Source organism: Leucopleurus acutus, assembly GCF_964270905.1.
Source record: "Leucopleurus acutus genome assembly, chromosome: 2".
Lineage (NCBI taxonomy): Eukaryota > Metazoa > Chordata > Mammalia > Artiodactyla > Delphinidae > Leucopleurus > Leucopleurus acutus.
The window spans coordinates 80263454-80331886 of NC_139143.1; the positions used below are offsets into that span (position 1 = coordinate 80263454).

Here is a 68433-nt window from a genome sequence, read left to right on the forward strand (position 1 = left end):
GCATCTTCTGCCAGGCAAAGAAGCAAGAGCCCCGCAGTGTGCCAACCCCCAACCCCGTCTGTGATCCTCCACGCTGGCTCCCACCCTCCCATTGGTGTGCAAATTTACTCTCTCCAAGAATCAATTTAGGGAACTGGGCTTGCAGCTCAGCCCTCACGGCCTCACTGTGCCTGGTCTATGAGGTCATCTCCTCTGTTCCCCTGCCTCCAAGCAGGACTTTACCTCACAAACTAGTTCAGATTTTTGGTTTCCAAGGCACTCCAGAAAAGGACACCTTACCACTGTAGCTCACCCACCCATTCTTATAAAACTTTTGGGAAGTTCTTAAAAGTCTGACCTCAAGCCCTCAAGCTGCAGTGCCATCCCTTCTCCTACTGGGAAAGACCCAGGAATAAAAAGGGTAACAAAAGAAATGTTGAAGCTATGGGGTAAGGGGAGAAAAGATTGCATTACACTCCAACTTCCACAAACTCCCCTAAAAGTGCCCAACTGTCCAATTCATGCCTTAAAAACTGATTTTTACTTTCACCAAATTTCCAGAGTCAAAGGAGCTGAATTAATGGGTTTTCAGTGGGGGAGAGGTGGGATGATGGTGAAGGCTAAAGAACAGATCACCCGCAAGTTACATATATGGCCCAGGCCTGAAGAAGTCTGGGTTTCCATTCCATCCAGTCTCTCTTTCCTCCTTCTGTCGCACCCAAAGCTCCTGGCTCTCACCCGAAACTGTTAAGTCACATCATGCCTTTAAGACTTCCCTTGCCTCCTCACTCTCTGTCCCCCCACTTCTCTCCTCTCCCTCCACCCCTTCATCCTCCTCACTTCATCTCTCCACAGCCCTCCCAGCTCCCCTCTACTGATCAGAAGGATGTTAACTAACTCACCTCCCAGTCGGTGCCTCTCAGATCTCCGAGACTGGGGGAGCGGGAGAGGACGAGGGGGGATGGCTTGCCGTTTGGAGATGAGGGGACCCCGTCTTTTACCAAGGGGTCCCACCCTCCAACCCGGCACCCCATCCCGGCCCCCCCAGCGCGCCCAGCCGTGTTCTCCCCGCATCGCGGCTGCGGGCTTTGTCTGCTCTGCGGAGAACCTCTCCCCGCGGCCCAGAGCCGGGATCGACTCTGGGAGAGCGGGAGGGGGAGCTGAGAGCGGAGAGGGAGCGCGGCAGGGAGGGGGAAGAGGGGAGAGAGAGCGAGAGCGAGAGAGAGCGAGCGACAGAAAGCCGCAGTGACCCAGCCGGGACCGCTCCCCGCCCTCTCGCCCCCCCCCTCATTACCATAAGAAAGAGGGACCAAAGACCTGCCCGGATCGGGAAGGAGCCCGTCTTGGGAGGGGGGCACATTCCATTAGCCTTTTTTCAACACGTTCCGTTTCTGTACACTGACTCCTCTCCCGGTGCCCGCCTCTTGGAAAAATGAGGGACCTTGACTTCCATCCCACCCCCAGCTTCGCCTCCCAGCCGCGAGTAAAGACCGAAGGCACATCCATATCTTCCTCGGGTCAAGGAATTCGTCCCCGCGCCCCCGAGGGCGGGAAACTACAACTCCCGGCATGCCCCGGGCGCCCCCGGCGCGCCCCCCTCCCGTCAGTTCCATGCTGCTCCATCCAGTTCATTTAAAACAAAAGAGTTTGAGCGCTGGAAGGGGCTGGGCTCTATTGGGGGCCACTGAGCGCCGCTCCTGGACTGGGGCTCGGTGCGGGAGCCTAAGGGGGGCGTCTGGACGGTGGGGTCTAGAGACTCCCGGGACCGAGGCGGGAGGGGTGGGGGCAGAAATCCCGCAGCCCCCCGCCCCCCGTCACCCCCGGAGAGGAGAGGAGATCTGCTTTCTTGGCTTTGCTTCTTTTTCCCCCCACCCCCACCCTGGGGGCTGGGGCGAGGGGAGTCGGGTTACAGGGTGTTTGGGGAGGGGGGCTTAGGGGGAGGGTCTATCTTTCTATCTCGCTTTCTTCCCCCCTCCCCAGTTCTTTGTTCCCCCCTCCCCACACACCCCCCTCCTCTCCTCTCCCCTCCCCTCCTCTCTCCTCTTTTCCCTTCCACCACCTCTCTCTCTCTCTCTCTCTCTCTCCCTCTCTCTCTCTCCCCCAGCTTTTGTTTCGCCATGCCTAGTCTAGTGGTATCTGGAATAATGGAAAGAAATGGGGGCTTTGGAGAACTAGGATGTTTCGGGGGAAGCGCTAAGGACCGAGGGCTGCTGGAAGACGAGCGCGCCCTTCAGCTGGCTCTCGATCAACTCTGCCTCCTGGGTTTGGGGGAGCCCCCCGCCCCCACGGCGGGCGAGGACGGGGGAGGTGGGGGGGGCGGCGCCCCCGCGCAGCCGGCCGCCCCCCCGCAGCCGGCCCCGCCGCCGCCGCCCGCGGCGCCCCCGGCCGCCCCGACGGCGGCCCCCGCGGCGCAGACGCCCCAACCCCCCACCGCCCCCAAAGGGGCCAGCGACGCCAAGCTCTGCGCTCTCTACAAAGAGGCCGAGCTGCGCCTGAAGGGCAGCAGCAACACCACCGAGTGTGTACCCGTGCCCACCTCCGAGCACGTGGCCGAGATCGTGGGCAGGCAAGGTAAGCGGGCGCCGGGACCGCGGAGAGGGATTGGAGTGGGGGGCACCCCATCCCTACCACGGAAAGTTCATTTCCTCCCTTCTTGCCCGCCTCTGGCTCTGTCCCTTCCCCACAAAGGGGGACCCGCCCCCTACCCTGATTTCCAAGTGCCACAAAGTTCCCTGCTACCCCCACCCCCCCAGTTGGGACTGTTCTCCAGATCCTTCCTCCCCCAGGGCTCTGCCCTTAGACAAAGAAATATCCTCTCGTGGAGAGAGGGAAAAGGGAGGGGGATCGGTCTTCCAATCCGGGGAGGCTGTCCGGAGGGGGTGTCCACTCGTAGACAGAAAAACTGGTGGAATGTGCAAAGAGTTACTCAGAAGCCCCAACTCCGGCATTTGCTAGTGGTTTTGGGGAGGGGGCACCCCTGGGACCCCCAGCCGCCTGGAGTTACAGACTTTGGGGGAGACCTGGCCTGGGAAGCTAGACTGAGTATCTATCTCTTTGTTGGGCTGAGTGTAGGAATGGAAGGGGGTGTGGCTCATGGGAGGGTCCCAGCCTGGGGGTGAGGTGGGAAAGGGGGGCTGCTGGGAGGAGGGAGTGCTGTGGTCACCCACACACCAAAGTTGAATGGTCTGTGGGGTTTTGGAAGGGGCGCCTCCAATGAAGTGCCACGTCCTGGTGTGGACCTCTCCTCCTCCCTCTCAGGCTTTTGTTCTGGGCTGGCCACGGCCAGGGGCCAGAGGCCTGGAGAGGGGTCTCTGGTAGTGAGAGAGTAGGACGGAGTGGGTGAGGGCATGCTGGGGGGTAAGAAACCTTCACCTGGAGATTTGGTGGAGGGCATGTGTCTGGGTGTGTTGTTGGGGGGAGGGGGGTGTGGGTGTAGAATTAATCCAGTGTAGTATGTCTGATACCACACCCTCCTCCGCTCCAGCATCCCTGGGCGGGTGGGGGTGGGAGTGTTGGTGAGGGTCCAGATTGAGCAGACGGGATCCTGGGGACCCTTCCCTCTCCCAGTTTCCCAAAGGGGAGTTGGGGGGTGGGATTTGGAAATTGCAAGGGGGCTGGGCTGGGGAGGTGTGGGGTGGGGGAGGAGCAGGGGAGGAGCTGTCCCACAGTGGGGAACAATAGAGGAGCTGCATTCCGGCTGGGAGTGAGGGAGGAGGCCGGCTGCTGGCCGGGGAAGAGGGGAGGCAAGCCAGGAGGGCCCCTACTCCACATCTCACCTCATCTACCAGAAGTGTGGGGGGTTGGGGGGATTTTGCAGGGAGATCCAGAATGGAGGAGGGGAAGATGCCACTCCCAGGCATAGCCCTCATCCTCCTGGGCACTCCATCTCTTGAGATTTCTGGTTTTAAAAGTTGGATTTCCTCTTGTTGCCAGAAACTAGGGACCCAGGGCCCTGGAATTGGGTGGGGACACTGATATCTTTTCTTGGGTGCGGGGGTGGTCTTGGGAGGCCCCGGAATTTCATAGAGTCATTCTTTCCTCTTCTGCCTCCGCATCAGATGGGCCTGTCTCTCATAAAAGTAGGGGGATTTCTCCTATTCAGAGAAGATAGGCCTCTCCCTCATTCCTTTAGTAAATGGAAGTCCTTTCTCTTGTCTAACCTCCCTCCTCCTGCTGCAGTGTCAGTGCTCCTCTATTTGACCTCTAGGAAGGTGAAGCCAACTGGGTCTTCCCTTCAAGAGATGCTTCTTCAGGGTTGCGAAACCCAGGACGAGGTCCACCACCAGTTCTGCACCTCCAGGCCTCTAGCTTTTCTCCTTAGTTTTATACCCGGCCTGTCCTCCTCACCCTAACTCCAGTCCCTAAAGACACCTAGCTCTCGCGTAAGTTTATGGGCTCAAAACTTAGAGCCAGAGCCCCGATGCCTATCAGATGCCATGCGATTAGAAGTTGTAGGAGAAGGTGCTTCACTGTTCCTTAACCCTCCATGCCTCACAAATAGAACAATCATTTACTGACTGACGTTAGAGCAGCAAGGATGTGGGCTGGACAACAGGTAGGACTTCTCAGCTGCCAAGAGGTCTGAAGACAAAAAGGGAGGAGCAAATTCTCCTTCCTGAGGTCTCTTGAAGGTGAGGAGAGCTGCCCCCAACCCACTCTCTCCTCCCACATGCCAATCTGGAGAAGAAGCCATCTGGAGTGGAGGAAGGAGAGGGAAAAAAAGATGAGCTCACCCCAGGCCTGTGGTTGGAGGGTTGGGGCAGAATCGGAAAACTAGGACCACTGGCGTTGGTTGGGGAGCGAGGAAGGGAATGGTGAATGTGTATCTGGAGAGGGGTGTGAACGTGTCTAAATGTGAATGGGGACCAAAGTTGTGGGCAGGTGTGTATAGGAATGTGCTGCTTATGTGCTGGGAATGATGGGGATGGAAGAGTGGGATGGATGAATGGTTGAAACGCAGAGAATCTGTGTGTATGGGAGAGAGGGGTATGTGAAAGTGTACATTAGGTTTGCACCACAAGTATCACTTAGATAAAGGCACACTGCATCACGGCTCCTAGGTCCGTGTGTGTGTGCGCACGCGCAAACTCACACACGTAGCATGTGTGCTTCGAGAAAGTATGTGAGTCTCTGAGGTTCTGTGTGAAGCTAGGGGCAGGGAGAGGGAAGTGGGAGAGGAGGAGAGAGGCTTGTTCAGTCAGCCATCAAGGTCTGCCACCTTTAAACTGCAGTGTGGCCACCCCAGCCTCCCTCACTTTTCTCTTTCCCCTTCTCCCTCTTTGTCTCTCTTTGTCTGGGCCTTTCTCATTTCTCTTTCTGCCTCTCTCCCCAACCTCCTACCTTGAACCCACTCCTTCAAAGCAAGAGTACAGGTCCAGAACACCTTCTTCCCCACCCTACTCAGCTCCCAGCCCATCTTGGCTCTCCTGCCCCCAGGGGACAGGGTGGCAGGAGTGTCCATGGGGTCAGACACCACACATCATTATCCTCCTTTCCCTCTTGAAACTCTGATTCTCAGACCCTTCCCAGTCTCCCACACTCCACTAGTTGCCGAAAACTTGCTATGAATTTGGGACCCACTGAGAGACACTCATGGTGGAAGGCATGGGAGCAGCTGGGGGTCAGTGGTCCCAGAGTAGACTGGAGGACACTTTTAAGGCATGGAGATCAAGTAAGGAGTAGATTGTGGGTTGCTGGGTCCATTGCAGTTCTGAGGAAAGATCAAGATCAGTGACAGATCAGAGATTGCAGTTGCAGGGCAGGGTGGGGTGATTAAGTGATTTGGACGTTTGAGTAGCCAGAAATCAGTAGAGAAATTGTGGGAACGGCTCGTGGTTGGAGAGGAGTTAGTGAGTAGGTTTGAGGTTAGCACCTTGTCTGGAGGGTCAGTGATTTTTTCAGGATTTCAAAGAGTGCGTGAATTTGGAGGTCCTGAATGAAATTCAAGGGAATGTTGGGACATTTGGCGATCTGTGGTTGATAGAGACGTTGGGTAGATTTAAGATACGATGAGTGAATTGTTCCGGTTAGGGTGGATTGGGGGGCGGGGTTCAAAGGGTAGACAGAGGCTCCTGGGGGGCTGAGTATCTGAGCAGGAGCAGGAGCTTGTTGGACTCAGCACAAACCTTCTTGCCCGGTGAGTTTCTTTCTCTCTCTTCCCTTGCCTATCTATCCCAGGCTGCAAGATTAAGGCTCTGAGGGCCAAGACCAACACCTACATCAAGACGCCGGTGCGAGGCGAGGAGCCAGTGTTCATGGTGACCGGGCGGCGGGAGGACGTGGCCACAGCCCGACGCGAAATCATCTCAGCAGCTGAGCACTTCTCCATGATCCGGGCCTCCCGCAACAAGTCGGGCGCCGCCTTTGGCGTGGCGCCTGCTCTGCCCGGCCAAGTGACTATTCGTGTGCGGGTGCCCTACCGCGTGGTGGGGCTGGTGGTGGGCCCCAAGGGGGCAACCATCAAACGCATCCAGCAGCAGACCAACACGTACATTATCACGCCAAGCCGGGACCGAGACCCGGTGTTCGAGATCACCGGTGCCCCGGGCAACGTGGAGCGTGCGCGCGAGGAGATCGAGACGCACATCGCGGTCCGCACGGGCAAGATCCTCGAGTACAACAATGAAAACGACTTCCTGGCTGGGAGCCCCGACGCCGCGCTTGATAGCCGCTACTCCGAGGCCTGGCGGGTGCACCCGCCTGGCTGCAAGCCCCTCTCCACCTTCAGGCAGAACAGTCTGGGCTGCATCGGCGAGTGTGGAGTGGACTCTGGTTTTGAGGCCCCGCGCCTGGGCGAGCAGGGAGGGGACTTTGGCTACGGCGGGTACCTGTTTCCCGGCTACGGCGTGGGCAAGCAGGACGTGTATTACGGGGTGGCGGAGACTAGCCCCCCTCTCTGGGCGGGCCAGGAGAACGCCACGCCCACCTCGGTGCTCTTCTCTTCCGCCTCTTCCTCCTCCTCCTCTTCCGCCAAGGCCCGCGCCGGGCCCCCGGGCGCGCACCGCTCTCCTGCCGCCTCTGCGGGGCCTGAGCTGGCAGGACTCCCGAGACGCCCGCCGGGAGAGCCGCTCCAGGGCTTCTCTAAACTTGGTGGGGGCGGCCTGCGGAGCCCCGGCGGCGGGCGGGATTGCATGGTGTGCTTCGAGAGTGAGGTGACTGCCGCACTCGTGCCCTGCGGACACAACCTGTTCTGCATGGAGTGTGCAGTACGCATCTGCGAGAGGACGGACCCGGAGTGTCCCGTCTGCCACATCACAGCCACGCAAGCCATCCGAATATTTTCCTAAGCCCCCTGCCCCTTGCCTCCTGGGGCCACCTCCCAGGGGCCCTTCTTGGAGCTGTGTTCCACTAGGGCCTTTTGGAAATCAGTGATTTGAGGGGCAAGGTGCTTAGAGATACTCGCTCTCTGGGGAGGGGGGAGGGGAGGCGATGGTGGTTGGAGGGTGGACCACTTTCAGAGCCTCTGGTCACCCTGTCCTGGAAAGGTTGGGAGGGGGCCAGGCCGGAAATTTTACTAGAGTTACAACTCTGATACCTCAACACACCCTTCAGTCTGGAAGCAGCTAAGAGAAACTTTTGTTTTGCCAGAGGTGGCCGCTAAGGTATCCTGACCCCCTCTCCACCTACCCTTGTGTGTGTCACACTGCCCTTTCCTCTGTGGAGGGGATGGGGAAAGGGAGAGGGAGAATTACCATCTGTATCTAGAGGTGCTCTAACGATCCCCAAGCCCTCTGGTCCTGAACTCTGACCTCCAGCCACGACCCTTTAGACCCTCCCCTGCCATATCCTGTTTGGGAATCTGTTCCTGGGTTTCCAGCAGTATAAGGGGGTTGGGGCCCTTTCGGAAGTCGGGATAGATTTTCTAAGGGGGAAGGGGAGGAAGTATGTCGACCAATAAAGGGCTCAGAACTCATCTATCCCCACAAAGCTGGGCTAGAGGAATCTGGAGAGGGGGTGCCCCTCTCTGCCCCTTGCAGCTTTTCCCTCCACTCTCTCCTCCCCATCTTTCTTCCCTTTGGGTTTTCCTCACTCCTTTGTTCTCTCCCCCAACTCTCCTCTTTGCTACCCCTTGCTGGCTGTCACAACCAGCCCTGTCTTGCTCTTTCTCTTTCTTCCCTTCTCCCCCCTCCCTCCTGCTCCTTCCAGCCCAGCTTTGGGGACACCATCCCCCTGGGGAGAAGTAGGGGGAAGAACAATTTGATGGTCCCCCCTAATTCCTCTTCTGGCATCCGGAGGCCCTCTCTCCTACTCCTCCAAAGAAACACCTCAAATTCTTGATGGAATGTATCCCCGTTCTCAGTGAAAATTTGAGGAGGGGACCAATACTGGGTTACATAAAGGGTCAAACCTCCACCTTTATCATCTTGGGGCATTACATTTAGGGAACAGTTCTTGGGCTGGATTTTCTGGTGGTGGGAGGGGAGAGCCAGGGTAGTGTGTCTGCAGTTTTGAGCAGGAAAGGGCCTGAGGCCATAGGAGAGGCTGCTGGGGGGAGGGGCTGCTCCTCCTCCCCTGCGGTGCCCCACTCCGTGCGCCCCTCTCTGGACCTGACCTGAACCCTTATTAGCACGCTAATCATGAAGTCTGTGTCTCACTCATTGTGGTTGAGGAGAGAGACCAGGTCTTCAGACAGGGGTCAGTCCAGAGCCAAGCAGGATTGGGGTATAGCAGGGCCTGTTCTGAGAATCATGTATGATTTTAGGCCTTGTACCCCCTTTGCTGCTTCCCTACTGCTCATCTGGGGCAGCCACCAGCCTCCCGCCCTCCTGGGTTCCGCTGGCCGGGCCAGGAGAGGATGGGGGATGGGAGTCCCAGGGGGGTCCTAGGAGATTCTTGTATATAGTAGGGTGGGACTCTTCTAAGTGATCTCTGAGCACTTAAGCTCCGGAGTCCCATTCTTCCTGGATGGAGAGGGGGTGCAGGGATGGGGGTACAGAGGGGATTTCCTCCTCTCCTTCCTCCTGTTGTGAATTAACTCACCTCTCCTCAGCCTTCCCCTCCAGACCACCAGCCAGGGAGGGGAGCGGAAGGAGGTCACAGCCAGGAACACTGGCCTGTGACAACTTCCCTCCTTCCCGCCAATGTGAGCCATCCTGAGATGTCTGTACAATAGAAACCAAACCAAATGGGCACCCCTCGGTCGCCGAGGGGGGGTGGGGAGGGGGGTGGGAAGATGGGATGTCTGTCTGTCGATCCCCCTCCCCCTCTCCACTCTACCCACAAAGGCAGAAGACTGTTACACTAGGGGGCTCGGAAAATTCAATCCCACTCTTACTAATTGAGCCAAACCTAGAAACAAACGCAAAACACATAGTGAGAGACAAGATAGAGGAGAGAAAGAGAGCGTGAGAGGGAGCGAGATAGGTGACCAACACAGAGGAGAGAAAACAAAAATAGCAAAAAAAAAAAAAAAAAAAAAAGCAGTTCTTTATAATTTAATATTCTATTTTAATAAAGGCGTTTATTACCGTATAAATGTAGCAAAGAACCTGGGCTAATATGAAAAAAAAAGACTTTTTATTAGGTAATTTATTATATGAAAAGGATATTTTATTTTATGATAAAGTGATCCTTAAAAAAAATAAAAAAACTTTAGAAGGTTTAGAATATATGTAGGGAGAGAAGAAAAAATACATTTGTATTCAGAGTTAAATCTTAAAAAAGTGTTTTTAATATATGTTCGGGTTTACGTTCCTTTTTCCCCCCACTTTTTTTTTGGGGAGGAATGTCATTTGCTTTTCCGGGGGAGCATCCTGGGATGGATGGTGGAGACAGGGGCTAGGGGAACTTGGTCCCTCGGGGGCCCTGCAAGTAGATTGGATTTCACTCCCGGGGCTCCCTCTCCCCTCTACCCCTCCCCCCCGGGGGAGCCGGCAGAGCCAAACAAAGAAAGGGATTAAGGAGAAAGGAAGAAGCTGGAGGACTGAGGATTGAGGATCCTGGGGTGTCCCCCCCTTCCCCTGCCCTGTCCCAGGGGCGAGTGAGAAGGGGAAGTCCAGAACTGAGGCCTAGCAGGCCTACGGGAACCCTCAGAGAGGTGTGAGATTTAAGAGAAATAGTTTTTTTTGTTTGTTTGTTTTTTTAACCAAAAATGAGAGAGAGAGAAGAAAAAGAAAGAAACCGAGGGGTTTAAAAGAAAAGAATACTACAAAATAATAATTATAATAATAATAATAATTCAAATTATTTCATATAATCCTAGAGAAAAAGAGAAAGAATTACTAGTTACTTAGTAGATGATATTCAGATAGCTTAAAGTTTAGTAGCATTGAGGGCCCCTGGGTCCAGTAGAATGTATAAAAGTCATAACGAAAAGGAAAATAGAGGAGGGAAGTGGCTGAGTCCACCCTAAGCCGCTCCATCTTCAGATATCTGGGTGGGAGCAGGTTGCTAGGTAAGGTTAGGAGCTTCCTTCCAGTCTGCTGGGGTTGATTCTGAGAATCCTTGGATTTTTAAATTATAGGACAAATAGATAAGGGGCTCAGTTCCCAGGGTCTTTGAAAGGATGAACAGTGGTCATTTCAACCAGAGGAGGGCTGGGCTAGGGACAGCAGAGGAGGGAGAGCACATTCACCTGCACCCCTGCTCTGCACCCCAGTACCTGAGGGCCTGGCCTTCCCTGTCTGTTGGGCAGCCCTTACTCCGAATATGTCCTCTTGGGGTTCTCTGGGAGGATGGAGACTGCCCAGCTCCAGCCCTCCTGAGGCAACTTCTCCCGGGCCTAACTGAGGAAGTCCTTCTTGAAGCATAACCTCAATCCACTCCACCTCAGGTTGATTCAAGAGCCTGGTAGGTCATTTCACCAACAGACACACATGCACATGCTTCCTTCTCAGAGCTTCAAGGGGACTGAGGGGGTGGTCTGTCCCCCTTCCTTGTTCCCACCCAATATTCTACTTAGCTTCTGACCTCCATGGCAGCGGGTGGAGGAACCAACTCGATAATCGTTCTCCTTTAAAGCTGCACTGTGCTTTACAGGTTTGCAAAAGTGCTTTATTATCTCATAGAAGTTAGATTCCAAGAAGGACTTCCCACCCACTGGGGTGGAGCAGAGATGCTGCCCTTAAAGGCCTGGGAGAACTGGTCCCCAAGGGTACAAAGGCAGGGGGAGGGCAGCAGCGACTTTGGGTGACCCTGACCCTAACGCTCTGTTCTAGTCCACCTCCATCTGTAAGTGTTCAGGTAGGGGTCGTCCACTGTGCCCTGGCCCCAGGGCACATCGCCCTCCCCACAGAAAACTGGGGAGCTTGGCTTTCGCTTGTGAGAAATCACCTTGTTTTTTAAGCACTTGCCTTCTACCAACCCCAGCTTGCAATCAGGTCGGGCCCCTCCCTCCTATCCAAGGGGGTGTGGAGGCCCCTTGGTTCTTGGCAAGAAGAGCCTATTCCATGACACCGATGACTCATGCCGCTCCCTGGCCCTAGACCCCAAACACACATCTCCCTCTCCCCAGTTTACTCTTCTCACCCCACCTAGGGACAGATATCCCCCCTGCTCTTTTTGTCCTAGAAACCCCGCTAGTTTGGGAAGGTAGCGTCTGGGGTGGGGAGGGCTTCCCCTTCCCCGCGCGAGGGTACGGGTGGGGTAGGGTGGGTGGGGGGAGACAGCCCTGGGGCAGGGGGAGTGGTCTCTCCACTGTAGAAAGTAGAGTAGGATTGTGGTCAGACTTAATTTGAGGCATCTAGTGAAGACACGTTACAAATCCACCAAGGAAAAACGTTTCAAAAGCAAAATAAAGGCGGGAAAAAAACGGACCCATGAATAATCAAGTCAAAGTGATGTTGCACAAAACACAGAGAAACCAAGAAGGGGGAGGGTTAATGTATTAAATGTGCTATTAAGAACTTAATTTTATTAAAAGTATTATTACTTAAGGCTCTGGCCTCTTTTCTCTGCATGCGAGTCTGAACCACCTTGGGGTGAGTGGGGTTTTCCCTGGTGTGATTCTGGGCGACCCTGCTCACCTTGCAGGAAGTGGATGGCTCCTGTCTGCTCTCCACAGTTCCCTACTTGCGTCGCCAAGTGCTCAACCTCTCTTTTTTCTCCCCATTTACCGCCTTCTATTCCTTGGGGGTGCCAGCAGACCTCCTTCCACTCTGCCCTGCAGAACAGGGGAAGGCGAGGCTGGGTGACCTCGACGCTCCCCGGACAGCCAGCTCGTGGACTCGATGGAGAAGGGGCAGAGAGCTGAGAGCCCAACACTTCCCACTCATCCCCACCAGGTTCAATCCATCCCTACACACCACACCCCCTCTTCGGGGTCAGGCAGAAACCTGGAAGGAACACTTAGACCCGCCACCTCCCAGGCTTAAAACCCCTTCCCCAGCACACACAGACAGGGCTAGCCCTGATTCCCGCCTCCTCCCCTCACCCCTGGCATTGGAGTGCCCTCAGTTCTTGGCACCAGGGCCCTGGGCACCAGATGGTACCCGCTGATGGTTTCCTTTTGTCTTGCCTTCCAAATACCCCCTCTCTGCCATGCTGTCCTCCCTCCCCTACCTGCCCTGGGGGTTGGCAGAGGGAAGGGCGGGCCCCTCCCACCCCCTTGGCACTGTCCCCGGACTCCAGAGGCAGCTGGCCCTGGGGGGCAGTGTATGGTGGGGAGGATGGAGGGAGGGGGAGGGGGAGGGGAACTGGGCCAGAGATGAAGGGGAGGCACAAGGAAGCGGCAGGATGTCCAGGTCTTGATACAAAACACAGCTTTATTGGGGGGCCCTAGTCTGTGAGGGGGTGACCGATAATAGAGATATGTGGGGAGGAGGGGCAGCGCATGAAGACCTTAGAGCTCTGCAGGGCTGCGAACAGGGACCAGCCACTCTGACATCTGGAACCACAGGGCAGGGAAAGCTCCTGGATCTGGGGTGGGAATGGGGGACACCAGAGCGCCAGCAGGGGCAGGTCAGAGGCTGATGCAACAGGCCCTCTTCTCACCAGGGCCCGGCTCACTGCCCAGGGTGAGGGCATTGGTCCGGGTGCTGTTCTGCCTCTGCTTGGACACCTTGGCGAAGATCTCTGTGAGGGCAGAGGGCAGTGGTCAGGTCAGATGAAGATTTAGAGCCCGCCCTCCGCATACACACTGTACGTGCCCCTTTCTGAACACCGGGGGTTCTGCTAGAAGGAAGAGGAGTTTGGGCACCTGGGTCCCTTCTACTTACGTGGGTGGAGAAGGGCTAAGACTCAGCTCCCTGGTAAGTGTGGCCTTCTGCTTATTTCCCTAAGCTCTAGCTGAGGGGGTGGGGGGCATACTAGGGAGGCTCTAAGAAGGCTGGGGGTCGACAGAGGGGCTGAGGAATCAGCTGGGGCGGGCGAGGGCTGGGTGTCTGCGTTCCTCACACTGTCCACAGAGGCTCACGGTTGGGATGGGGTGCCTGCCGAATGGCAGGGGCTCTACCTTTGAGGACAGTCTCAAAGGCCAGCTCAACGTTGGTGGAATCCAGGGCCGAGGTCTCCAAGAATAGCAGCCCATTGTTTTCTGACAGGAAAGGAAGCACACCATTAGCTGTGGAGGGCCAACGCGATAATAATAATATTTACTTCATGTTTACCATGTACATTTGCTATGCACTAAACCCTTGGCATGTGTAGCTCATATAAAACTTAAAACAACCTGTGAGGTAGGTTTGAATACTAACCCTTTCTTATAGAAGAGGAAACTGAAGCCCAGAAACAGAGAGAATGAATAAAGAACTTGCTTGGTGTCCCACAGCTAGTCATTGGCCAAGAGATGTGAAGCTGGGCCATGGGACTCCACAGCCTACACCCTTAACCACTGTATCTTGTTGCCTCTAAACCCCAGAAAGCCTGGGGAAAGTGTGACTGCCGGTGGTCAAGGGGAGCCCACCTGCTACACTTAAGATCTCTGAGCATTGCAGGGTGGGCTGTCCTAAAACCAACTATGAATAATTGCCCATAAAGACAATCTCAGGGCAAGTGGTGGGACATAAAGAGGGACACAGGGTCACAGAGGGGAGCGTCTAGGAGATTCTGAGGAAGATGGGATAGAGGTAGGGGATCCTGCGGAGGACGTCCAGGCCGGAGCCCTACGGTGGGAACAGGGGCTGGGGAGGTGGGATCTGGGATTGCATCGGCAGGGCTGGAGGAGTCAGGCTGGGTCACGGTGGGCTCTCACCAGCGAACATGCGGGCCTCGTCAGTAGGCACCTCTCGGGCCTGGCTGAGGTCACTCTTGTTACCAACGAGCATGACGACGATCGTGGCCTCGGCGTGGTCGTAGAGCTCCTTCAGCCAGCGCTCCACCACGGCATAGGTCTGGTGCTTGGTTAGGTCAAACACCAGTAGGGCCCCCACCGCACCACGATAGTACCTGGGTGGGGGGTAGTGGGGTGGACAGAGGCAAGGTCAGGGCCATCAGGCCCAGCCTCAGAGCAGAGCCCTCAAGCCAAAAGCCAGAGATTAGTACCAGAGATGGGGAAATATGAAAACTAGAGTCCAGAGACCCAAACCGCACAGGGCAGCCCAAAGCTCCCATGTCCGAAGCTGAGCACCCTCCAGGGATACTGGTCTTGGAGCCTCCGAAGACTCACCTCCCTTCTCCAAAACCACTGGCTCCCTCCTCCTTCCTAGCCCTTCCACTTCTCCAGGTCTTTTTTTCTGATTTTAGCCCCTGCTATTCACCAATGTATACCAGGGCTCTGGTCAAGACAGCCTCCTAGATGTCCCACCTCTAAGATCTTGACCCACAGTGTCTTCTCTCTCATGGCCATCTTTCTAGGACTAGCTAAATCTCCCCTATCATCTGAGGCATCCTTGCAAGCATCCAGTCTCACTCTTGGAGTTAGATGGAGCTTCTTCAGACTGGTGGTATCTAATTACTCCCATGTTATTGAAGAGTCAACTGAGGCTCGTAAGAGTCAGGTGACCAGGACTTCCCTGGTGGCGCAGTGGTTAAGTATCCGCCTGCCAATGCAGGGGACATGGGTTTGAGCCCTGGTCTGGGAAGATCCCACATGCTGCAGATCAACTAAGCCCGTGCACCACAGCTACTGAGCCTGCGCTCTAGAGCCCATGAGCCGCAACTACTGAAGCCCTCGCGCCTAGAGCCCGTGCTCCTCAACAAGAGAAGCCACCGCAATGAGAAGCCCGCGCACCGCAATGAAGTATAGCCCCCGCTCACTGCAGCTAGAGAAAGCCCGTGTGCAGCAACGAAGACCCAACACAGCCAAAAATAAATAAATAAAATAAACGTTTTAAAAAAAGAGTCAGGTGACCAGTCCAAGAGTAATGGGTATGTATAAACAAAGCCCCTGACTCCTGTGCTGTCCCCCACTACACACACACACACACACACACACACCACCTTTGGCCTAACACTGACTGGGAGACACTCTGTGTCTGGTGTCAGGAGACCTACGTTCCTCTATGTCCTCTGAGTCTTTGTAAAATGCAGCTGAGGGGTCCAGCCCTTCACCTTGTGGTTAGACAGTGAAGGCTGCCAAGTGCAAAGCACTGTGCAGAAGTGAGGGGGTGCTCCTGATGGCGGAACCTGCCCCCATCCCAGCTGCACCCTGATTTCATCTGCTTGAGACTCAAACTTCTCGTATTTAAAGAGGAATTAATGATAGCACCCCACTCCTGTGGTACTTTGAGGATTACATAAAATGCCCAATGTAAAGTGCCTTGTACCTTCCTGGGCACATAGCAAAGACTTAAGTAAGTGGTGGCGATGACCCTTGTGTTTAGGTCCAGCAGTCAGTATCACTGCAGCCTGTCTCAGACTGTTCGTAGCTCACAGTACTCACATCTCCTGACTCGGGCGCAGTGGCCTGTGGTCCCATTCAGGGAACTTGCTGCTGAGTGTCCTTGCCTCCTTCTCCTCCTCCACCTCTCCTCCAGAGGTGTGCCCTGACTTCCCCAACACCCCCGCGCCCCAGGAGACCCCCAACCCCAGCTCACGCCGAGGTGATGGCTCGGTACCGCTCCAGGCCAGCCGTGTCCCAGATCTGAGCCTTGACAGCGGCGGTGCCCAGCATGACAGTGCGGGTGGAGAACTCAACCCCGATGGTGGTACGGCTGTCGTGGCTGAACTCATTGCGAGTGAATCGGGATAGCAGATTGGTCTTCCCCACGCCTGACTCGCCGATCAGCACCACTGAAGGAGTGGAGAGATAAGGGCTGAGCTTGGAGGGTCTGCCCATCCGAAAAGGGGAGCTGAGCTCAGAAAACTGAGGAGGGAGCCAGGTCTCCTGGCAGAGGCTAGGGTCTGCAACTCTACATGAATGCATCCATCGGGGGGCAGAAGGGCTGAGAGTTTGAAACAGGCCGTTTAAGAGTTCTAGGCCTGGTGTGTTGTGACGTGGCTGCAGAGTCAACCTGCGAATATGGTGATGGAGTGACTGGAGTGACGTCTACGGGCTGTTTGTGGGTATTGGCATTCAGGGCTGTGAGGAAGGAGGGAGGGTAGGGGCCTGGGGGGAGGTTGCACATTTCTGGGTGGGGGAGTATGAGAACATTGTGCGTGTTTCTATGTATACGAGCTGGAAGGACAAGTGGGAGGTTTGTGTGTCTCTGCGTGGGGAGCAGAGGTGTGAACAGAAGTGTGGGTGAGGAGAAAGTTTGGCAGGTGACACGTCTGTAGGTGGGGGAAAGGTATGGACGTATGTGTACAAGAAGTTAGGATCCAGTTGTCCCCAAGAAGGGGCAGTCTTGTATGGTTAAGACCATGGGACTGGGTGTGGGACCAGCTATGTGTGTCCCTCAGCAAGCTATTATCCTCTCTGACCTTTTTCTTATGAAAAAGTGGTAATAACAATGGCATCTATCTTATGGATTGTTGCAAGAAGTAAATGAGATATTGCCCAGGATATAGTGAGTGTGCAAAACTGTTACTGTCGTTACTGTTGTTGGTAGAACAGTGCTTTTACCTTTAGGTTTACAGGGACAAGGAGCCACCAGCGGGGCCGTGAAGAGCCTTTAGGCTGGAGGGCAGCACCCAGGGCCCAGCCTTACCCACCATGGGTGAGTTGGGACTGGGGTTAGAACGTGGGGCTGCTGTAAGTACAGCTCATAATCGCACTGGCCCTGAGCTACCCAGGACGGTTCTGGAAAGGCAGGCAGGCACCCCAGGACTGCACACCACATATCCTGGGTGCTGGTCCCCACTCAGCCTCTGACTAGCTGTGTGACCCTGAACAAGTGGCTCACCTTTTCTGGGTCTCAGTTTCCCTGTTTATAAAACCTATAAAGGCCCCCTCCAACTTTAAAAATTCCCTATTTGTTTAGTGCAGGAAAGAGCTGGGAGCTATACGGGTGTGTGTGGATAAGAGGTTGTATGGACGCGTGTGTGTGTGTGTGTGTGTGTGTGTGTGTGTGTGTGTGTGTGTGTGTTCCTGCCTCTCCCCTACTGGGAACCTCATCCCCATCTCATCCCTCCCAGTGGGTGTGCTCTGAGCCCTATCCTCTGGCCCAAAAGGGGCTCAGGGCAAGGGCTTTGGAGTCAGACAGACTTGGGTTTGAGTGCTGACTTAGTGACCTTTTGTAAGCTATTTGCTCTGTGTCTCATCCTCATCTGTAAAATGGAGATGCTAATGGTTAACATTTATTGAGCGCCTACTGTGTGCCAGGCACCATCCTGAAGGCTTTACACACATTAACTCATTTAATCCTCACAACAATGCCATAAGGCAAGTACCATTATTAGCATCACCCCATTTTTACAGGGGGATTAAATGATTTGCACAAGATGGCACAGCTAGTGTGGTAAACACGAGCTGTGCTGCTCAGATGAGCCTTCTAGGAAGGACTTGCCCCCAGCCGCAGGCAGTGCAGTCAGCACACAGCCTTCAGCTGTTGGCTCCTTCAGCATCTGCTTCTGATGCAGAGGGTAGCCTCACCTGAGGTCATACCTTTCCTGGGCAGTCTGCACGCAGCACCCGAGCAAGGCGAGGGGAACCCAGAGCTGCCTGCCCTCGGCCAAGGCTTTGTGATCTTGCCTTGTAGTGTGACTTCTCCCTCTGCCCAATCCTGCGTCCTGCCTCTTCCTTTCACTGCTGTTGAGCCACAATAAACATCTTACGCCCCAAACTTCTCAGTGTCTGCTTCTAGTGACCCCAACCTGTAATAACTCGTAAACGGCCGGGCTGAGATCTGAACTCATGCTTTCAAAATGAAAGATAATTTTGGGGTTGTTATGGTGATTAATGAGCCACTGGCTGGCACATAGCAAGGGTTCAATAAACAATAGGAGTAGTATTGCCCCAGTCCACTGCTAACCCTTACTCTGTCTCCCTTCCTGGGGAAGATGCTGGGAGTACAGGTTCCCCAACCCCTGGTCGACTGAGAGTCCCAGCTCAAGTGAGGGCGGGGCCGAGGCTGGGAGAGGCAGTGGGGTGGGGTGGCTGGAGAGGGAACCATAGGGCAGCCAGTCCACCCTGCCCTGAAGGAGGTGTGCAGGTGGGGGTGGGGAACACTAGACTGACCAAACACAGGGGCGAGATAAAGGAGCAGGAAAGATACATGCGGGCTTCCAGGGACAGCCAAGTTGAACCCAGTTGCTGGTATTTGAGCCCAAGGGGCAGACAGACAAAGCCATGGTGCTGGGGGTCCTCCAGGTTCTGTTAGACCCTTCTCCCAATCATTACATCTTCCCTATGGCTTTCTCCAGCGCTACGACGGGATAGATCTATCCTATCTCTCCTTTCCTGTACAGTTGCCTAGAAAGGTGACTTTCTTCCTCTTAAGTTGGCTTGTTTCCCCTTCTTCTCAGGAGGGAATCTTCCATCTCTGGTGCTGCAGTGGCTGAATATTCCTAGGGGTTTGGGCTTCCCTTAGGAACAGGGCAGAGGAGCCTAACTTGGTACCATTAAGGGGTGATCAGCATTATTTACTAGAGCATTCTGGCAGCGCCAGTAAACAGACCCTCCCCCACTCCTTAGGCTTTCTTTCTTATCCAAAGGAATGATGAGCCCTAGGAGGTAAGTCCTGCTAAGTGATTAAAAAGCAGGAAGGGGCCTCTGGCTCTGTTGTGCTCTTCCTGGCTCTCTCAGGCGTTCCTCTTTCTCTACGGACCCCGACTCACCCTTGAAGACAAAGTTATAATCTTCCTCGTTTCTGTTCCCCATCTTGGCTCCACATGGAGGGCACAAGTGTCTTCGAGGGCAGAGGTGACGGGTCTGTGCGTTGGTTCAATGCCGTCAACCCTCAGCTCTCAAGAGACCTGGATCCGGCCTTCCTCTCATCGGGAGTAAAGAGACTTCTGCAGCCAGAGGGATCGAGGGCCGACTTCAGGCTAGCCAGGGCCTAGGGGGGCTCAGCTCTGGCAGGTGGCGGTGCTGTAAGGAAGCTGAGAGGACGGAAGCTGAGAACAGGAACAGTGAGCGGCTGGAGACCTGGGGCCCAGGTGGGTGGAGAGACAATGACGTCAGACAGGTTAGACAGGTTGGGTGTCTGCTCTCAGCCTGGGCTCCTGCAAGCAGGCAGCAGGCAGGCTCAAGGGAGTGACAATGGAGGCAGCTGGGACAGGGACAGGACCTTCACAGAACCAGCTGAGAGGACAGAATTCGCGTTGCTAGGTTCCTGGGACCTGTGGCCATGGGGGGCCCAGCCACCAGTGAGTGAGAAATAGTCCCTTGGGGAGCAGGAAGCTACTCGGCCTGCCGCTTTTCCGCAGAGCCTGTGGTGGTGAGGGGTAACTGGGGGCACAAGAGGAAGGGCTGTCGTGAGGAGGGGCTGGGGTCACCCTGCTGCAGCGCAGAGCTCTGGGAGGTGCATCTTAGATATAGCAACTTCTGCCGCTCCCTGACAGCCCAGGGCCTAGGATGGGCATTTTCTCATCCTGGGTGGAGCTGGAACTTGCAACCTACCTGCTTGCCTGGGATGGGTCCCTTCCTACAGCACTAGGAAAGGGGCTGGTAGCTCCCCATCCAGCCTTGTTCTAAGGACGCTGGATAGGGGGAGACCTGGGGCAGAAACAGCAGATGAGGTGAGGGGTCTGAGTGCAGTGACAGGACTTCTGGATTTTTTCTACTCCTTCCCCAGGACCTGAGGCTTCAGAGCGAAGCCCTCCTGTCTGCAAAGGGCTTCCTGATCTGGAGAAGGTCTGTGTGAGCTTGTGAATGCCTGGAGAAGAGGGAAGGGGTGGCCCTTGTAGGCCACTAGGGGGCACTCTCCCAACCAAGAGTAGAAAAGGTGTCCCCCAAGGGACTTCAGGACTGAAGGACACTGAACTCCCACGCCCTGTTTTCTCTCTGTCCAACATGACCCCCACCAACCCCTTGTTCCTCTCAGCTCACTCCCAAGGTTTTTTGTTTTGTTTTGTTTTGTTTGCGGTATGCAGGCCTCTCACTGTTGTGGCCTCTCCCGTGGCGGAGCACAGGCTCTGGACGCGCAGGCTCAGCGGCCATGGCTCACAGGCCTAGCCGCTCCGCGGCATGTGGGATCTTCCTGGACCAGGGCGCGAACCCGCGTCCCCTGCATTGGCAGGCAGACTCTCAACCACTGCGCCACCAGGGAAGCCCACTCCCTAGGTTTTGCCAACAGGTGGGTAAGATTCTTCTCTGAGTGGCGGCGGCCAGGTGAGGTCACACCGCTGGAGAGGCCAAGGGACCTGAGGCATCACTGCCAATAACCTTTTGGTGTTGGAGGTCGTGGAGAAGGAGTGAGTGGGAAGCCCCTCACTTGCAAAACATGAAGAACCTTATAAGCAATCCCTGCTCCTTCCTATCTCCTCTGATTCCCCCCCATCCAAGAAAGCAGCCAAGACACAAGACAGGAGTTGAAGTTTATTCTTGGGAAGAACAAAGTCCCCCCAACCCTCCACATCCAGGAAGGCTTCTCCAGGGGGCCCTGCCCCTCCAAAAGGTCATCTCTCTTTTCTGAACCCCTGCTTCCACCAACACCCATTACGATGCTGCTACTTGGGTGAGAGGCTCCTCCAGGTACTGCACCAAGGCCTGGGCCTGCGAGAAAGGGAGGAGAAACCAGTCCCACACAAGGCCTGCCATTGGAGGGATCTTAAATTCAGGTCTACTCCTAATGCTGAGCCCCCAGCCCCCAGCCTCCAGTGTTAGCCCGCACCAGACATGGATTGGGTGACACGAGAACGACTCTGGGAAGGTGGTGGGGATGGGAGTGGACACAATGACGCAGCATGAAGGCTGGACCCAGGGTTTTACAGGGATGGGCACATACACACCTTGGCCTTGAGCATTCCGAAGCCAACAGTCTCCTTGGCATACATGCACAGTAGAAGGTTGGCCACTCGAGTGATGGCTACACGGCCCTCCTGGTGGGGGTGATATCAGGGGATGTGATGCTCTGCTTGCACCCTTTGCCCCGCTTCCCCCATGGGCTCTTCTTGAGAGAGACTGTATCTTCCTTCCATGTCCTGGGCACAGCAGGAGCTTCTGCTGGGGAACTTTGGCCACAGACCTGGACGTGAAGTTCTGAGGCCATTCCAGCCTCAGCACAGCCACCTACTAACTAAGTTGCCCTGGGAAACTCAACCTCCCAGAAGCTCAGTTACTCTTTCTGTAACCTGTACCTCGCTCCAGCTGGTGAAGATGCTAATACACAGGAAGGAGTTTTGTATCTGCAAAGGGCTGTCCAGATGGGTGATGTTATTATTATGGCTTATTATACAGTTATTATCATTATGGTAAGGGGAGAGCAGTAACCCAACTTATACTTCTCCTCACTACCCAACGTAATGTTTTTCAAACTGTAGGTTTGGCCCCAGGGTTAACTGACCCCAGATCAATTAAGAAGTTGATCAGCATTAAAAGAAAAAGAAGGGGAATTCTGTGGTCCAGTGGTTAGGACTCGGCGCCATCACTGCTGGAGCCCAGGTTCAATTCCTGGTCAGGGAACTAAGATCCCGCAAGCTGTGCGGCGTGGCCAAAAAAAAGAAGAGAAATGAAGTATATTGCATATAGTAAGGGAAGTACTGTTTCACGAAACTTTCGTTTTACTGGACTCTGACTTAAAATATATTTCTTATGGCTGGGTTGTGGTCAGAACATTTGAAAGCTATCGCCCTTATAGCACCAGCTCTAGGGTAGGCACTCTAGGAATCATCAGTGGAACTAGTATCCTTGGTTAAGGAGGGAATGAGGAAGAGGTAGGTGGCTGAGTTACAGTGGAAATCCTTCCTGGAGAGTTCAGTCTTGGGGCTTTTTCAATTTGGTTCAGCAAACTTTCACTAAGCATCCACTGTGTGCTTGGAACCAGGTGCTGCACCCCCTGCCTCTCTGGGTACCTCATCTACTAACCTCTCCCATTCTCAGGCTACTCCAGCCACTTCAACTTTGTTGATCTCTGACCAGGCATCATTCTGCCTCAGGGCGTTTGCACTTACTGTTCTCTCTATCAGAAATGTTCTTGGACTTCCATGGTGGCGCAGTTGTTAAGGATCCACCTGCCAATGCAGGGGACACAGGTTTGAGCCCTGGTCCAGGAAGATCCCACATGCTGCGGAGCAACTAAGCCCACGAGCCACAACTACTGAAGCCTGAGTGCCTAGAGCCTGTGCTCCGCAACAAGAGAAGCCACCGCAATGAGAAGCCCCTGCACTTCAACAAAGAGTAGCCCCCTCTCACTGCAACTAGAGAAAGCCCGTGCGCAGCAACGAAGATCTGATGCAGCCAAAAATAAATAAATAAATTTAAAAAAAAAAAAGAAATGTTCTTAACCCAGAGAGCCACATGGCTTGCCAACTTCCTTTAGATCTTTTAGATCTTTGATGAGATGTCACCTTTTCAGTGAGACAGTCCTTGACACAAACATCCTATCTCACTTCCTTTTTGCTTTTTCTCCACAGCATTTTCAATACCTAACATACTACTTTTTACACTTACATACATATGTTACAAAACATATTTACGAACTTATTTTATGAACATACATATTTTACTTAATTTAAGGCATATGTAAGACTGTAAGCTGCATTAGGGCTGTTGTTTTTGTCTGTCTTGTTTGCTACTTTTTCCCCAGTCCTGAAAACACTGCAGGGATCTAAAAATTTGTTGACTGAACAGATAGAAAGGTGAATGAGACAGCTTCTGTTTCCAAGAAGTTCACAGTCTAATGGCCACTTCCCCTTTCTGGACTGCATCGCGTTCCTCTGTAAACTGAAGGGATTGGACTAGGGTCTGGAGACTCTGCCATGCTTCTGAGTCTGTCAATCTCAGATGACAACACTTTGTGTCTGCATATCACTCTACAGTTTATATCCACCCTTTCATTTGATCACAACAACCCTGTGTGCATGGTGTGGTGATGGGGATTATTGTTTTCACCTTGGAGGTGTGGTTAAGAAAGCCCAGAGAGGTTAAGTGACTTACCCAAGGTTCCACAAATGATAAGTGGCTGGCAGAGACCAGAACCCCAGCCAGACCTCAGGTCCAGGACTCCTTTCTCATCACCACTTGATGCATAGGGTCCTGCCTATTATAAATGCTGCTGCAGACCGACTCTTAGTAATCTTCCAGAGATCCTGTCCCTGCCCCTCCAACCATCCAGGATGGGGTCCAGGTCGCCCCTTGGGGATGCCCTTAGAGAAAGAGGAAGTGGCTCCCTTCTCCATACCATGCAGTCCATGAGGATGAATTTGAGATTGTCTTCATTAAACGCTTGGTTCCCGTTCCGGTCGTAGGCCGCCCAGATGTTACTGGCGATGGCAGCGGTGACCCGGGCGTCCGTATCCCCGTAACCGGAGTAGGCCAACAGAGATCCCTCGTTATTCAGCAGCCTGGCGAAGGAGCAGGAGGGATATCAACGTGCTCAGGACGGGGAGTCAAACGCCTGGGCTCCCATCCTAACTCCCGCCACTGGCCCTTCTAGAAAGCAAGCGTCTGGGCTGAGTGTGCTACAACGTGCCCCGAGCACCCACTACGTCGGTTTCTCTTTTCGAGAGGGGCCCTCCGGCCGGTTCACCGAGCTGCTGCTCCCTCTGCCACCTCCTCCCTTCCCCACCCCTCCCTCGGAGAGTCGCGCGCTGCCCCACGCCAGTGCTCGCCACTCGGGTTCTCGGTCCGCACTCACAGGGTGCTCTGGACGCCTCCAGTGTTGGCCTGGCTTAACACCTGAGTCAAAGCCTTGGGACGCAGCATGCCTGCAGCTCCTATCCCTGGGCTTTTGCACCCAGATCCCCGAGTTTCCTACTGCCGCCCTCCCCCTGCCACTTCCCGTAGTCCAGCTGCCCTGCTCCGGAACGCCCTGGGAGTTGTAGTTTTCTGGCCTGGCTTTGTGGTTCTGACTCAACCCCGCCCACCGCGGAGTACCCTGGGAATTGTAGTTCTTTGCGATTTCGCGAGGCACCCTGGGAACTACAGTTCGCTTTTTCCAGTGCGACCACGCGGTTATGGGGGAAAAGAGCGGGAGAAAAAGGACAGAGGCAGTACTGGAAGGACATTTAACCCCCTCGGGCAGAGAAAAGTCATATCCGCTTGACAATTCACGATTCAGTAGTTAAAAGAAAATAAAATCCCTATATTTGTCGTGCACACCTTTGGTTACTTTTCAAAGTAAATTTCTACATTATGCACAGTTCTGTGAGATGAGGCGATAGATACTATTGAGGAAACCAAGGCTCAGAAGGGCCACGCAGGCAAAATTCAGGTCTCTAGAACTGTACTTAATAGACTTCGGGCAGGCCACTACTCTCAGGGGAATAAAGTCAATCCTAGAGACAAGGTTTTAGGTGGACATCCAGAAGTGGGAAAATTCACCCTCAAAGTCGGGAGAGGTCTCAGGCCTAGAAAGAATTTGGGCTTCCCGAGAAAGACCAGTTATCACAGGGAACGGAGATAAAGCGGCGACACAGAAAGTCCTTTGTCCCGGAACGAGTCTTAACCCGCGGAGGGGCGGGGGCAGCTTTGGGCCCGGGTGGACTTCAACTCGGCTCCGGCCGGCTAGTTCGGCCACCGTCCCGCAGTGACGGACACGCCCCGCCTCCGCCCCGAACCCCTCGGGGGCCGCAGCCCAGCAAGGCCCTGTCAAAGCTGCGGGACCCCGGGCTCAGTCCTGGGCGGACCCCGCTGCAGTGGCCCCCCCAGTCCGCCCGGGGCGCTGTGGCTGAGGCTGGTCCGGAGGGGGCGGTGAAACCTTGGGAAGAGGAGGGGAGAGGGGAGTGTTGGAGGCGCCGGAGCCGAGCCCGGACGGCCGGCCGGGCGGGGAGAAGGAGGAGCCGGGGCGGGCTGGCGGGCGGCCGGGTGGCGGCGGCGGCATGGCGGAGCCGAGCGGAGCCGAGACGAGGCCCCCCATTCGGGTCACCGTCAAGACCCCCAAGGACAAGGAGGAAATTGTGATCTGCGATCGAGCCTCGGTCAAAGAGGTAGTACGGGTGGCGGGGGTGGGGGTGAGCGCGGAGGAGGGGTCTGCGAAGAGGGGGGTGACTCTGAGACGGTGGGGTGTACGGGAGGGCCGGGGAGAGGAGGGCGGGGGCCCAGCACGCACTCGGAGGAGCGGAAGGGAAGGGCAGGAGGGTAGGGGGCGTCCTGCGGGGGTGGTCTGGGGGAGCGTGGCGCGTGTTGGGGAAGGGAGGCCGGGGATTTGCCTTGTGGCCTGGGCTGGGGGCGTGGTGGAGAGTGCGAAGAGGACACCTTGCACAGGGAAGGGGGAAGGACCCTGGGTTTGAGGGGAGTATTCGCCCCAGTTACTGGTCGGGGTTCGAGGCGCCGAGTCAGAGTGGGGGCCGGGCAAGGAGCTGAGCGGGCGGGAGGCGCAGGTTGGGGGAGAGCTCCGGGCTGCTACTGTGCGCCTCAGAGAACGCCCAGCATTCTCACGCCCGGCCAGGGGGCAGGATTTCCCTCTGCCCGGATGTTTCCTACTCTTTCCAATCAAGGTGGTTACATTTGATTCTCAGCCCCTCTGGGATTTACACAGTGTGCAGTAGGTGCTCAATAAAAATGTGTTGAATGAGTGAATGAGGGAATATTGCCTGTGTTCACCACCCCCCTGTGGCTGCTCCAGAATTTCACAGAGGCGGGGCTTAAGATAGGCGTCTGGTTGGAAGGGAGGGATCTGGAAGCTGCCTTTGCTTAACAAGTGCACTCTTTTTACTTAGAGCGTGCGTTTGATTTGGTTGGGTTGATAGGGGTGTTGCTGATAGATTTGGGGAGTCTAACTCTCCCCCAAGCCAGCCTTTAGTGCCGTCATTGCCCCTCCCCCCACCTTATAAAATGACTACATTCCAGAATTTAAATAATTTTTGCCTGCAAAGCTGAATTTGAAATCAGCCCTAACTGAGTGGCCCCATGTATTTGGTTAAGAGCCTGGGGCTTTGATGTCAAGACCTGAGTTCCAGTCTGCCCAGTGCAAGTTACCTAATTGTTCTGATCCTCAGTTTTCTCATCTTTAAAATGGAGATAATAATTAACATGTATCTCATGGGACTTAGACTCTTAACTAGTGAATAGTTAGTGCCGTTATAAGTAGGATCTATTTGTTGTAGTTGTTACAGGAACTCTGGGAATAAAGAGAGGAAAGAGAAGGCTGAAGGGAGATAGGGCCTGGGCCCAAGGCTGTTGAAGGAGTTGGGATGGAGAGAACTGCCCAGGTAGTATGCTCACAGGAAACTGGGTGGATGGACTGAAGAAGGAGTGGCAGATAGAAGCAAGGGCTTTCTAGGGTGGGAGACCCTGGGGTAGAGCTGAGAGGAGCTTCTCACTGGTCCCCTCCTTGGTTAAGAAAGGGGCTGCTTATTGCAGCTGGAGGGATGCAGTCAGGACTGCTGAAAGGACTTCCCACGACTAGAGATGGGGGCAAGGGAATGCAGAGGCTTTGAAGAAGAGGCAGGGTCCCTGGTTGGAGGAGCCCAGGTAGCCTCCACAGTGACCTTTGCCTCTTGATCACAGTTCAAAGAGGAAATCTCGCGGAGATTTAAGGCTCAGCAGGATCAGCTGGTCCTGATCTTCGCAGGCAAGATCCTCAAGGATGGGGACACACTGAACCAGCATGGGATCAAGGATGGGCTCACTGTCCATCTGGTCATCAAGACCCCTCAGAAGTAAGTTCAGGAGAGGAGCAGGTCCAGCTTCGGATTGGGCATTTTTTTCCCCATCTGATACTTTCTCACCCATTGTTCAACTGTACATCTAAGGCCTATGCCAAGGCCCAGGAAGGTGGCTCTTGGATGGATTGCCAGGAAGCCCTGTGATCTCATCTGCAGGGGAAGGGAACCTCATTTACCTCTCCCTGAATACCCTGAAGATAGAGGATACTCGCTCCTCTCTTCCTCTGTCTGATTTACTGACTGCCCCCAGTCTCACCCTGCCCCAGCCTCAAGGTTGCTTAGGAGGTGGCTTGGGTTAGGGCTGTACCTGCACAGCAAACATAGAAATCATTGTCTTCCCTTTTGTGTTCACTTCAACTAGGATTTTTCTTTCTGTCCTCAGGGTTCAAGATCCGGCTACTGCCACTGCTTCTTCCCCTTCCACTCCAGACCCAGCCTCAGCGCCCTCCACCACGCCTGCTTCACCCGCCACTTCTGCTCAGCCCTCCACTTCTGGCAGTGCCGCTTCGGATACTGGCAGTGGAAGCCGAAGGAGCAGTGGCGGGGGTACCTCCCCAGGGACTGGGGAGGGACCTCCCAGTGCCACTGCATCCATACTCTGTAAGCCTTTAGGGTGGAAGGCACTGTCCTGTTTTGGGCTGTGGATTGTGGGAGAGCCAAGAGGGGAAAATATGGTCCCTGCTCCTGATTTGATGGGGATTGGGGACCCCTGGACATAGGGGTCCAGACATTGGTACTTGAGCCAAGAGGGGGAAGAAACCGGTTTGTGACGGCTTCCCAGAAGAGGAGAGCATGGCAAAATGTTAAGAGTGAGGGGAGAGGGGCTTCCCTGGTGGCGCAGTAGTTGGGAGTCCACCTGCCGATGCAGGCGGCGCAGGTTCGTGCCCCGGTCCTGGAGGATCCCACGTGCCGCGGGGCGGCTGGGCCCGTGAGCCGTGGCCGCTGGGCCTGCGCGTCCAGAGCCTGTGCTCCGCGGCGGGAGAGGCCATGGCAGTGAGAGGCCCGCATACTGCAAAAAAAAAAAAGAGTGAGGGGAGAAATGGGGCTGGGGATGTGGGGAACCCTGGGTAAAGATATTGGAGTTTGGGAAAAAGGTGGGTCCAACAGTAGCCAGTTGGGGAATATTTATTTGCTCATTCAGTAGGCCATCACTGCTTACCCTCTCTGTGCTCAGTATTGTGCCTGCCTGTCAGCCTTGGCCATCAAAGAGGTCTCAGTCTAGTAGGCTCACATCTCTTTGCCAGCAGTGGATCAGGGCTGGGGCTGTGGAAATGATTGGAAAAGGGAGATGTGAGAAGCAGAAGGGGCCCATCCTGGAGACTTGACTTCAGTGGCTCTGGCCAGGTAGGGGAAGAGTCTTGTGACAGACTGTGACCCTGCCCCCTCCCCCCAGCTGGCTTTGGGGGCATCCTGGGCCTGGGCAGCCTGGGCCTGGGCTCTGCCAACTTCATGGAGCTGCAGCAGCAGATGCAGAGGCAGCTGATGTCCAATCCTGAGATGCTGTCGCAGATCATGGAGAACCCCCTGGTCCAGGACATGATGTCTAACCCCGACCTGATGCGCCACATGATCATGGCCAACCCCCAGATGCAGCAGCTGATGGAGCGGAACCCCGAGATCAGCCACATGCTTAACAACCCTGAGCTCATGAGGCAGGTGGGTCTGAGAGAAGGTTGGGATTGTGGAGGGCACCTGGTGCCCAGCTGTGCCCTGCCTGGCCTTTTCCCACCTTGTCCTACCTTGACTTGTTCATTCATTCATTCATTCAGCAGCCATGTTTTGAGCCCTGGGGGTACAGTGATGAAAAGACATAGGCCTAGCTTTCCAGGAACTTCTGGTCTCAAAGGGAAGTGGGACAAGTAAGTAGGCTGTTATAATAAAGTGTGGTCGGTGCTATTATAGAGATAGTCACAGTATCCCCTAGAAGCACACAGAAGGGCTCCTGATCCTACCTGGGGCTCAGAGGAGGCCCTAAAGGAAGTGTCACCCAAGCAGAGACCCAAAAGAGGAAGAATGAAGCAGAGGAAGAAAAAGAGAAGAGTATTCAGGGCTGAGGAACAGCAAGTACAAAGGTCTGGGAATGAAAGATAATAGGAGGATTGGGGAGCATTGTGTCTGGACAGGGCCTGGTGGGTAAGGGAGACCCAGGGGAGGTGATTTGGTGTTGGTCTTTGGGAGCTCCATCTCGTGGCCATCCACCAGGGGATGGGACGAGGGTAGACGATCTCAGCAGAGCTGTGGACACTAGTGCTAGCCTCACCAGAAGATAAGTTCCAGAGGGCAAGCATTTGCAAGTGTTTTGTTCACTGCCTAGAACAGTGCCTGGTATATAGTAGTCACTCAATAAGTACTTATTAAATGAACGAATTGTGGGATAAGAGATCAGAATCTTATCATAGACATAAAAGTGTCTTAGAAGAGGCAAGTATGGAGCAAATTTGGGAAGAAGGACAAGGAAGGCATTCCAAGTTGGATGGGAACAAGAAGCAGCTATGCTCATTTTATCTGTTATGTACTGCTGTCCCCTAGAGCTGACATAGGTCACCCCTTCCTTACTGAAAGTGAGCCATTGGTTCCCAAGAGAAAGCCCCCATCCTGTTTCTCAAGATTCAGTGAGGCCAAAGACCTGGGGTGAGATCTAGAAGGTGTTGGTAGCATCGTCCCAGCTTGAATCCTTTCCTTCCCCAACTTGTCATTTACCAGAAGCCATAGTCTGGTCTCGATCAGACAGACCAATCTGGCCTTGAACCCTGTCTCCACCACTAACTGGCTGTGTGTCCCAGGCAATGAGTCTCTGAGCCTATTTTCTCATCTGCTAAATAGGAGCAGAAATACCTACATGGGATGGTTATTGTGGGTATTAAATGATTTGAATTCTATAAAGTACTTAGCCCAGTGCCTGTATGTCGTAACTGCTCTGTAGATGTTAATTTTCTCTTTTGCTTCTTCTTTTTTCTCATGTCCTTTCTTATTCAACTTCCTTGTGCTCCCTGACACTTCTGAGGATCCTCTGAACCTGAGGGAGGGGAGCTGCTGCCCTCACCCCATCTGGGATCATTGTACCCCCAAAAGTCAACCAGAATACCCATAGGGAGACAGGGTTAGAGCCAAGGTGACAGTAGAGGAAGGAAGTCCAGTTCACCCTACTCCCTGCCACTATGGGTCAGTTCCTAGGCCCTGGACCCTGGTCCTGATGCAGACCTCCTCATCAGGGCCCACTCTTTTCCAAGCTTGGTGATCCCCTGGTTCCAGGGCCATTCTCTCTCTTTCCCTTTTCCACCAGACGATGGAGCTTGCTCGGAATCCAGCCATGATGCAGGAGATGATGCGGAACCAGGACCGGGCCCTAAGCAACCTGGAGAGCATCCCTGGAGGGTATAATGCCCTCCGCCGCATGTACACGGACATCCAGGAGCCCATGTTTAGCGCTGCCCGGGAACAGGTGGGGCCAGGGGCTGGGCTGTGGGGGGGCAGTCTGGACTCAGGATTACCTACCCCAGACCCAGGCAAGACTGAGGTGCTGTCTGCTCCTCTTTCCTTCCCTAGCCCCCTGAGGGTGGGCCTTGGCTTAAAAGTGGTTCTCACACTGCATAGCCAGGGATGGTCCAACTTGCATGGGACTGAGGCACTAGGGCAGAAGATAGCAGAGTTCCCTAGGGGAGTGGGCAATGGGTAGTATCCAAGGGATTTGACATTGTTCTGACAAACTTCTTGCACCAAGGGCTCAGAGGTTGTGGGGCACGCCTGGGGTCAAACAGCCAGCCCTAGCACAGTGTGTCTCAAGTGTGGTCCACAGATCACCTGCATCAGAATCATCTGGGGAGCTTGTTAACCATGAGATTCCTGGTCCCCACCTTTGAGCTACTTATTGAGTCAATCTCTGGAATCAAGTCCTGGGAATACACACTTTAAAAAAGGCTTTAAGAATTCTTTCCAAATATACAAAAAGTATAGCATTCTCTTGTATCCTTGTGGCCCTAAAATGTTGCCATATATAGTTTTAGTGTCTTTTTGGGTTCTTTTTTTAAAGTTTAGCTTACACTAAATACAGTATACATTTACCTGTTTCAAAACTCAAAAGTTACACAAAGTAAACAAAAGGGTATTTAAAAAGTATAGAAAGGTATACAGGCTCAACAAAAGTATACACAAGGGATCCTGCTATTTCCATCTCCCAGCCACCTCTTTTCCACCCCAGAGTTAACAAATGTTGTTAGTATTTTGTATGTTTTCCTAGACGTATTAAACATTAGCGAATAAGATATTACACATAGAATTGCAGCCTTCACATACCCCTCCCCCATCTTATACCTCTCTTTCCCTCTCCGGAGCTAACTGCCACCCTGAAGTTGGTATTTGTCATTTCGATTCTTTTAATTACCTATGTATGAATCCATAAACAATCTCTGGCCTTGTTTTGCATATTTTCAACCTTATAGAAGTGGTATCATGCTGTTCATATAATTTTAAACTTGTTTTTTAAAAAAATCTAAAAATGTTTTATTGAAGAATAATATAGTTGCAGAAAGGCGCACATATCATAAGTGTACAGCTTGATGGACTTTCACGGACTGAACGCCCCACCATCCCCAACCAGCACCCAAGTGGGAGGGTGGGGCCTCACATTCCTTCTTCCTTGTGGAAAGGAAAAAGCACCATATCCTGAGTGGCCTGTGCTATCCCAGCAGATTCCTTGTTCATGCCGTCTCTGCCCTACACCAAGTCTCCACAGATGAGTGTGCCTTGTTGACCCTGTCCCTACGATGATGCCACATTGTCTTAATTAAGTCTGGGCATCAGGTAGGGTGAACCTCCCCTCCCCCCTTCCAGCTTATACTTCACCATCCTCTTGGTTATTCTTGCCATTGCTCTTTCAAATTTTAGAAAGTGCTATAGGGATCAACTGTGAGTTTTTAAAGAACCTAATTTATTTTAAGTTTAATTTTATATAAGTATTTAATTAAAAATGTATATCAAAGTAATGTATGTACCTGGTTAAAAAAAATTCAGGTAGTTGAGCAAGGCTTTATAACAAGCACCCAGCTAATTCTGATGTACTCTAAGGTGTGTGAACCACTGGTTCAACTAAAAGAACATAACGTTTGGCATCAACAAACCTGGATTCAAATACCTGCTCCATCATACTTCAGTGATGTGATCTTAAGTGAGTTGCTTAACCTCCCTGAGTCTTCACTTCCTCATTTGCAAAATGGAGACAATGTGTTATAGCAGTATTCTCAATCATTTTGGTCTCTGGACCCCTTTATTTATTTTTTGTTTAATTTTTAAAAAAAAATTTTTTTTTTTTTTTTTGGCCACACCGTGTGGAATGCGGGAGTCTTAGTTCCCCAACCAGGGATTGAACCCGAGCCCCCTGCAGTGGAAGCTCAGAGTTCTAACCACTAGACCGCTAGGGAATTCCCCTCTGAACCCCTTTATACACTTAAAAATTATTGAGGACTCCAGAAGCTTTTGTTTTTGTGGGTTAGGCCTATTGATATTCACTATATCTGAAATTAAAACTGAGAAGTAAAAAAAAATTTATTAACTCATTTAAAAATAACAATCCATTGTACATTAACATAAATAGCATATTCTTTTGAAAAATAACTTTATTTTCCAAAACAAAACTTTAGAGGAAAGAATGGCCCTTGTTTGACTTTTTTGCAGATCTCTTGAATGTCTGGCTTACTACAAGACAGCTGGATTCTCAGATCTGCTTCCGCATTCAGTCCGTTGCAATGTCACATGTTACATAGCCTTTGGAAAACTCCACTGAATACTTATGAGAGAATGAGAGTGAAAAAAGCAAATAACATCTTAGGATTATAAAAATGGCTTGTAAACCTTGCAGGGGTCCTAGGACCACACTTTGAGAACTGGTGTATTAGAGGGATACTGTAAACGTTAGAATAAATGGGTCAGGCACATAGTAGGTGCTCAATAAATGGCAGCTATTATAACTTTTGGGAGTTCAGGGAAAGAAATTCAGGCCTTAGGGTGTATGGGGAAGAGCAAAGCAGGACCCAGAACTAGGTGGGTTTGGGTGCTAGGCAAGTTACCTGAACAGGAAATCTGAAACGTTGACAAAGACTGAAACTGTGGTGCATGAACCCTGGCCTGCAATCCCTGTTACCTGAACAGGTATCTGGTAGGGTGAAGGAACCACAGCTCAGAGCAGGAGGGTCCTTGGTCAACCCTGGTCCCCACGACCCACTTTGAATAAACAGGAAAAGTGACTGGATACAAAACTCCATGGTGGGGAGGGGCTGAGGCTGCTCAGGTACCTCCTGCGTGGGTGTTGGCGGGTCCAGAGGGAGGACATGTGGGTGCTGCCGTGGGCAGCCCACCATATGGTGGGGTGCAGACCCTGAGACGATCCTGGATAACATAGTTGGGGGCCTGGTGCTGAGGGGGCCTGTTTAGCTGAAGCAGCCAGTCTGAGGAGATAGGCTGTGGGGAGGGAGGGGAAGGAGGAGATTACATGGAGGAAGCAACAGAAGGAGAAGACCTAGGGAGGTGTGCTCAGCCAGAGGTGTGCTCAGCCAGAGGTGTGCTCAGCCAGAGGTGTGCTCAGCCAGAGGTGTGCTCAGCCAGAGGTGTGCTCAGCCAGAGGTGTGCTCAGCCAGAGGTGTGCCCACTAAGGGGCTCCATTGTGGTGTGCCTGGATGGACAGAATGCCACGTGGGGGACCTGGGGGTGAGGGAGAGGGTTCAGTGGAGTTAGTCTTAGACCAAGGTGGCTGGAAAAGGGAGAGCTAGAGGCAGATCGGGGTCGAAGTAGAGAGCCAGCTCCCATCAAGCCAATAATTACCTATTGAGCACCTACTAGTGTCAGGGGCCAGGGATGCAAAGGTGAATCTGACATCGTCTCTGCCCCTTAAGAGCTAAGGAAAACAAATATCTCACTACACAATGGGAAAGGTGTGTGTAAAGTATTGATACTATAGAGCACAGAGGAGATTAGATGCCAAATATTTAGAGCCACCAGGGGAGAAGTGACGTTTCCAGTTATCTGAGGGGTTCAGTTATCCAGTCATCAGCAGGCAGCTCCCACCCTGCAGGATGAGGGTGAAGTTGCCCATTGTGGGGCTAGAAATTGACCTGAGGACCTCCAAGGTTTTAGATCTCTCTCCCTTTCCCGGGGAAGGGGAGGCTATTAGGTGAGAAGAAAGAAAGGGCCTAGCCCTTAAGGATTTGTTTCAGTCCTTAACCCAAAACCTTTCCCTCCTCCCAGTTTGGCAACAATCCCTTCTCTTCCCTGGCCGGGAACTCCGACAGCTCATCCTCCCAGCCTCTGCGGACTGAGAATCGAGAGCCCCTCCCTAACCCCTGGAGCCCCTCGCCCCCCACCTCCCAGGCCCCCGGGTCCGGTGGGGAGGGCACCGGAGGATCGGGGACCAGCCAGGTGCACCCGACAGTCTCGAACCCCTTTGGGATCAATGCGGCTAGCCTGGGGTCAGGTATGTCCTAGGGTGGAAGGAGCTTAGTGGGGTCACCAGGGCAGTCCCTCTGCCCCAGGACTGAATGGGGTTCACACTGCTCCAGAATATTGAAGACAGAGGTGAGACTGTATTGAAGCCACAGAGGGGGCTCTGTAGCCTGGAGTAGTGGCTCGACCCCTCAGGGTAAGGGTTGGTTCTGGCCCTGTCCTGATGTCCCTAGGAGTGACCTAAGTAAAGGCTTATGAGTAAACCAGGCCCCACTTCCTAAGCTCTTTCAACACTGCTGGTACTGTCCAGAGTAAATGGGTCAGACTGGGAGTGGGGTGTGGGAGAGGAATCAGGGGGCAGGTAGATGTGGGCTGGGGGAGAGGGATGTGCAGAGCTGCCTTGTACAGAGGTGCAGGTTATGCACTGCACAACCCTGGGAGATGCCCCATTTGTCTGGACTATGACTATACATATGGCTCTAGGGATGTGTGGTAGATGCTCTGATTTCTCTGTACCCTGGGGAGCATCTTGATTGGGAAAGTCCCTTCCCCTCTATGTGCTTATTTCATAAATAAGGTACTTGAACCTGATCCATGGTTTATAAATTGTACTTCTGAGTCTTGAGGGCTCTGGCCCATCTCCAGGATGAGGGAAGACCAAAAGCGAAAGGCTCCAGGCCTCCTGCCCTGGCTCCAACCAGACCACTGACATACTTGGTTTCCAAGTGAGATTTGGTTTGAGGAAAGGGTCTCTGCTGCTAAGACAAGTTTGAAAACCATTGAACTGGATGATCTTTAGTCAAATCCTTTCCAACTCTGACATCTGACCTGTGGCAGGAACAGTCCAGAGGGGCATGAATCAGATCCAGTTTGCAACTGGCTTGTCCTTAGCAGAGTAGTTGGGGAAGGGGCCAGGACAAAGCCGGGAGAGATGACCTCGGAGTCAAGAGAGACTTGGACCCATGCCCCAGTACTTGGGTGCCCATTTGACCGTGGCCTCTCTGAGTTTTGTAACCACTCAGTGCCTGAAGTAATGTAGATGGAAGTGAGGCATCTGGTTTCCATCTGGACCCCTTTTCTCTGGTTTTTTCCTTCTTGTCCTAGGGATGTTCAACAGCCCGGAAATGCAGGCCCTCCTCCAGCAGATCTCTGAGAACCCCCAGCTGATGCAGAATGTGATCTCAGCCCCCTACATGCGCAGCATGATGCAAACGCTTGCCCAGAACCCCGACTTTGCTGCTCAGGTATGGAACTGGCACGAGGGGAGTGTGTTGGGGGCTGTTGCTTGCGATGATCAAAACGCTCTGGAGCCAGACCGCCGGGTTTCTGTATTGAGCTCTGCCACTTCCTAGCTGCGTGAGCCAAGCAAGTTATTTAACCCCAGTTTCCTCTGTAAAATGGTAATAACAATAGTTCCTGCCTCAGAGAGTTGTGAGCGTTGAGTTAATACCATAAAGTGTTTAGAACATGGCATGGCACGTAGTAAGCCCTACGTACTCGGAAATGTTAGCTGTCATCATCCTCGTCAGACTGGCTCCTGACTCTCGTCCTCGTCCAGAGTATAGTTCCATTTCCTCTCACTGTCCCACTTAGGCCTTCAGGATACTTTGAGAGCCTTGGAAAAGCTGGCCAGATTTCCTGCAGTGGAGGGGGTGCCAAGGGAGATGAGGCCGTGGGGGCATTCTGGGGGTGGGTAGGCCCAGGCCTCCCCTACTGCCTTCACCCTGGCAGATGATGGTGAACGTGCCGCTCTTCGCGGGGAACCCCCAGCTGCAGGAGCAGCTCCGCCTGCAGCTCCCAGTCTTCCTGCAGCAGGTGAGTGAGGAGCCTAGACGGGCGGAGGTTGAGGGCCGGGGTAGACCCCGAGGCCCAGTGGGTGGAACTTAAAGGAGGGGCCGCGCTTGGCTCTGGACTCAGGGTCTAGGCTGCCTCCTGTCTCCTGGTACCTCCTGTTGCCTTTCTCTGCTGTTTCCCACCAGATGCAGAACCCGGAGTCACTCTCCATTCTTACCAATCCCCGAGCCATGCAGGCGCTGCTGCAGATCCAGCAGGGACTGCAGACCTTGCAGACCGAGGCCCCCGGACTGGTACCCAGGTGAGGGTCGGTGGCAGGTGGGCGGCAAGGTTCTGGCTACTCCTCCCCCTCAACCCCTTTCTCTGCCACTCTCTGAGCAGCCCTTGTGTCTCTGAGGGTCTTTTTCCTGTTCCTTCCAACTGCTTTTCCTTCTGGATCTCACATTGCCATCCCTTTCTCAGAGGCCATCTCCCACCTCTCGGTCTCTCCTGCCTGCAGCCTTGGCTCTTTTGGGATGTCCCGGACCCCAGCCTCCTCTACAGGCAGCAACGCTGGGTCTGCGCCTGAGGCCCCCACCTCCTTGCCAGCCCCGCCAGCCACATCCTCTCCAACAGGGGCCTCCAGTGCTCAGCAGCAGCTCATGCAGCAGATGATCCAGCTTTTGGCTGGAAGTGGAAACTCACAGGTACATGGGGCAGCGGGGCTGGCGCTGGGACCCTGCAGTGTTCAGGGTGGCAGTAGAATGGAGACAGCAGAGCAGGCTTTGGAGTCAGCCAGACCTGGCTTTGGTTCCTGGTCTGCTACTTTCTAGCCTTGGGCAAGTTTAGTTTCCACAGCTGTGAAATGGAGATGAGACTAGTAATGGCACTTACTGGGTCAGCTGGGTACTGGTCGGTGTGCCTTATGTATAAGAGCTCATTTACTTTATTCTCCACAACAGCCTTGCCAGGAAGCTATTATTATTATTTCTGTGTTACAAAAGGGGAAAACTAAAGCCCAGAGAGGTTAAGTGGCTTGCTCAGAGTCGCATATCTAGTAAGTAATGGAGCTAAAATTCAAACTGAGGCATGCTGGCTCCCGAATTTACACTTTAACTACTGTTACACCATTTCTGCTTATATCAGAGGACCCTTTTGATAATTAAAGTAGCCTCCCTCTCTGTGACAAGAGAGGAGGATTCTGGGAGGTGAGGTGACCAGAGCCGTGGGCCACATAGTCAAGGCCTGGGGTTTGGGGGAGGAGCAGGGATGAGCCCCTTATCCCTTCTATGGCCTCTGTGACTCATCTGGGAAAAGCCTTTCAACAGGAATATAAGTGTGCCCAGCTCTGTGCAAGGCACTGAGGGGGCTGGATGAAGGGATCCCCAAGGCCCAGTCCAGCTTAAATTGTGTGGACCGTGATGAAAAACAGCATGGAGCATTGGAAACGGCTCTTGTACTGCGTGTTGGGGGCCTCTGTGATTGCTGTGCTCCTTTCAGCTCTGAGTTTTCTGTTCATGATCTAGGCTAGTGCCTCCTAAACATGCCTTGGGGAAAACATTTCCAGGAGGTGTTTATAGGAGTGTCAAAAACGAAAAGCTTTCTCTTTCGTAAATAACCGTGTTTGTTGATTGGTTAAACACAATTAGCAGGTTCTTGCTTTCCTGGGGCCCTTCTCTGACCTTTACTATGGCCATGTGTGTGTTGACTGCCAGGAAGGAGGGGGTTTGGAGGTGGTATTTATCAACCACAGAACATTTGGCTTTTGGATTGCCTGTTAACATCTCCAGAGTGTTGATGGAAAGCAGTTGGGAATATCGGCTGATCTAGGCCTATCCATTACTTCGAAATCTTAAGAAAGATGCCCCCCATCTTATGATGACACAGTTGTTTAGTGACTTGGGACGCCGGCTCCTTGGCCTCTGTTTGCAGCTCACCGACCCCTGCCCCATTGGTTGACTCTGAGGATGTCTTCTTCTCACCATTATAAACGCTCAGAATCATATAGGCCCCCTGGCGTTGGTCCTGTGCCCGCTTCAAAAGGCCTGTCCCCTCCAGGTGCAGACGCCAGAAGTGAGATTTCAGCAGCAGCTGGAGCAGCTCAACTCCATGGGCTTCATCAATCGTGAGGCCAACCTGCAGGCCCTGATCGCCACAGGAGGGGACATCAACGCAGCTATCGAGAGACTCCTGGGCTCTCAGCTGTCCTAATCCCTCGGCCCGTGCCTCCTGCCTGTCCCGTCCCTCGATGCCAGCGTTTGGTTCCGACCCTCTGCAGCTTGTCATCCCTTCTGTCTTCTCCCTTGTCCTCTCCAGACGGCAGGGTGACTTTAGAGGCGTGGGCCCCAGCCCCGTAGCTCTGAGAATTCCAGTTTTACTTCTGCACCTCTTGTAGAACCTTCTCTCCTGGTCCTGCTTTAGCAGAGCTATTTAAACAGTTCTCACAGTTTTGTTGATTGGCCCCTCCTCCTTGGCCCTCCCCGCCTTCACCTTTGCAACCTTCAGACTTCTCAGTGGCAGTGCAGAGCTGAAGGAGGAACCGACTCTCTGCTTTACTGGAACAGGGTCTTCCGTCTGAACCACTAGGGTTTTGCTTGTCTTATGTTTACTTTTGGTAACTCTTCCTTCTTTCTCTCCCCCATCCCCTCCCACCTCTAGCCTAACCAATGCTAGACTTCCATGCTCTGAAGGAGGGGCAGGTGAAACAGGCTGTGATTTTCCTCCTCACCCCCTGTTCTGTTCACTTCACCCAGCACTTTTTCATGGGGTCTGTTGGGACTTCCAGAGGAAGGAAGATGCCTGTTCTCCCCGTCTGAAGGGAGAGGTGAGACACAGCCCTTTGGAGCACGAATTAACAGGCCCTGGACCAGCCCAATGAGGGGAGGAGGGAATGAGATTTTCTGGAGGAAGGCAATCAGGGAAAGAGCCTGAGTAGAGGACTTGGAAGTTGGAACTGACAGTTAGGGAATGGAAGAACTAATAGTTCTTTTAGGCCGGAGAGTCCAGGCTCAGGCCTGGCAAAGGAGACTTAAGAGATGTTAACGGAATTTGAGTGGAAGAAAAGGGCTCAATGAAGCTAAACAATACGGCTCACAAGGGGTTATGTTGGTTCCGTTTCCGCAAACACACATGCTTATATATATACACACACATTTCCATGAACCCAGGACCTGTCTGTGTCTCCAGGTACCAGTAATTTAAGCTCCCCTCAAAAGACATGAAGAGGATTGGGGTCTGTCTTAGCAGTGGGTGTGTGTGGGGGTGGGTGGGTGCATGCATGCATGCACGCACACATGTGCATGTGAGTTGAGTGGGAGGGTGGATCCCTTGTCGATTTCTGGTTTAGAGTTTTCTCCCACCAGAGAGAAGTAGGCAAAAGGGCCAGTCTAGGTCAGGAATAAATACAGCCTGGAGAGCTAGATCCCCTGGGCTTCTGGATACTGGGTAAGCCAAGGGTAGTGTGGGTACCTCTTCTGAAGCTGTCAGGGCTGTGACCAGCACCCTTATTACCCCTCCCCTCATTGCTTCGGGAAATAGTAGGGGAGGAGTCTTTCCCTCTAGAACCCCTGGCCTTTGGCGTCTTAGCTCCTGCCCTTTGAGTTTTCACTGTTTCCCTCCAGGCCAGAAAGTTCTGTTTGAGGAAGGAAAGGAGAGGGCAGCAATGATGCCTTTGATCTGGAATTGGACATTGCTCTATTGGAGCACAGAGGAGGCTCGTATCACCTCCTCTATCTGCTACTTAGCCCAGCTGCTTGGAGGACCCATTGCTGGGAATATGGAGGCAAGAGGAACAGAATTTTCTCCAAGTGGGAAAGGGTCTCAAGCTGTCCAGAGAGGATGTCTGTGTGGCTTTCCCTCCCTACCTCCCCCAACTCCCACACTGGCCTTTGTAAATAAATGGTGTGGTCTTTGTTGTGAGGGTGTCTTGGTGTTTGTTTTCTGGGGGAGAGGAGGCTGGCTGAAGACAACTTCTTGGTTTTAGAGGACTTTTGTAAAGTGGGATCTAGAGGAATTTGAAGTTGGGTTCGGTTACCACAGGTGTTCAGAAACATCGAAGATAAAGGGATAACTGATCGTGGGGATATCTATAATCTGTAGTTTAGGAATGGGAAGGATTGCTTTCTTCTACTCCCCATCACCAGACCATAAGTTATCAGATCCCACCCCTGCTCCCCCATAGGTCAGGGCTGGGAGAAGAATGTATGAAAGGTGCCGGGAGTATGGCTAAGTCCTTACTTCCATCCTCTGATCTTTTGTCAAGACTGCCCTCTCCTTACCCCAGGGAAAAAGGTCAAAACAAGAGAAACCCTTGTATCCAGACCTAATGCAAGTGGAGTTTAACAGTTATTAGTCTTGAGCTCTGAGGCTAAACCTAGCTCTACCACTAAATATGTGAATTTAAGGAAGTCTTTTCATATGTATTCGGTTTTATCTTTTGTGTAGTGAGGTTATGGATTAGAGCTCTGTGATATCAGGATAAAGCGAGTGGGAGGTTCCCCTTCTGATAGTGGTAGGCTGGATGTTTCAGACCAGCACTCTCAGAAATTTTAAATATGAAAACTATCAAAAAATCAAAGGGTTAACAAGATTGGCTGGGAATCCAGAGAGAAAAGAAGGCCCTAAAGGCTGCCTTTGCCCAGGGGGCTTTTCCAGTTGGGAAAAGGCTGCTGAGAGGCTAAGCTGTGGTTTTGAGGGCCTTGAAGGATTAGGAGCTAGAGGAACAAAAAATTGGAATCTGGGGACAGCTAAAGATAGCGATGCTGGCAAAGATCTACTTGGACTAGGAACCCCTAAGGATGAATCGGAAGTAAACCAGTCCTCATATTCTGCAGCCTAGTGTCCCAACATTCTGGGTGGTCCAGAAATTCTCAAGTCTCAAACTTGGAATAAGATGATCCCAGATTGCTAGCATCTCCAGATACTTGGTAGAAGCAAGCAGAAATCTCAAGGAACTTAACAACAATCTAGACCTCAAAAGTATTATAATTAATAATTTTTCAAATATAACATCAGCCACAATAAGAATTAGTCAATTAGTCGAGCTCTTGAAGAAATAAGGCAATGAAAACGAAAGCAAGCAAATGACAGACCAAAAACAAGGAAATGAGAGACAACAAATGGACAATTCCGTATATTGGAGTTATACAGAAATGAAAACAACTGCTTCGTATTTCAAGAAGATAAAAGCGAGGCTTGGAAATTTCAGCAGAGACCTGAAACAACACAAACAGACATAGCACAACTGGAAAAGGACCAAATAGAAATTTTAGCTAGAAAAATAAATGAAATTAAGGTCTCAATAGATGGGTTTAATAGCAGATTAGACATAGCTAAGGAGAGAATTGGTCAATTATAGAAACAGAATGAACCTTGGAAAAATAAGAGGATGGAAAATACAGAAGAGACAGTAATTTGGGCTAAATTATGCTTAATTGGAGTCCAAGGAGAAGAGAGAAAGGGGAAAAAGCAATCTGAAGAAATAGTGTCAGAATTATCTATAACTGATGAAAACCATCAAGTCACAGATTCAGGAAGCCCAATGAATTAAATTTGCACTCTGCAAAAAGGCAAAAGCAAAAAGAAAATATTTTAAAGCACCTAAGGAATAAAGATAGTTTATCCTCCAAGGAGCAACAGACTACTACTTACATCTCAACAGCAAAACTGGAAGACAGAGGAGGGAATGCCATCTTCCCTATGCTTAAAGAAGGTAGCTGCCCAGTGAAAATATCTTTCAGAAATGAAAGTAAAATAAAAATATTTTCAGACAAAAACAGTCCACCACCAGCAGTCTCACATTAAGGGACATTCCAAAGGGTAATTAATCTTCAGTCATAATAAAAAGGAAAAATAAATAAAAGGAAGAACAATGAAAGTGGTAAATATGTATGTAAATCTAAATAAACATTGACTGTAAAACAAAAATGATAAAGTCTCATGGTGTTAAAATGTATAGACAAGGAATTAAAGCGTGTCACACACCAGCATAGGAGTCAGAAAGGCAGTGGTAAATGGAGTTGGAGTATACTAAGGTCTTTGCATTGTGCTGGTAGAAAGTAAAGTGTCAGTTAATGTTAGGCGTTGGTAAGGCAAGGATGAATGTTTTGCTAAACCACTAAACAGAAAAACAATGTATAACTACCAAACTAATACGGGGGAAAATAAGATAAAAATTACCTTTCAAAAACAAGACAAGGGGAAAAAAAAACCCAAACATGTCAAGAAGTACAAGAGATTTTCTAGGATGGTGAGACTATTCTGTATGATCCTGTAATGTTGGATACCCAACAATATGCATTTGCCAAAACCCATAGAACTTTACTACACAAAGAGTAAACATTAATATATGCAAACTAAAAAAAACCATATGGGACTTCCCTGGTGGTCCAGGGCTTAAGACTCCGAGCTTCCACTGCAGGGGGCTTGGGTTCAGTCTCTGGTCGGGGATGTTCCACATGCCGCATGGTGAGGCCAAAAAAAAAAAAGGGAAGTCAGGGGATCCCAGGATGAAATGAATGTAACCAGAGAATCTAACTATACTATAAATTCACGGAATAACTTCACTGAAGGATGGGTGGTAAGTTATTACCTAAGTAACTTGGAAATTAGTGTAATCTATAAGACTAAAGGCAAAAGAAACTGTACATAAGCAGGGTAGGCAGCAGTGAAGACGCAACATAGCCAAAAAATAAATAAATAAAATTTATTAAAAAAAAAAAGTCAAAGATTGTCAGCCTGGATCAATAAAATAAAAATCTAACTACAAGGCTCTGAAGATCTTGCAAATGGAGGCTCTGATGTGAGCCTGCAGGACAGCCCAATCCACACCCCACCCTACATCTACTGGGGACCCAGAAGCCAAATCCAGGAGGCCCTGGGCCCACTGGTGGCCCACCTCTGGAAGGAGGTGAGGCACTGAGCCTTCCTTGAGCCTGAGCAGGGGTCAAGACACCCCAGGGGCACTCACAGGGGCCATGGTGGGTGGGTCACAGGCCAGCTGCTTTGTGCTTTTTGGTCCCAGAAACCTCGCCACCTCCTGGGTCATAGCCCTGTCTGCAGAGTGATGGGGGAGGAGGGTTATGGCCCAGCCTCAAAGAGAAGCTGGTGTCCCAGAGAAGCATGGCAAGGGACTAGTTTTAATCACTCCCTTTTAAGTGAAACATTCTGAATTCCCCAGTGGGTGGAGCTGGGGGTGAGGGCAACAGCCTAACAGTATGCTGACAATAAGACATTTACAGAACATAAGAAAACAGAAAGATTGAAAGTAAAAGTTTGGAAAAAGATAAACTGTACAAACACAAACCAGAAGAAAACTAGGATAGCTATATTAATAATAGACCAGCTAGAATTTCAGGCAGAAATTAACACTAAGAGATAAAGAGTTGGGCTTCCCTGGTGGCGCAGTGGTTAAGAATCTGCCTGCCAATGCAGGGGACACGGGTTCGAGCCCTGGTCCAGGAAGATCCCACATACCGCAGAGCAAGGAAGCCCATGCGCTGCAACTACTGAGCCTGCACTCTAGAGCTCGCGTGCCACAACTACTGAGGCTGCATGCCACAACTACTGAAGCCTGCGCACCTAGATCCCGTGCTCCGCAACAAGAGCAAAATAAAATAAATAAAAAAAATTTAAAATAAAATAAATATTTAAAAATAAAAAATAAATAAAATTTTTAAAAAAGAGAAAAAGAGTTAATTCATAATGATAAAAGGTAAAATTCACCAGAAAATATAATAATCCTAAATATTTATGCATCTAATAACATGGCCTCAATATATAAAAAGAAAAAAATTGAGAGCACTTTGAAGAGAATTAGAAAAACCCTCAATTGTAGATTTGAATATACCTCTCTCTGTAATTGATAGAATAGGCAGGGAAAAAATATCGATGTTAATTCATTCTAAGATACAGATTTTTTCACATTTTAACAACTCTGAAAGGAAGTTTTGTTTTGTTTTTTGATCTCTTGGTTTCCTGGTATTGAGTCATAGTTTAATTGGCAGCATGTTAAAACTTTTTGATAGTAAGTAACAGTGTGTTATAGGTTGGACTGTGTCCCTGAAAAATTCATATGTTAAAGTCCTAACTCTCAGTACCTTAGAATGTAACCTTATGTGGAAAGAGGGTCATTGAAGATGAAATTAATTAAGATGAGGTTATACTGGAGTAGGGTGGGCCCCTAACCCAATTAGACTTGTCCCTTTTATAAAAGGGGACTTTTCGGACTTCCCTGGTGGCACAGTGGTTGGGAGTCCGCCTGCCAATGCAGGGGACATGGGTTCGAGCCCTGGTCCGGGAGGATCCCACATGCTGCGGAGCAGCTAAGCTCAGGCGCCACGGCTATGGAGCCTGCGCTCTGCAGCCCACGAGCTCACAGCTACTGAGCTCACATGCCACAACTAAAGCCCGCGCGCGCCTAGAGCCTGTGCTCCACAACAAGAGGAGCCCCCACTCTCTGCAACTAGAGAGAGCCTGCACGCAGCAATGAAGACCCAACGCAGCCAAAGTTAAAAATAAATAAATAAATAAAAAAGGGGACTCTTGGACAGAGACAAACAGGAAGAACATCGTTTGAAGATGAAGGCAGGGTGATGTTTGCAGAAGCAAAGGAACACCAAAAATTACCAGCAAACCACCAGATGCTAGGGAAGAAGCATGGAACATATTCTTCCTCCAGCCCTCGGAAGGCACCAACCCTGCCAACACCTTGGTCTCATACTTCTAACCTCCACAATTGTGAGACAATAAATTCCTATGGTTTAAGCCACCTGGTTTGTGGTACTTTTTAAAGGCAACCATAGCAAAAAAATATTGGGTGCATCTTAGTTTCAGTGAAAAAAAATACATATAATGCTGCATCCAATAATGTATAGAATATATATATATATTTTTCAAGCATACATGGAATATCTACAAACATTAAATATATGCTGGAAAAAAGAGAGCAATTTTCAATGAATTTTAAAGGACAGAAATAATACAAAGTATGACCTCTAATCATAATGCAGTTTTCTAGACCCCAAGATTTTTGGAAATAAGGATATATATTAATAAGTAAACCATGGGTCAAAAAAGAAATAACAATGTAAATTATAAAATATTTAAAAACTAAATAATAAAAAATTACCTGTAAAAACTGACGGGAGGCAGTTAAACCAGTATGTGGAGAAAATTTTGTAGCCTTAAATGCATATATTGGAAAAGAAGAAAGTTTGAAAAGTAATGGGTTAAGCAACCAGCTCAGAAAGTTAAAAAAAAGAATAGCAAAATAATCCCAAAGAATGTAGAAGGATAGAAAAATAAAGAGAAGAGCAAAAATCAATGAAATAGGTGGTCCAGTGGGTAAGGCTCCACGCTCCCAAAGCAGGGGGCTCAGGATCGATCCCTGGTCGGAGAACTAGATCCCTTGTGCATGCCGCAACTAAGAGTCCACATGTTGCAACTAAAGATCCCGTGTGCCACAACTAAAACCCGGTACAGAAAAAATAAATAAATAATAAATATTTAAAAAAAATCTCACCACTAACTCATGAGGTTGTATACTATTATAAAAAAATTAATGAAATAAAAACCACAACAAATCATATATCTGATAAGGGATATAGAATATATAGAAATATATAGAGAATATATAGAAAACTCCTAAAACTCAACAACAATGAAACATACAACCCAATTCAAAAATGGGCAAAGGACTTGAATTGACATTTCTCAAAAGAGGATAATACAGATGGCTAATAAACACGTGATAAGATGACTAATTATTAGGGAAATGCAAAGTAAAACTACAGTGAGATACCACCTCACACCCATTAGGATGGCTACTATAAAACAAAACCAAAAAAAACAGAAAACAACAAGTGTTGGCAAAGATGTGGAGAAATTGGAACTCTGTGCACTGTTGGTGGGAATTTGAACTGGTACAGCTGCTATGGAAAAGAGTATGGTGGTGGTTTGTCAAAAAATTAAAAATAGAATTACCACTATGATCCAGCGATTCTACTTCTGGGTATATACCCAAAAGAATTGAAAGCAGGGTCATAAAGAGATACTCGTACACCTATGTTCATAGCAGCATTATTCACAATAGCTAAAATGCGGAAGTAACCCAAATGTCCACTGATGGATGAATGGATATGCAAAATGTTGTATATACATACAATGGAATATTATTCAGCCTTAAAAAGGAAGGAAATTATGTAATATGCTACAGCATGGATGAAACTTGAAGATATTATGCTGTGAAATAAACCAGTCACAAGAAAAGACAAATACTGTATGATTGTATGAGGTACTTAGAGCAGTCAAACTCATAAAGACCTAAAGTATAATGGTGGTTGCCAGGGGCTGAAGGGAGAGGAAAACAGAGAGTTATTATTTAATGAGTATAGAGTTTCAGTTTTACAAGATGAAAAGGGTTCTGGAAATGGGGGTAGTGATGGTTGTACAACAATGTGAATGTATTCAATACTGCTAAACTGTGCACTTAAAATTAGTTAAGATGGGCTTCGCTGGTGGCGCAGTGGTTGAGAGTCCGCCTGCCGATGCAGAGGACACGGGTTCGTGCCCCGGTCCGGGAAGATCCCAGACATGAGCCATGGCCACTGAGCCTGCGCGTCCGGAGCCTGTGCTCCACAACGGGAGAGGCCACAACAGTGAGAGGCCTGCGTAAAGGTTAAGATGGTGAATTTTATGTTGTATATTTTACCGCAATAAATTTAATTAATGAAATAAAAAATAAATACAACAAAGCAAACAGGGAAACACAAACGAATATATGGTCTATGATTCCATGTATATAAAACTCCAAAACAGGCAACATTAAACTTTACTTTTTAAGGATGGTTGCCTGGAAGGAAAATCTGTAATGCAAAGCAAGGAAGTAATTACCGTAACAGTCACCATAGCAGTTACCTGTATGGGAAGAAAGAAGTTGTGATTCGGACGAAGGACATGTGGGATAATTCAGGGGTACTGATAATGTTCATTTCTTGACCTGAGCCGTGGCTACTATAATTTCTTAGAGTGAGCATTTATTTATTTAATGTTTTGTTTTGAAATAATTTTGCACTTACAGAAAAGTTGCAAAAATAGAACAGTTCCCATGTGTTCTGCACCCAGTTTATCCTATTGTTAGTATCTTGCATAACCACAGTACAATTATCAAAACGAATTAACATTGGTACGATAACATGAGCTATACTACAGGCTTTATTTGAATTTTACCACTTTGTCTATTAATGGCCTTTTTTCTGTTCCAGGATCCAATCCAGAATCCCACATTGCGTTTAATTGTCATGTCTCCTTAGTCTCCTTTAATATGTGACAGTTCCTCAATCTTTCCGAAGTCTTTTACAGCCTTTTTTGTTGGTAAATATATATTTTTCGATTTTATTTATTTTTTGGCTGCATTGGGTCTTCCTTGTTGTGCACAGGCTTTCTCTAGTTGCAGAGAGCGAGGGCTACCCTTCCACCGCTTCTCATTGCGGTGGCTTCTCTTGTTGTGGAGCACAGGCTCTAGGCGCCTGGGCTTCAGTAGTTGTGGTGCACGGGCTCAGTAGTTGTGGTGCGCGGGCTCAGTAGTTGTGGTGCGCAGGCTCAGTAGTTGTGGTGCACAGGCTTAGTTGCTCCACGGCATGTGGGATCTTCCCGGACCAGGGATCGAACCCGTGTCCCCTGCATTGGCAAGCGGATTCTTAACCACTGCACCACCAGGGAAGTCCCCCTTGGTGAATGTTTTTATTTTTAATTAATTAATTAAAATTTATTTGATTGAAGTACGGTTGATTTACAATGTTGCGTTAGTTTCTGCTGTACAGCAGAGTGATTCAGTTATACATATATATATATATTCTTTTTCATACTCTTTTCCATTATGGTTTATCACAGGATATTGAATAGAGTTCCCTGTGCTATACAATAGGATCTTGTTGTTTATCCATTCTATATATAATAGTTTGCATCTGCTAACCCCAAACTCCCACTCCATCCTTCCCTCACCACCACGCCCCCCGCCCCCCCCATCCACGGCAACCACAAGTCTGTTCAAGCCTTGGCAATTTTGAAGCGTACTGGTCAATCATTTTGTACAATATCCCTCAATTTGGGTTTGTCTGATATTTCTTATGCTTAAAGGGAGGTTATGCATTTTGACATGAGTGCCTTCTCAGCACAACATATCAGGGATATACAATATCACTGTGTCTTATTAATGGTAACGTTAACCTTGATAACTTAGTTAAAAGGGTATGGGGTCTGCTGGGTTTCCCCCTGTAAAGTTATTATTTTTACCTATGTAATTAATAAATATCTTGAAGGAGATACTTTGAGGCTGTGCAAGTATCCTGTTTCTCCTCAGATTTTCACCCACTAATTTCACCCTCCATGGTCGGGTCTTGCCCCAACAATTATGACTCTGGTGTTTTAATAGTGGTTTTCTATCTCCTGCATTTCTTCTACATGTGTTTGTTGCAGTTCTTCTGCAAGGAAGAGCCGTCCTTTCTCCCCCATTTTTATGTTAACTTTTATGCACTTTACTGGAATACACTTTTCAAGCACATCTGAGACATTTACAAAAATTAAATATATACTAGGAAATACATGAATCTCAATGAATTATAGAGTTGCCCTGCCCAGATTCCCTTTATGGGGCCACACACCCATTCCCAGCTACGGTGGGGTTGATTGCTAACAGCTAAACAGCCCCTTCACCGGAGAATTGCCCTCATTCAATAGGGAGGCTGCTTCACTGGAGAACCTAGGGCAGCCCGCAGTGATTGACTGATACGGGCTTACAAAAGGCCAGCCTCTTGCCTCAAAAGTGCAACCAATTTTGTGATGTAACTCAGGCTTCAGAGTTCCTTGGGATCAGGCAGAGGCAGACTTAACTGTTAACAACCCTGCTTAGCTTTCTTCCCCTGCCCTATCCTGCTTCCCTCACTCCCTTTCCTTCTCCTGAGAGCATTCTCTCAATAAAATCCTCACACAAGAACCTCCATCTCGGGCTCAGCTTCTAGGGAACCTGCCCTAAGACAGGTTTCCTGATTTCTAAGATTCCTTCTGAATGATTAGTGTGTATGTGGGCAAGGGGGGTGGGCTTGGGGAGGCTCTGGAGGGTAAGGGTTCCTCTTCTCCTTTGCTCAAGCTGAGGAAGGAAAAGTGAGATAGCAATATAAATTAGGGAGCTAGCCTTAAACTTTGTTGCCGGGAACGATCACGATCTTAAAAATGACTTCTAAGTTCCCTCTGGGCAGTTTTCGTTCCAGTCTTTTTGTTTGCTACAAGCTCAAAAGCTTTGCTGTACAGAGCTAAGGGTTACAAAGAAGGAAGTGAGACAAATCTGGAGTTGAAACCTGGAAGATTAGGCCTTGAAGCCTCCCTCATGAGTTACATCAAGACTCTTTCTCAGGCTTCCCCGGTGGCGCAGTGGTTAAGAATCCGCCTGCCAATGCAGGGGACATGGGTTCGAGCCCTGGTCTGGGAAGATCCCATACGCCGCGGAGCAACTAAGCCCGTGCGCAACTACTGAGCCTGCGCTCTAGAGCCCGCAAGCCACAACTACTGAGCCCATGTGCCACAACTACTGAAGCCCGCATGCCTAGAGCCCGTGCTCCACAACAAGAGAAGCCACCGCAATGAGAAGCCGGGGCACCACGACGAAGAGTAGCCCCTGCTCGCCACAACTAGAGAAAGCCCACGCAGCAACGAAGACCCAACACAGCCAAAAATAAATAAATAAATTTATTTTTAAAAAAATTACCAAAGAGAAGTTACAAATCAGTGTCAGCAAAGGATATGCAGGTGTATTCTGAATGCGTTAGAAGAGAGCTCATTATTTTAAAAGGATCCTAATGCAAATACTTTGGTTAAATAAAGACTCATTTTAGAAGTCAAGTAATAACCCTCCAATTTATCTATTCTAGAAATCCTGGTTGTTCATATTTGGGGGTGATGGATATGTTTATTGTCTTGATTGTGGGTGATGGTTTCATGAGTATAAATATATGTCAAAACATCAAATTGTACACTTTAAATATGTACAGTTTATTGTGTGTAAACAAGCAAATAAGTTCACATATCATGTGTGTTTAACAGCATGTGAATGTTGAAAGGATACCTTGGAGGACTCATAAAAATGGGGTAGCTAACTGGGAGGCAGTTCTGTGTGTGAGATCTTGAGTCAGACAAACTGAGCTCAAACTCTAGCATCTCTGCTTCCCACTTATGTGATCCTGGGATAGTTACTTAACTTGCTCATGTCTCTGTTTCTTCATCTGAAAAATGGGGACAATAGTAGTATTGAGCTTACCGGGTTCTAATGAGGTTTAAATGAGATATAAATTCTTACAAGTGGCATGTAGTAAGTACTCAGTAGATGTAAGCTGTGACTACTATTACTGTTGGCATTTTTTTCTGGAAGGAGTAACTCCTTCTCCTTCACTTTTCAGCAAGAGGAGGCTGGATCTGCTCATCTCCCTCCCCTGGCCCCCACCAGTGATCAGAATAAGAAGACTGGGCTTAAAAAGAGACACTGTGACCAAATTCCAAAAAATGGGACAAAACCCCAAAGGGCACCTAGACATGGCAGATACAGATTCCAGAATCCACCTAGGAATCCACATGTGCTGGAGAGAAATTTGGCATGAAGCAGACAAAAGTCCATAACCAACTTTGGGTAGCCACGTCTGTCTGAGATATTCAAGGGATCCAAAGACTTAGAAGGGACACTTCAGTGTCTGTTTCAAGAGACTGAGCTCTGTCTGAGCCTTCTCTTCCCTTTCTCCTCCCGTCCTCTCAGTCTGGGGAGGTAGTAACCAAGGCTATATCCTCCACGCATTTTTTTTTCTCTCCACACTCTCTCTGGGAGAGACTCATTTCGTTGAATCGGCGGCACTCATCAAAGGCAATGCTGCAATGTATGATCATTGATAGGATCCTAGATTTTTTTTTTTTTTTTTTTTTTTTTGCGGTACGCGGGCCTCTCACTGCTGTGGCCTCTCCCATTGCGGAGCACAGGCTCCGGACGCGCAGGCTCAGCGGCCATGGCTCACGGGCCCAGCCGCTCTGCGGCATGTGGGATCTTCCCGGACCGGGGCACGAACCCGTGTCCCCTGCATCGGCAGGCGGACTCTCAATCACTGCGCCACCAGGGAAGCCCTAGGATCCTAGATTTTTTTTTTTTTTAAGTCTTAAAGGGCATTTTGGCAAAAATTGCATATGGATTCTATCTGAAAATAGTATTTTATGTGTCAAACTTCCTGGGTGTGACAATGTTATTGGGGTTACAGAAGAGAATGTTCCTGTTCTTGGGAGATACATGCTGATGTACACAGGGATGGAGTATCATGATGTGCAACTGACGCTTGAATGGTTCCAAAAAATGTATAAGTGAATGTGTAGAGTGTGTGTGTGTGTGTGTGTCTGTGTACACACACATATTAGTTTATATAGAGAGAGATAAAGTAAATGAACAAAAGGTTAGCAGCTGGTAAATCTAAGTGAAAGGCATACAGGTGTTAATTGAGCCAATCTTTCAAGTTTCTATAGGTTTCAAGTTTTTCAGAATAAAAAGTTGCGCGTGGGGCATATGCTAGACAACGTTCTCGGCTCTGTAACCTGGCCTTCTTTTCCCACCTCTCCTCCATTTCCAGCCAAACCTAACTATTGCGTGGTCAGCTGCACTGCTTTTCTTTTCCCACCATCCCTCAGTTCTGTTCAATAACTATCTACAGTGTAGCCACTCAACAAACTCAAGGTGTGTCCCTGCCCTCTAGATGCTCACCATCCAGCGAGGGAACAGACTTGGTGACAACTCACCTTACGAAAGCATGGTGGGTGCAGTAGCCGAGTGGGAGCAGAGAGCAGGAGCTCGCCAATACTGCCAGTCATGCCCTGGTGTCTGGAAGGATGAATGGGTGGGCACAGTTTATTATCTGAAAGAAAACAGACCCATTAGTAGTTGTAGACTCCTGGCCTGAGAGGTGGGACATGTATGGATTCACTTTTCCCCCAATGTTGCCTTCTAAAGTCAGCCTGGAGCAGATATTTGGAAGTCCCTTTTTTCCTTTATTTACTTTCAGTTCTTCCACTGAGGCCCTACGTCTTTTTTTTTTTTTTTTAAGTGACATTTTATTTTTAAGTTTGTCTTTTTTTTTTTTTTTTTTTTTTTTTTGCGGTGTGTGGGCCTCTCACTGTTGTGGCCTCTCCCGTTGCGGAGCACAGGCTCCGGAAGTGCAGGCTCAGCGGCCATGGCTCACGGGCCCAGCCGCTCTGCGGCATGTGGGATCTTCCCGGACTGGGGCATGAACCTGTGTGCCCTGCATTGGCAGGCGGACTCTCAACCACTGTGCCACCAGGAAAGCCCTAAGTTTTTTTTAAATTAATTAATGAATTTATTTTGGCTGCATTGGGTCTTCGTTGCTGCGCACGGGCTTTCTCTAGTTGCAGTGAGTGGGGGCTATTCTTCCTTGAGGTGCGCGGGCTTCTCATTGCGGTGGCTTCTCTTGCTGCGGAGCACGGGCTCTAGGCGCGCAGGCTTCAGTAGTTGTGGCTCACGGGCTCAGTAGTTGTAGCGCACAGGCTTTGTTGCTCCGCGGCATGTGGGATCTTCCCGGACCAGGGATCGAACCCGTGTCCCCTGCATTGGCAGGTGAATTCTTAACCACTGCTCCACCAGGGAAGTCCCAGGCCCTACTTCTTTCCATTGCTTCTTTCTGTGGTAACGTGGGGGGATTGCTATTTCTGACTGCTTCCTGGGGGCCTCACAGTGAATCAAGCCATGTCTTCTTCAGAGTGTGGCATCTGCAAACCAACCAACCATCCAACAAGCCACTCTCTTGCTCATAGAGACCGTCTCTCAGAGCACAGGGATGATGTGCTCTTATGCTAAAATAGCTCCTCATTCCTAGAGATGAGGGTGTGGTTGGCAGGACAAAAAGGTGAAGGGGCTAAGGGAGACACAGGAGTCCTTCGTACCACACTCTCCTATTGGCTCTCTTTAGCCCTCCAAAGGAGGTGCAGCTTCCTTCCCCCTTAATGAGTTGGAAGACTGGGAGTAAGGGGGAGGGCAGGAAGGGGAGCACTCTGTGCTTTGTACACCCAGAAGCATCTACCACAGGGAAGGTGTCTTCCCTGGGTTCAGGCAGTCAGTGGAATCAGTCGAGATCTGGGCATTTCCTGGGGACTCGCTGGGAGCTGTCCAATATGCTGTACCTCAGACCGTGAGTTCTCCCAGTGATGGGGAGAAGTGTTGTTTCAGAAGAAAGCAGAGAAAAGGTTTGCTGAGTATCAAAACCCTGGCCTTTTGGAATTCAAAGCCAAAGGCCAGAGAGGTGTCAGGATATATAAGAGCTGTGCTATCCAATCCACTAACCACGTGTGGCTATTCAAACTTAACTTGAAATTAGTTAAAATGAAATAAAGCTAAAAATTTTAGTTCTTCAGCCTGACCAGTCACATTTCAAGTGCTCAATAACCACATGTGGCTGGTGGCTAACATATTGAACAGTGGAGCTATTATAGAACATTTCCATTTTCACCAAAAGTTCTATGGGACAGTGCCTCACTAGAAAGAAAGGCATGGCATTCTGTGTGTTTTGAGAGACAGGCAGAGTTTTTGTCTGTTTTGTCCACTGTTCTTGCCCTACGGCCCAGAACATTGTCTGGCACTTTGGAGAATGATCAGTAAATTTTTGTTGAAGGATACTAGAGACATTAGAGCCAGTTTTCCATCACTTCTATCCCCTCACCCAACTGATTTCATCTAGGTAGAGTTCAACCAAACTGGGGAGAAAGAAAAGAAAGAGGAGAGAACAGGAGAGAGGGGATCTTAGTTATCTGTGGATAAATCCCTCAGAAGAGCTCTGAGGCTCCGCTGGCTCCGACTTGACATAGTTTGGGATTTGGAGGGGGTGGCAAAGGAAAAACCCAAATGGGTTGGTGAATCCAAGAGCAAGAGGAGTCTTGTGCATATTGTGCCCAGGTAGGGGGTCTGGGACACTTTTCAGGATTTCTGCTCATCCCGGGTCCCAGCCTGGTTTGTGGAATTGAGGAGTGACTGAATAGCAAGGAACAGGTGAAGGGCCTGAGAGAGCCCAACTGAGCGCCCTATGGCTCCAGAGAGGCACGGAAAGTAGAGGGAGGGAAAGGAAGAGGGAGAGAGAGGAACACTGTGCCTGGGAAGGCCTGGGATAAGGCTGAGGGGGATGCACCTGCACTCTGTGTGAACTCACAGCCCAAGAGCAGACAGGATCCGGATGTCTCAGTGGACACCAGAGAGGAAAAGTATTGATGACCAAGCACCGGAAGTCCCTGATCCCCTCCCCCCAATGCCTCCGGCACATCGGGAGCCCTCTAGAAAACTAGAGGCACCATTGGAGGAAAATGGCTGGGTAGTCCCTACATTAACAGGGATTTAAGTCCTTACTACCTGATGGAAAAGGGGCTGGAAGCAGAAATCGGGTTTGATTGTAGAAAAGTAAGGAAGTTAACATTTCTTGGACATCTAAGTTTGCATCCTGACATTTATACTATTTCAGTATTGTTTGATTTTTTAACAATGAGAATATAAGCATGTATTATTTATATAAATTAAAAATGATTTTTTGTATGATTCCACTTACATGGGGTATATAGAGTAGTCAAATTCACAGAGACAGAAAGTAGAATGGTAATAGCCAGGGGCTGGGGACGGGAGGAAGGGGAGTTAGTGTTTAATGGGTATGCAGTTTCAGTTTGGGAAGATGAAAAGTTCTGGTGATGGATGGTACTGATGGCTGCACAACAATGTGAATGTACATTTTAAATGGTTAAAATAGTAAATTTCATGTTATGTATATTTACCACAGTAAAAGAAATGAATGTAAAAGAGAAAAAATTATTGTTGCAAAGTTACTGTAACAGCTTTGATTCTGGATGTTTCCTAAAAACTGGCATGGTTCACATTCACTCCATTACCACTTCTAGCTAACGTAGGCCCATCTGAGGCCCCTAGATTTGTCAGCAAGGCCCTATTTCTGGGTGCTTACCTTTCTTGCAAGAAAACAGCTTGCCACTTCCTTCTCAGCTTGGTCCCACACTCTCTTGGTGGCCCTCTTGTTGCAGATCCCAAAAGAGAGGTCAGTGGGCAGCTTGGGCTCTGTCCTAAACACCAGGAAATAGGGCCTAAAACCAGTGACACCATCCCGGGGGCACAGTAAGCACCCTAGCTCTGCATGCCTCTGTTCCTGGCACATAGTTCTCTGCACATCTAACAAAGTTCTACTCAATCTCTTGGTTTGGGGTCCTCTTGAGGATGGCAGGAAGAAGTTGTATTCTTTTGGAAGTCTTTCAACAGAAACATTTCCCTTAGCAATTGACTCTCTCTCTCTCTCTCTCTCTCTTTGGCAGTGGAAGCGTGGAGTCCTAACCACTGGACCACCAGGGAATTCCCAGCAGATGACTCAAAATCTCTCCTCTAGTCAGAATAGATTCCATTAGGGAGACTGTAAACGGAGATGATGAAAATTCTTCCAATCAGCAGGTGTTTCTTGAGCACCTCTGTGTGTTCAGCATCGCTGCAGGAACTTTGGATAAGTATATACTAGAGAAATAGCATCTAATCATGAAAGTAGAGTTTCCAGATCAGAAACAATCAGAAAAAAAAGAAATTCCTAATCTGTGGTGCTGTAAAAGAGCAATGCAGTCTGGGAAAGCCAAGGAAGGCTTCCCAGCGGGGATGAGACTAGAGCGGGGCCCTGAAGGAGGGCTTGGATTTGGATAGGAAAGAGAGGCAACAGGGCATTTGAAGGAAGCCACACACAAAGGAAGTAGGAGCAGACTGAAGGTTGTGTGTAGAGAATTTGTTATGATTCATTCCTGGAGTATGTCCTGTGTGCTCAGGCATGACACTAAGCAATAGAAAACAGACCACCTGTCCTCAAAGAGCTCTAACCTGGGAGGTGGTGAATGGGGGGAGATACTAAAACAAATACAGGTGATGTGTATTAGTCCACAAGAATGTTAAGCCCCCAGAAAGTAGAAACCTTATCTGTCCTGTTCATCACTGTATCCTCAGTACCTAGAACAGTACTAGGCACAAATTAGGTGCCCAATAAGTGCATACTGAATGATGGAATGCTACAATGCAGAGATAGGATAATAGCAATATTGATAGTTAGCATTTATTGATCACACAAATGTGCCAGACAATATGTAAGAGTTTTACATACATTATCCTATTTGATCATCCAGCATTTTGAGAGTACTATAATTATCTCATTTCACAGATTTGGGAACCAAAGTTTATAGAAGTAACACTTGGACTTCCCTCGTGGTCCAGTGGTTAAGACTCTGCACTCCCAACGCAGGGGGCCCGGGTTCCATCCCTGTCAGGGAACTAGATCCCTCAGGCCGAAATGAAGATCCCGCCTGCTGCATCTAAGACCCAGCGCAGTCAAATAAATAAATAAATATATATGTGTATATATATATATATATATATATATATATATATATATATATATATATATATTTTAAAGAAGTAACACTTGCCTTAAGGTTACCTAAACAGCAAGTGACCGAAGGGAGATTTGAATTCATGACTGCCTAACTTCACAGTCCATCCTCTGAACATAGAGTCTACTGTTCAAAATGCTGTTTAGGGAAGTTTTTCTGGTAGCTGATTGAAATGCGCCGGGAAAGGCCCAAGAAAGCGAGACCATCGCAGTGAAAAACAGCAACCGCAACGTGTATGAACTAAAGTGGTTACAGTGGGAATGGAGAAGAAAGGATCTCGTTTTGCGGGGCCTTAAAGGGCTTCTAAAGAAAGTTCAGGGCTTGGTGACTTATTGGATATAAGGGATGACTAAATTTCTCGCCTGGGAATACGAAGAGTAGCCTCGAGAGAAATAGCTTTTCTCTAATTCCTAGTTCGACAGTACACTTTAGATAGATGACCCTAATCTCTGGGTCTGCCAGTTCCGCAAAGCACTTAATCAGGTGCTGGTCATCTACAGTAACGGCAAGCCAGCATGAAAAGTCACTCTAGACTGCAGAATAATAAAAGCGTGAAAGAAAGAACAGGAAAGAAAGAAAGAAGAGCGTGGAGGATACACACACAAGCCTGTTCCAGGAGCTGTCGCATCCCAGAGGCGGGCGGGTACTACAAAGGGAAAGGTGGGGCTTGTCTATGAACTACAACTCCCAGAAGGCATCGGGCAGATCACCAAAGTTTCCGGCCAGAGCTTACTTCCGGTATTTCCGATGCTGACGCTCTCTTCCGGTTTTGGTGCCCCCCCCCCGCCCCCCACGAAAGGCTTTGAGGGTGCGCGCGGTGAGTTCCGAGGCACTGGGGGTGCCAGCGGGAGCCTGGGAGTCTCACGTCCGCACAACACTCAGCGGCTGAGTGTTAGCTCGGGGAGGGCGGGGAGGAGAGAGGGCATGCCGGCGGGAGGACGTGTAGTCTTGGCAAGAGGAGGGGAGGGGACAGAGCGGACTGAGCTCTCGGAGGGCCCCAGAAAGGGATGTGGAGGGCCAGGACGAATAGGATCCCGGGGGAAGGATGGAGGATGGGATACAGGGGCGTGGGGGAGGACCCTGCGAGCGCGGCGTGGGATCACAGGGAAGCTGGTGGAGAAGGAGGAGCAGCGGGAAGGCAGCAGCCGTGGGGGACTCCTGCGTGAAGGAAAGCTAGAGGCTGTTGCAGGTCCGAGATCGGCCGAAATCCGGCGGCCTAAGGAGTCTGGCCACATGCAGTCCTCTCAGAAGATCGCACCAGTTGGGGAGCACCCAGGGCGCCGGTGGCTTAGAGACTGCTCTGTAGAAGGGGCTGCTGCTTTGATAAGCTCAAAAGAGTTTTGATAGACTTTGTAAGAAAGGGCTGTCAGGAAGCTCTTGCTGGTTTTACAGGCTTGGGTTGACTGCTCACTTTGCTTTTTTCTCAAAAGATGAGGCTGCTGGCATTCCTGGCGTTGGCTCTATTTGCTGTCACTCAAGCAGAGGAAGGAGCCAGGCTTTTGGCCTCCAAATCACTGCTGAACAGATATGCCGTGGAGGGGCGAGACCTGACCTTACAGTACAACATCTACAATGTTGGCTCAAGGTGAGGAGGCCCTGGAGCTATAGGTTGGGCCCTTTTCAGGTTTCTTAGATTTCCCAGCTGGGAACAGGGACCAACAGTGATTTATCTTTGGGAGATTTCCAGCAACAGATGTCATGAGTGAATGAATATACTGCTGGATCTACTTCTGGAAGAGGAGGACATTCTTACCTAAGCTACAGGAAACCGTCTTCCACTTTTTGAGCTGGAAGAGTTTCAGAGTGGGGAAGAAGCAAAAATTGTGGTGAAACAGGGAGAGGAAGATGAGAAGGCAGAAAATGTATGATCCTTCGTTAACTCGGGTTTAGTTTCAGCTTCCTTTCTTTCATTAGCATTTTTGTTGTCTTTTTTTCACTTTATTCCCTTTAATGTTCTTTTCCACATGCATCTTGCTCCTCTTCCCCTCCTTACACACACACACACACACACACACACACACACACACACACACACACACACACACGTGAGAAGAAATTGGGGCAGAAACGGATTCAGGCCCATTCTTTCCTAGATATTTGAGTATTTTGGTGCCCAGAATCCAGGCCTTGGCTGGGATTCTTCAGTGCAACAAACCCAAATAACTGTGACTCATATCTGTCTTTTAAAGTTCTGATTTTTTAGGACAGGCAGGCAGATTTGATTGCTGATTCCTTTAATTTTATACCCATTGCTAACCTTTCTTCGTTTCCTCCCTTTTCTAGTGCTGCATTAGATGTGGAATTATCTGATGATTCCTTCCCTCCAGAAGACTTTGGCATTGTCTCTGGAATGCTCAACGTCAAATGGGACCGAATTGCTCCGTATCCTCTTGACACTGGGTGATGAAGGCTGGTGGTGGTGGGTGGGAGGGCGGTAATATTGAAGCAAATCAGCAGGGTCATTCTTGTCGCCACTCTGGATAAGATGGGGCAAGAGAGACTGGTGAGAATTGTGTGAGCATGATTAAGGGTGGGCCTGAGGAAGGAGGTTCCTGAAGTTCAGGTCATAAAGTTCTAAAACATTCTGTATCGGGAGAATGTAGACAGATGTTTGTGGCTGGGCGAGGATGTTTAAGGTGCTTTTAAAAGAAATTCAGTGGGGGGCTTCCCTGGTGGCTCAGTGGTTAAGAATCCGCCTGCCAATGCAGGAGACACGGGTTCGAGCCCTGGTCTGGGAAGATCCCACATGCCGTGGAGCAGCTAAGCCCGTGCGCCACAACTACTGAGCTTGTGCTCTAGAGCCCGCAAGCCACAGCTACTGAAGCCCGCACACCTAGAGCCTGTGCTCCGCAACAAGAGAAGCCACCACAGTTAGAAGCCCATGCAACGCAAGGAAGAGTAGCCCCCATTCGCCGCAAATAGAGAAAGCCGCGCACAGCAACAAAGACCCAACGCAGCCAAAAATAAAATAAATTAATTAATTAAAAAAAAAAGAAATTCAGTGGGATGCTAGGTGGAGGACCTGGGTGACTTTTTTTTTTTTTGGCTGCGTCGGGTCTTAGTTGCAGCACAAGGGATCTTCGTTGTGGTGCGTGGACTTCTGTCTAGTTGTGGCGTGTGGGTTTTCTCTTCTCTAGCTGTAGCACACAGTCTCCAGGGCACTTGGGCTCTGTAGTTAGTGGCACGTGGGCTCTAGTTGAGGCGCACGAGTTCAGTAGTTGTGGCACGTGGTATCTTAGTTCCCTGACCAGGGATCGAACTTGCGTCCCCTGCATCGTAAGGTGGATTCTTTACCACTGGACCACCAGGGAAATCCCCTGGGTGACCTTTTAAAGACTCTTCTTCAATAAATCCCTTATTCGGATCTACTGGTTATTTCCTGAGTGTTTTTTGTTTGTTTGTTTGTTTTTTGTGGTACGCAGGCCTCTCACTGTTGTGGCCTCTCCTGTTGCGGAGCACAGGCTTTGGACACGCAGGCTCAGCGGCCATGGCTCACGGGCCCAGCCGCTCCGCGGCATGTGGGATCTTCCCGGACTGGGGCACGAACCCGTGTCCCCTGCATTGGCAGGCGGACTCTCAACCACTGCGCCACCAGGGAAGCCCTCCTGAGTGTTTTGAATTAGATTATTTTTTTTCCCTGTGATTTAAAGTATATTTAGATTTTCTGGCAAGGGTAAGTGTTCTCTTTGGGTTTTGGGGGGTTTTGTTTTATATTTTCAAGAACTTCCTGCAGTTTTAGGCAGCAAAAGATTTTCTGTGACCTTAAGTGACTAATTTTTCATCCATAACCTATATTGCTTTAAAAGTTTAATTTAAACACCTCAATACTGAGTATGTCATAGACCCTTTAAGACTTGGCTAGAAAGACATCATATTATACCACATACTTCAGGCTTAGAAAAAAAGCCTGTGTTTATTATTTTCGCAGTATATTGCAGATGTGAAATCATTACATGTGTTGGCAACTCTTTTTGTGAATGGTGTGTTTAGTCCCTAAGTTGAAAGTTTGTTACAACTGTAGCTTCATCTTTTTCCCTCCTTAACTCTTGCGTCAGTGCTAGCAACGTTTCCCACACCGTGGTCCTGCGCCCTCTCAAGGCTGGTTATTTCAACTTCACCTCAGCAACTATTACTTATCTGGCCCAGGAGGATGGGCCCGTTGTGGTGAGTTACCCAAACCCTTAGTTGGATGGGGCTCAGCTCTGCCTTCCTTTGAAAACTCTTGTAGAAAATCTCCAGAGCAGGTGCTAAATTCTGAGGAAGATAAGAAGGACCAAAAACCTGAGATATCATCATAGGAAGGAAGTATGTTTCAAATAGGAAGGAAGTATGTTTCAAATTATAAAGTCTCAGAATCAAGCAATTGAAATGAATGGGAGGGGAGTACTGTAGCATTCCCTTCCGCTTCACTTTTAATCTGTACAGTGTCATGTGCTGCCCAGTTTATTGCCATCATTGTCTTTCCCATCTGTCTTCTGTGCTGCCATCAGATGATTCCTGGTCTCCGCTGTGTCTGTATCTTTCCCTTGCTTAGAATGCCCCTGCTTCTTGCAGCAAGGCTGAGTTTCCTGCCTCTTCTCACCGTACCCTCCAGCATTCTCACTGTGTTCTGCCTCTCCCTTCCTCTCTCTACGCTCGAAGACCCTCCGTCCTAATTAGACCAAGCTCCTTCCTGTGGCACCTCCCCCACTCTCAGTGCTCCTTCTTTCCACTTTGCCTTTGGTCTCTGCTTGAAGTACTCTCTGTACTCTCTCTCCTCCGCTTCATTATCCAAAGCCTCCTCAAGACCTAGCTCTGAGCTGCATCTCCTTGATTTTGTCTTCTGCTTTTACAATTCATATCGCTCTTTCCTGCTCATTCTTTCGCTAAACAGTCACTGACTGCATCTAAACTTCTAGAGCTCTTATAGTCTATGCCACTTGAACATTTAATTATTGACCATCTTTATTAGTTCTCTTTCCTGTATCTAGGTCTTTCCCTCACTCCCATCTCCCAGTTTAATTATAAACTCCTTGAAGCAAGGGACTTTGTCTTAGATTTCTTTCTGTTTTCCATATAGAATAGAAACCCAGCGATAACCAGTCTCTTGACTGATTGATGTAAAGGTCAGCAGACATTTATCGAGCCCCCTGCAAGGTGCTAGACTCTAGGAAATACCAAGCAGTTAAGACACTGTCCTAGCCCTCAAAAAGCTTGGGTCATGAATTTATAAGTACAGATGGGCTTTAGGCTACTTAGTGAGTGCACAGTAAGGAAGAGACTTAACAGAGTCAACCATAGAGCTAAAAGAAATCCAAGAGTCTCAAACATTCAGTGCACTCTCTGAGTTATCTTTTTTTTATAAACCATGTGGAACCATATTCTTATAATCTTGGTTATGTTTTCATATCTTCTATCATGTGTGCTTTTAGAACCACCTCTAAGACTTTGGTTCCACCTGGTCCTTGATGGGTTAAAAGACATAAAATTAAAGGCTCAGCAGCCACTTTAGAACAAAGTTGTTTGCAGTGCGCTTCAAACTCTTGGCCTCCTCTCCAAGACAAAGGAATGTGGGGCAGACTCAGCCCCTCCACTAGTAATGTACATTTGGGTAGGGCTTTATACTTTCCAGAATCCTTCTCATTAGTTTGCTTGAGCCTCATGTCAACTTGTGAGGCACAGAAGAGTGTTTCCACTTGAGGAATGGGGAAAGGATTGCCATGGGCAGAGGGGCCAGTGGTGGTGAGCAACTCTTCCCAGAGTCTGAGGCTAAGATAGAAGGGTTTGGCTTTAATTTCAGCTGCATACCTGTCCTACCTTTTTTTAGTAAATGCTCATCATGTGTCTCCTGGCTCCTAATTTACTCATCTTTATAACACACTAAGAGTCATCCAGCTCTCTCTAGTTCAAAAACTTTTCCTCATCTTGTTGCTTTCTTGGGCCTTTGGGAGCTAAGAATCTATTGCTTAGAACTGGGTTGGTTGGAACTGCCCTTTCCCAGAGGAGAAAGAGCTGGAGACTTGCCTTAATGCCCTTCTTTTCTGCTTTTCAGATTGGCTTTACCAGTGCACCCGGACAGGGAGGAATCCTGGCTCAGAGGGAGTTTGATAGGAGATTCTCCCCCCATTTTGTAAGCTTTACAGTCTTCTTGGCATTCCCCTGGGAGTAGAACACGCTTTTGGTTCTGGGACCGTGTGGCTTCCTTAGAAGATATGTTTAGTTGGTTGGTTCTCGTCATATCTGTGTTTTGATGTCTGATACACACAGCCATCAAATATCCTGATTTAACCACGGTTAGAGATTTTTGGCAATGAGATCACAATTGCCAGAACCAAAAAAAGCTGCCCTTTTTCTCTGCTCAGTCCTGAGTAGAGCTCCATCTTGGAGTCCTGGGTCTAATTCGAGGATTAAACATATATCTGCTTAGATTAAAAGAGTTGCAGAGCATCGGGAAGGTTACATGGGAACTTTGGTATAGTCTAGTCTAGGGGAGAATTCTTTGAAGAGTTGCCTGAAGTACTGAATGAGGAGACTCATTTATTCATTCATTCAGGGAATAATTATGAGGTTCCTAATTACATGCTCAGTTCTGTGCTTTGCTTTGAGAAAACAACGCAAGACACAGTCTCTTTCATTAAATATCTTATGGGCTCATAGAGGCTTCAGTGCAAGTCAGTGGGGGAAGAGTGCTGTGGTGGAGATCATACACAAGGCTCTGGAGGAGATGCAACAGGAACACCTAACCTGGTCTTTGAGAGTCGGGGAGGATTTTCTGGAGGAGGGAGGTTTAACTTATTAAAGAGGAGGTAAGGAAGGGGAGGCACCCTAGGAAGAGGGAGTAGCTCAGAAGTGAGAAAAAGCATGGTGCAATCCAGGAATGGCAGGTAGTTTAGTGAGGCCAGAGAGCAGAGTGTGAGACAGAGGAATGGAAGAGAGAGCTGGAGGTGGGGGCAGGGGTTAGGTCGCAGGAGGCTTGACTGTTAGGGCAAGACCTGGGCATCTCCCTCCTCAAAGATTGTTTGGAAGAGAGAAGCTTCTCTTCCAGATTGGGTTGGGTCAGGTGAGACCTTTGGTTTCATAGCTCAAAAGATATAGATTAGTCTTTAGCGAGCCATTCTGTGTCCAGAGTAGCCAGAGAGGAACCTTCCTGCGAAGGTTCTGCTTAAAATTTGGGCTGGACTGCTCCCTTTCTCATTGGACCCCTTCCTTCCTGGTCCCCTCCTGTGCCCTAATCCAGACTTCTAAGCAAGGCCTTTGTCTTCCACAGCTGGACTGGGCAGCCTTCGGGGTCATGACTCTCCCTTCCATCGGCATCCCCCTGCTGTTGTGGTATTCCAGCAAGAGGAAATATGACACCCCCAAAACCAAGAAGAACTGAGTGGGGCTTCCAGTCCTCCCTTCCCAAGGAATACAGGTGCTTTCCAGACTCCAAAGGGTATCTCAAATGCAATCTCTTCTCCCTTAGCCCTTGGCCACCTCCTTGATCCTGCCCTGCTCTCAACCAGAGCGAAGGCCCAGACCTGGGAGTCTTTGAGAGCCTCCTTGGTTCCATCGTGAAGCCATACAAACAGGAAAGCCTTTGGCAACTGCCTTGAGCCTAGGGGCCCTGTGGTGCACCACCGAGGTGCCGCGGGGTACATTGCTGGCGCTGTGAACTCTCTCAGGGGTCCAGGAGGGGGCACTTCGGAGACTGCCTGACACCACCCCGTCCCCCGCCCTCCCCTCTCAGAAGAGGGTGGAAGATAAGATGAAAGCTATGGGACTCTTGGAGGCTACCCAGTCTCTGTGCTGGCTTAGGGAAGCTCTTACCAAATGGGGTTTTCTAATAAAAACAAATGCCACCCTGCCTTGTCTGTTTTCCCATCACCTGGATGAGCTCAGGTTGCTGTTGGTACTCAGGCCCTGACTTCCCAGGCTCCTGGGCAAGTGAGCTGAATTCCTGCCTCCTTGCTCTAGGGATTGTAGGTCCCGTTCCCACAGAGATATCCCACCCCCCGCACCCTCCCTTCTGAACACCTTTGCTTCCATCCCTTATTTCCCTCTGTTCTCATCAGTCACCATATATTCCCCTAAACCTTCCTTGCCCGTGTGCCCCTCTCCACAGTAGAGGAGAGAATGGGGAAAAGTGTTCTGCTGTTGTTCTCATGCCCCGGGAGACCTTCTAGGGGTGATTTATTCACTGACTGTTCTTGAGAAACTATCTCTTACGCCTGATTCTAGCCCTTCCTCCGTTTAAGAGCTAGCTTTTCTTGAGCTTGAACTTATTATTATTTTGGCCACATTGCGGGGTATGCAGGATCCCGGTTCCCCGACCAGGGATTGAACCTGTCTCCCCTTCAGTGGAAGCGTGGAGTCTTAACTACTGGACTGCCAGGGAAGTCCCATCTTGAACTTATTTTTAATGCCTCTGCTTTGAGCTCAGGCCAGGCAGAAGCGCCTGTATCCCCTAAGTTGTTACCTAAGCACGGCCTCTGGAAAGGCAGTGGGTATTGCGGCGACAGCAGTGGGGAGAAGCCACGCTGAGCTGACTCTGTCCAACCCAGGAATGCCGTGGTCCGAGAACAGCCTCCCAGGCAGGAGAGAAACCCAACAAACGCCCGCTTTGTTCCTGTCACCAAGTTTCCCAGCTTAGATTCTGGTGGGGGGCGGGGGGAGAGTGCTGCCCAACCAGTTTAACCTTTCCTTCGCCCAGCCTTCGGAGCCTCTGGGCCCCAAGAAGGATGAAAAGGACCTGGAGACAACGGGAGGCTCCAAATGGAGTAGCCCTCCACCAGCTCACATCCCTCTTTCAGGGCCTACGGCTCGGACACCCCAGGACTGGCCAGGTCAGAGGGCAAGAAGGATGTATTTGCTTTGGTTCATTGTGTTCCTGGTGGAGACCTGGGACTTGCTCAAGAGAATGGGGAGAAGGACAGTGGGTCAGAAGCTTGGGGTTGAGAGCAAGCATAGGGAAGGAAGAGGGAGCTAGTTTGATAATGTATCGTCTTCCTCTAGGACTATGAACTGTTGGTCTTTGGACCAGCGCACTGTTTGCCATCTGTGTAGTGTCCACTGAAAACACAGTGAGGAGTTAACCTATAGGAGTGGGGGTTCTGGTTTAAAGGGTAGGATAAACTTCATAACTTGGGAAGGTAACGTAAGAGATTTCTCCCTCAGTCTGAGCTCTGGGAGATACTCCTTTTCTGAAAGCTGGGGCAGTCTTTACCTTTCCTTGCAGAACTCAGCATTTTGTGTCCTGGCCCTTGTTACAGAGGAGACTAGGGGGGAACCCAGGTCTGACCCAGATGACAAGAGAAGCATTGTGAAGGCAGTGTCACCGGCACCTTGAAAAAAGGCCAAAACTAGATACTTGCATCTCTCGAGAGATCAAATTCCTTGGAGTCAGGATGGAATTTGAGCCTCCCTTAAGTAGTAGCATTGAAGAATATAAGCCTCTCAAATCTATGGATGGCAAGACTCAGCTGGAGTAGTTGCTTTAGGATTGAGCCCTCTTCTTGAGGTAACTTAATGGAGGATGAGCAGCAGACGGTACTTCACTCTAATGGAAACTACCCTGGGGACATGTGACCCCTGATCTCCAGATTTCATGCAGGTCTGCAAGGGAGAGGGAAAGCAAGCACTGGCCCTACATCATTCCTGGAGATTGAGTACCCAAACTGAGGGCTTCCTCCCTAAAAGGCAAAAAAGATAGCAACCCAGCTCTCAGCATGTTCCAGATCCCCTCCTCCCGCTGGAAACTAGCCCTCTATCCCTCCCACGTCGTCCAAACTTTTAGCTGGCACCCGCTCACCCACACCCAGCCCTGGTACCAGGAGGATCCAGGGCCCAGATTACCACCCCTTTCACATACTAGGCTTTGGGACTTCACCTGACAAAAGTTAATTGGAAACGGGTATAAGGATTCCCAAGAAGCTGTGGATAAGGCAGCGGCTTGGTGACAGGATGGGAAGTTATCTGGGCTGGATCCCTCGAGAGAGCGGCTCAGGGTGGCGGAAGCAGCACTGACCACAGAGGCAGCAGTGCTGGATCCCAGCCCCAGTTCTGCCACTCCCTGGCTGGCAGACCTCAGGTAAATCACACACACCCACCCCCGCTCGGAGCCTGTGTCCTCATTTGGACAATCCCAGGATTGTTAAATTAGAGAATTTCCGAGGACCCTACACCAGTAAAACAGGCAGCTGTTTCCCCTGTATTCTTGTGAAGTGAGAAACAACCACCGTCACTCGTGGTTTGGAGCCCAGCTAGGTAGGAAAGGGCACACAGTTCCCACATCTGGCAACAGCTGCCCTCTTCCTCTCGCGCAGAGGGAGAGTTTTAGAGCAAGGATAGACCGTAGATCACCTAATTTAATCTCATTTAATAGATCAGGAAAGGCAGAGTGGAGTGGTTTATCCAAGGACACAGCAAGTGGCAGCTAGCATATCTATTGAGTAACATTTATGGGCCCAGCATTTATGTTCCACTATTTGTACATATCTCATTTACTATCCCCATTTTACAGAGGAGGAAATGAGCCTACTAGGGAACTTCTCCAAGGCCCCTTAACTTGTGAGTTGGCAGAGGCAGCCAAGCTCTTCCGATTCCAACATGTCCTTTCCCCTGGACCACGAGGTCCATCAGGGAGGAGGCTCCCCGGTACCACAGGAAGTCCAACATCTGCCCACTCCATCCTCTGCCCCAGGGAAGCGGTGAGGGTGAGTCAGTGCCCCTAGAAGCTGTTATCAGGGAAGGGGGTGGAGAGCCAGTCAGATATCCTGTGCCTGGTATCCACAACACGCCGGGAGTTGGGAGCCGGGTGTGTGCCAAGCCGCCTGCTCACCCTGTTCCTGTTGGCTGAAGGAGGGTCCTCCTCTGATGTAGCTGCCCTTGTCATCGCTCCTCCCTGTACTTTCATCACAGAAAATACAGTCTGTCCTCCTCCCCCCCCTACTGTAACCTGCCTCTTAAAGGGAACGACAAGCATTTTGAAACCAAATTTGAGAGAGAGCAAAGGACCTCCCTGACCCTAGTAGGACCTTGCTGTTAAGTAGGGTTCCAGCTGTGGGCCTTTCCCTGAGTGGTCTTCTTTTTCCCCTCAGTTCCACCCTGTCTCTGCTGGAGGGCGGGTGAAGGTTCCCTGGGATGTCAGGTTCCCACATACTCTCCCCTCAGAGTGACCCCAGCTTGGTTTCCTGTATCTGTTCCTACGTGTGCCTGAATCCGGGGGCTGCCCTTTGGGGGATGCTGAAGATGGGGAACCCAGGAATCCTCGCGACCAGCAACGGCACCCAAGGGGTTAAAGGTCTGGGCACAGCACTGTCTAGGGTGTTTGAAGTAGGGCGGGGAAGGGAAGGGCTAGAGTAGTTGGAGAGGCAGCTGATCTGGACTGGAATGAGTCCCCCCTGTCTCCTATGCAAACTTCTGGACCATGAGCAATTCCCTTAAAAGGACCAAGAAAGAGGCCCCCCCATTAAGGTCCTGGACTGGATTCTTAGAGGGGCTGTCTGAAGTGGGACTTCTTCCTATACTGCAGTCACCAACCGAAGGCAAGAACAGGTCTCCCATCTTTGGGATATCTCCCAAGTCTGGTGAGTTTCCCTCTTCCCTTTCCCTGAGTCCTTACCGCATCAATGGGCATTTCCCAGAAGCAGCGATCTTCAGGAACCCCTCAGCACCCCCAGGAAGTGACAGAACAATTCTCCACCAGTCTCCTGCATTCAGCTGCCTTTTTAAAAAATAATTAATTAATTAATTAATTAATTTTTGGCTGCATTGGGTCTTCGTTGATGCGCGTGGGCTTTCTCTAGTTGCAGCGAGTGGGGGCTACTCTTCATT

At 50.1% G+C, this 68433-nt stretch overlaps 5 protein-coding genes across 8 annotated transcripts; 3 read left to right on the forward strand and 2 right to left on the reverse strand.

The window, feature by feature from the left end:
* Positions 1 to 2096: 2096 nt before the first annotated feature.
* MEX3A (mex-3 RNA binding family member A) lies at positions 2097 to 7265 on the forward strand (the record flags this gene model as incomplete). Its single annotated transcript, XM_082864712.1, has 2 exons — positions 2097 to 2550; positions 6157 to 7265. 2 exons carry the CDS (start codon positions 2097 to 2099, stop codon positions 7263 to 7265), a joined length of 1563 nt encoding a protein of 520 aa, XP_082720838.1.
* Positions 7266 to 12705: 5440 nt separating this feature from the next.
* On the reverse strand, positions 12706 to 19272 carry RAB25 (RAB25, member RAS oncogene family). The gene is made up of 5 exons (XM_082832479.1): positions 19012 to 19272; positions 15891 to 16086; positions 14108 to 14301; positions 13370 to 13450; positions 12706 to 12990 (listed from the first exon to the last, which is right to left on the reverse strand). Exons 1-5 carry the CDS (start codon positions 19052 to 19054, stop codon positions 12878 to 12880), a joined length of 627 nt encoding a protein of 208 aa, XP_082688605.1. The 5' UTR covers positions 19055 to 19272; the 3' UTR covers positions 12706 to 12877.
* Positions 19273 to 20700: 1428 nt separating this feature from the next.
* On the reverse strand, positions 20701 to 24112 carry LAMTOR2 (late endosomal/lysosomal adaptor, MAPK and MTOR activator 2). Its single transcript, XM_082861918.1, has 4 exons — positions 23973 to 24112; positions 23517 to 23679; positions 21127 to 21216; positions 20701 to 20890 (listed from the first exon to the last, which is right to left on the reverse strand). The coding sequence occupies exons 1-4, from the start codon at positions 24038 to 24040 to the stop codon at positions 20834 to 20836; spliced, it is 378 nt and encodes a 125-aa protein (XP_082718044.1). The 5' UTR covers positions 24041 to 24112; the 3' UTR covers positions 20701 to 20833.
* Positions 24113 to 25155: 1043 nt separating this feature from the next.
* UBQLN4 (ubiquilin 4) lies at positions 25156 to 40062 on the forward strand (the record flags this gene model as incomplete). Of its 2 annotated transcripts, none has more annotated exons than XM_082865510.1 (11): positions 25156 to 25263; positions 26786 to 26937; positions 27326 to 27543; positions 28337 to 28599; positions 30227 to 30385; positions 34180 to 34405; positions 35479 to 35618; positions 36106 to 36189; positions 36354 to 36469; positions 36668 to 36854; positions 38206 to 40062. In XM_082865510.1, the coding sequence occupies 11 exons, from the start codon at positions 25156 to 25158 to the stop codon at positions 38356 to 38358; spliced, it is 1806 nt and encodes a 601-aa protein (XP_082721636.1). In that variant the 3' UTR covers positions 38359 to 40062. The 2 variants fall into 2 exon arrangements, with proteins under 2 accessions (XP_082721636.1, XP_082721637.1); XM_082865511.1 differs by having other exon boundaries at positions 36405 to 36469.
* A 17355-nt stretch (positions 40063 to 57417) lies between these two features.
* SSR2 (signal sequence receptor subunit 2) lies at positions 57418 to 64459 on the forward strand. Of its 3 annotated transcripts, none has more exons than XM_082865735.1 (6): positions 57418 to 57457; positions 58071 to 58225; positions 58924 to 59022; positions 60696 to 60804; positions 62672 to 62749; positions 63887 to 64459. In XM_082865735.1, exons 2-6 carry the CDS (start codon positions 58071 to 58073, stop codon positions 63995 to 63997), a joined length of 552 nt encoding a protein of 183 aa, XP_082721861.1. In that variant the 5' UTR covers positions 57418 to 57457; the 3' UTR covers positions 63998 to 64459. The 3 variants fall into 3 exon arrangements, with proteins under 3 accessions (XP_082721861.1, XP_082721862.1, XP_082721863.1); XM_082865736.1 differs by lacking the exon at positions 57418 to 57457 and adding an exon at positions 57468 to 57531; XM_082865737.1 differs by lacking the exon at positions 57418 to 57457 and adding an exon at positions 57775 to 57829.
* Positions 64460 to 68433: the final 3974 nt, after the last annotated feature.

What these genes read in the sequence shown, in the direction of transcription:
- LAMTOR2 (XM_082861918.1), bottom strand. Translation starts at nt 24,040, where the DNA reads ATGCTGCGTCCCAAGGCTTTGACTCAGGTGTTAAGCCAGGCCAACACT. An exon ending in GGAGGCGTCCAGAGCACCCT is followed by an intron (nt 23,680 to 23,972) that starts GTGAGTGCGGAC and finishes CTCCTTCGCCAG; the next exon opens with GCTGCTGAATAACGAGGGAT. An exon ending in TCGGAATGCTCAAGGCCAAG is followed by an intron (nt 20,891 to 21,126) that starts GTGTGTATGTGC and finishes CCTTTCTCGCAG; the next exon opens with GCCCAGGCCTTGGTGCAGTA.
- SSR2 (XM_082865735.1), top strand. Translation starts at nt 58,071, where the DNA reads ATGAGGCTGCTGGCATTCCTGGCGTTGGCTCTATTTGCTGTCACTCAA. An exon ending in ATCTACAATGTTGGCTCAAG is followed by an intron (nt 58,226 to 58,923) that starts GTGAGGAGGCCC and finishes TCCCTTTTCTAG; the next exon opens with TGCTGCATTAGATGTGGAAT. An exon ending in AAATGGGACCGAATTGCTCC is followed by an intron (nt 59,023 to 60,695) that starts GTATCCTCTTGA and finishes CTCTTGCGTCAG; the next exon opens with TGCTAGCAACGTTTCCCACA.
- RAB25 (XM_082832479.1), bottom strand. Translation starts at nt 19,054, where the DNA reads ATGGGGAACAGAAACGAGGAAGATTATAACTTTGTCTTCAAGG. An exon ending in TTATAACTTTGTCTTCAAGG is followed by an intron (nt 16,087 to 19,011) that starts GTGAGTCGGGGT and finishes CCACTCCTTCAG; the next exon opens with TGGTGCTGATCGGCGAGTCA. An exon ending in CGAGGCCCGCATGTTCGCTG is followed by an intron (nt 13,451 to 14,107) that starts GTGAGAGCCCAC and finishes CTTTCCTGTCAG; the next exon opens with AAAACAATGGGCTGCTATTC.